General features: G+C 41.5%; 1 protein-coding gene across 1 annotated transcript; it reads left to right on the top strand.

Moving 5' to 3' along the window:
• The first annotated feature begins 22,536 nt into the window (after window positions 1-22,536).
• On the top strand, window positions 22,537-40,262 carry LOC147890890 (uncharacterized). Its single transcript, XM_087389115.1, has 10 exons — window positions 22,537-22,591; window positions 23,457-23,650; window positions 23,741-24,288; window positions 24,370-24,444; window positions 24,547-24,625; window positions 37,490-37,835; window positions 37,955-38,160; window positions 39,051-39,161; window positions 39,464-39,796; window positions 39,883-40,262. Exons 1-10 carry the CDS (start codon window positions 22,537-22,539, stop codon window positions 40,129-40,131), a joined length of 2,196 nt encoding a protein of 731 aa, XP_087245241.1. The 3' UTR covers window positions 40,132-40,262.
• Window positions 40,263-72,089: the final 31,827 nt, after the last annotated feature.

The following is a 72,089-nucleotide window of genomic DNA, read 5'->3' as shown; positions in this document are numbered from 1 at the left end:
AAAGCTCTGTCTGTAGAGCGCACGGGTGGACAGCCAACCATCAGTTGTATCAGCAGTTTGGTATATCAGAATTTTTTGTATTCTCTCCAGCTTTCCATCGTGTACTTGCGTTTTGTTGTTATCTTCCGCTGCGTACTATTTTCTTACAGGCTTTGCGCAACCTGCATACAAAATCGGGGTGTGCATTATCCTCATAACCTTCTGGCTGCATCATATAAACCTCTTCCTGCAAATCACCATGCAAGAAGGCATTTTTCACATCCATATGATGCAAAGACCATCCCTTTGCAGCAGCCATAGCAATTACTGCTCTCACGGTTGCCATCCTTGCAACTGGGCTGAAAGTTTCCTCATAGTCAATTCCATATGTCTGCGCAAAACCTTTGGCAACCAATCTTGCCTTGTACCTACTAACAGACCCATCAGCATTGTGCTTTACTTTGTAAACCCACTTGCAGCCAATAGCCTTCTTATCATGAGGCAAAGGCATCAAATCCCAAGTGTGATTTGCATCCAAGGCAGCCATCTCTTCATCCATAGCTGCTTCCCAATTTTTATGCCCTGCTGCATCCTCAAAACATGTGGGCTCTGGCTCCTCTAGAACCTTGACCATATAAGCATAGTGATGTGCTGTATACCCATCATATCTCAGCCTGTCAACTGGATACTTAATACGAGTGGACCTTCGTACAACTGGATCAGTTGCAGGAGTCTTTAAATCATGCCTGCTTTTCCTTGCACCAGGTGTAACAACTGAAGGAATCCCAAGTTCCTCATCAAGGCTCATTTCAGAGCCGCTTGACTCTCCATCAACATGAGAGCTACCAGCAGACACATCAAACACTGGAGTATGGTCCACTTTTTCTTTTCCCTTATGTGATACCTGCACAACACTATCAGGACTGCCATGTGACGATTCACTAGATCTCAATCTCCCTATCCATGCATTAGATCCACTAGTAGAGGACTCTCTGGGTCCACTCAAGGCTTGAGATTGCTGCTCTGCATTTATTGCAGCATTCCCATTTCCTGCATCTGCATCTCCTACCATAACAGTTGGTGCATACCAACTGCTCATTTCATCAAAAACAACATCTCTGCTCACTTGCATTTTGCGGGTGGAAGGGTTATAACAGCGATACCCTTTCTGGTGCTGAGCATATCCAATAAAGATGCATTTTTCTGCCTTTGGATCCAGCTTGGTTCTCTTCTCATCAGGAACATGAACATACGCTATGCAACCAAATACCTTCAAGTGAGAAATATCTGGTTTTTGGCCTGTATACATTTCTTCAGGTGTCATGCCATGGACAGCTGCAGTGGGAGTTCTGTTCATAATATAAACAGCAGTTGCTACTGCTTCAGCCCAAAAATAATCAGGCATGTTTTTCTCATTTAGGATCGCCCGTCCTACTTCTGCAATATGCCTGTTCTTCCTTTCTGCAACCCCATTCTGCTGAGGGGTAGACCTGCATGAGTACTTCCTTTGAATTCCCTGTTCTTTCAGATATTCACAAAATTCTTCTGAAAAGTACTCTCCCCCTCCATCAGATCTTAGCACTTTAATATGCACACCTTTCTCTTTTTCAACCATGGCCTTAAAAGCCTTGAAATGGCTGAACACTTCACTTTTGTGCTTCATAAAATAAATCCACACCTTCCTAGTGTAGTCATCAATAAACGTCACATAATAATGGCATCCACCAATAGAAGCAGCTTTGGTTGTCCAAACATCTGAATGGATCACTTCCAAAGGTCTTCTGCTCACCTTAGCATTTTTGGGAAATGCATGTCTGGCCTGCTTACCCATTTGGCATGCTTCACATACCTTTTGCATTCCCTCAACTCTGAATTTAGGTAAACCTGCAACAATGTTTTTCGTTTGCATAGATTTCAGCCTTTGTATATTCACATGCCCAATGCGCTTGTGCCATATCTCAATATCTGCAATGACACCTCTCCCATGCGCAAACATAGCAGCTTTCACCTCAGGCATATCAACATCCAAGGTGAACATTCTGCCATTTTTGTTGCCTTTCGCAACCAAGCGGCACTTATTTTTCAAGTCCTCAACGAAGCATCCATCAGGATTAAATCTAACCTGCAGACCTTGCTCAACCATCTGGCCAACTGAAACCAGGTTCTTAGTGATTTTTGGAACATGAAGTACATCTGCCAAGTACTTTGTTTTGCCATCCTGCATAGCCAATGGCACTTTACCAACCTGCATAATTGGGTGCGCAGTATCATCACCTGTTTCAACATAACCTGGCTTATCCAAATTTCTAACATCATGAAACCACTCACCATGACTGGTCATGTGGTTAGAGGCACTTGAATCAACATACCAAACATCATTGCAAGCTGCAACATCTCCTGACATGGAGTTAACCATATGCTGCATCACAAAAAGGTGCTCATTTCTGTCGTCACCATGCCCACTTGATGATGCATAGTTGCTTTGCTGCAACTTCCCACTTTTGATGTCATTCTGTTTTTTATAGCATGTATTCTCCTTGTGTCCAGGCTTTCCACAATAATAGCATTCTGTGCTGCTATTTACTTGCTGGTTCCTTTGCCATGAACCACGGCCTCTTTGGCTCCCCCTGCCTCTAGAACTACCACGTCCTCCTCCATAGGACTGGTTTTCTTGTTGTTGCTGTTGGTTCTGATTTCCTGCATGGCCACCAAAACGGCCTCTTCCTCTACCCCTGCCTCTACCTGTATTCAAGTAGAAAGCAGTCTCTTGAGAAGTTGAGGTGGCTGAACCACCATTCCTTTGCTCTTCACTCAGCAAGAGAGCAATAAGTTCCTGAAAATCAGGAAATGTTTCACGGACTCCAATGGATGTCCGAAACTGTGCATAATCTTTCCCAAGACCATTCAAGGTCACGGACACTAAGTCCTCATCATCAACAGGTGCTCCAATGGAGGCAAGAGAATCTGCAAGGCCTTTCACCTTCAAGGAATACTCATTTATATTCATATTTTTCCTTTGCACATTGTGCAACTCCTGCTTTAGCTGCATCTTTCGTGCTTTGGTATTTGTGCTATACAGCTTCACCAATGTATCCCATGCCTCCTTAGGTGTCTCTACATCCTGTATGTGCACAATCATAGAATCTGAAATGCTAACAGACAGCCAATACAAGCATTTTCTAGCTTTTTCATGCCATTCTTTAAAGGCCTTCAATTCAGCAGGAGTGGGAGCAGCACCCAAAACTGGTTCTGTAGTTTCACCACTGATGTAATCCCAAACTCCCTTTCCCATAAGGAAGTTTGTCATCCTGAACTTCCATGCTTGGAAGTTGTTCTTGTCAAGCTTCTCACTGACAATGGTAGACAGATTCTCAGACATTTTACAAATCACGAATTGCAACAGCAACCTGTAAACACAGCAAATGCCTCACAAGGGCAAGTAGCAAAACTTCTGCAAAAAGCCTCACAGGGGCAGATCTACAACACTAACGAAAGTGGTATTTCACCACACAGTCACTTCCTAGTGACGATTTTGCATCAACAGGCAACAGGCATGAATCTGCAACTCCCAATATCTCTGCACACAGGCATACGATGCAATTTCTGTGGCACCTTTCCACCGACTGGCCGCGCACAGTGGTCGCACAGCAAAAACAGGGCCTTTTTCTAAGTGCCTGCGAAGAACTTTTGCCTTCAAAACGGGCCCCGAAACTCCCGCAGCATATACTGCGCTCTCGCCACACCGCGAAGGGCCTCTCAATCTGAAGCAGTGCACTCCTGCACTTCTGGCTGTGCTACCTGCAGAGATTTGCTCCCAAACTCGAAATAGGAAAGCAACACTGGTCCTCTTACCAGGACACCACAACTTGGCTTGCTTTCTTGAGCTCCTTACCACGAACAAGGCTCTGATACCATGTAAAGAATAAGGGAGAGAGATAGGAGACTCAAGTTCAGCTTTCTTCACAACACACAAAAGAGAGAGGACACAAGGTTGGAGGGTGAAGCCTTTCTTCACTTTTGCACACCACAACAATTACAATAGAAGAGGGAAATACCCTATATGTCAAACCCTAGAATACGTGGTTCATATGTGAACCCAAACCAAAACATACGTGGTAGTCTAACTACACCACGGGTACAACTAACATAGGCGATGACATAAATGATAGTCATCCAGGAGATATGTCGGGGATAGAGCTTGATATCTCAACAGTAGCTTGGTTGCATAAGCTACTTTATGATATGCATCAGTCTACAGATGGGCCAATTGTCATTTATTATGACAACATGAGCAGTATACACTTGGAAAATAACCTAGTCTATCATGCTAGAACAAAGCACATTGAGGTGCATTATCACTATGTGCGGGAGAAGGTTTTACTAGGTCTTATTGATCTAGTTTATGTCAGCATAGAGGATCAGGTAGCTGACATATTCATGAAGGCATTGGGCGCAGAGAAGCTGTGCAAGTTTAGAGACCTGCTTGGTGTGTAGGAATTGGGATTGAGCTCGAGGGGGAGTGTTGAGATATCAAGCTCCACTTGTGATATGCCAGGGTGACCGTTGTGCATTTATGTCACCGACTTGTTAGCTGCAGATGCGGTTGGTACACTGCCCATGAAGTATAGTTGGATGATAGCTATCCTTATGTACTCTAGTTTCTGGCTCAGTTAGTATGCCACCTTAGTTAGCTGAGTTTGGTTTGAGACCCACACATAGGGTTCTTCTATTTCTTTGTACTAGAGTTCTTTTGGCTTTCACAACTAAGGAGAGGAAAACTGTTTCTCAGCCTCCACCTTTGTGTGTATTCCCCCATTGTGTATGTGAGAAAGCCGCAAGTGAGACTCCTTCCTTCTCTACCACTATCTTCACAAACTGAAAGCTGAGTAATTGTAGGCCATTGCGGTGGCTGGTAATTAACTTGGGTCTTAGCTGCCACCACAGACATGGGTGGTAATATTAGATGCCACCATCTCTAATCATTCATTACCATACAAGTCAATACTACTGCCTTGAATTAATCAAAATTCGGGCCAACCACCGTGGTGGCTCTCAGCTTAACAGTAGTCAGGCTACAACCACCACGGTGGCTCTCACCTTGATAGTGTAGTTAGGCTACAAACCACTTTTCGATTCCCTTAACCATTTCGTCTTCTATCCTTCTTGACCATTTTGTTCTCCCTTGCAATCTCAGGCCTCCACTATTCCATTTCCTTCACTACTTCATCTTCTATCCATCTCAACCATTTCTTTCTCCGTTGCAATTGGACTGCAAGCTCAAGCCTCCACTATTCCATTTCCTTTAGTGTTTCATCTTCTATCCCTCTCGACCATTTCTATCTCCCCTGCACTCTTCCTAACCTTCTATCCCCTCTTGTAATGGACCCTGCATAGTGTGGGAGCTCCTCACACAATCTTTCCTCCCCTCTGCAGCACAGTGCAAGAGCCCCTCCTCCCCTAATCTTGAAATTGTGACATATGGGAGCTCCTCTCTCAATCTTCAAAAGCCCAATTTGGATGCTCTACAAAACTTCACCAGGTTAGTACAGGAGGTGAACGTGAAGGAGGGGCAACTAGTCTGTCAAGGTCAGAAGATTACCATCAATCAAAGCGTGATTGAAAATGCTCTAGGAATTTCTGGAGGCAATTTGCAAAGCACACTTTTTCGAGAAGTAGTGGAAGAGATAGGATATTCTAGAAGTATGCCTCAACCTATCCATGGTGAAGTATGTGAACCACTACTAGAGGACACTACAGGTCCACTAATATTTTGTGATTGCTGCTGTGAATTCTGTGCAGCATTACCATTTTGTGCATCTACATCATCAATCACATTTACTAGTTTATACCAGCTGCTCATCTCATAAAAAACAACATCTCTGCTCACTGTAAACTTATGAGTAGAAGGGTTATAGCATCTATACCCTTTTTGTTGCAGAGAATAACCAATAAAGATGCACTTTTCAGCTTTTGGATCCAACTTGGACCTCAACTCATCTGGCACATGAACATAGGCAATGCAACCAAAAATTTTCAAATGAGAAATATCTGGTTTCCTACCAATATACATCTCCTCTGGCGTCATGCCATGTATTGATGCAGTGGGAGTCCTGTTCATTGTGTAAACTGTTGTAGCAACAACTGCTTCAGTACAATAATAATCTGGTAGGTCTTTTTCATTTAGCATGGCCCAAGATACCTCTCCAATATGCCTGTTTTTCCTTTCTGGAAGTCCATTTTGTTGTGGGGTATGACTGCATGAATATTGCTGCTTTATACCATGCTCCTGCAGGAACCTTGCAAACTCATTTGAGAGGTACTCTCCCCCTCCATCTGACCTTAGGCATTTTATTTGCAAGCCTGTTTCTTTTTCAACCATAGCTTCATAAAATACACCCAAACTTTTCTACTATAGTCATCAATAAAAGTGACAAAATAATGACAGCCTCCAATAGATGCAGCTTTAGTAGTCCACACATCAAAGTGGATTAATTCCAATGGCTTCTTACTCTCTTGAACATGTCGCCTATTTTCCAAATTGACAGGCTTCACATACCTTTTGCATTTTTGCAACCTTGAATTTAGGCAATCCTGCAACAATATTTTGGGCCTGCATTGATTTAAGTCGATGTACATTAACATGACCAATGCATTTATGCCAGATATCAATATCTGCAACTACACGGTCCCATGTGCAAACATTGCTGCACTCAATTCAGGCATGTCCGCATCCAACGTAAACATCCTGCCCTTCTTCTTGCCTTTTGCTATCAAGCGATCGTTATTTTTCATATCCTCAACAAAGCATCCATGAGGATTAAATCTGACCTCCAACCCCTGCTCAACCATTTGACCAATAGAAACCAGGTCCTTGGTGATATTCGGGACATGAAATACATCAGATAGGTATTTCTTTTTCCCATCCTACATAGACAAAGGAATTTTACCAATCTGCACAATAGGATGTGCAATATCATCACCAGTCTCCACAAATCCTAGTCTTTCCATTTTCCTTGCATCCTGCATCCATTCTGCATGACCTGTCATGTGGTTTGATGCACCTGAGTCAACATACCACACATCATTGCTTTCTTCTGCACTTGTCACAGAATTGGTCATGTGCTGCACCATAAACAGATGCTCATTTCTGTCATCACCCTGTCTACTAGAAGATGCATAATTCCCTTGCTACAATTTTCCATTCATGATGTCATTCTACTTTTTATAGCAGTCTTTAGCCATATGACCCATTTTACCATAGTAGTAGCATTCAACATTGCTGTTTGCATTTTGGCCTCTCTGCCATCCACCACGACCTCTTTGGCTCCCCCTGCCTCTAGAGTTACCACGTCCTCCTCCATAGGACTGGTTTTCTTGAGTTTGCTGCATATTCTGATTTCTACCACAGCCTCCAAATCGGCCTGCTCTACCTTTGCCTCTACCTCTACCTCTACCTCTGCCTCTACCTCTTCCAACATTTGAGTAGAAGACAGTTTCTTTTGAAGTTCCTCCTGAAGAAGATGCACCACCATTTCTCTGCTCTTCAGAAATTAGAAGAGCAAACAACTCCTCAAAATCAAGAAATTTTTCACGGACGGCAATGGATGTCCGAAACTGTGCATAATCATTTCCTAGACCATTTAAGGTCATAGAAACTAAATCATCATCTTCCACTGGCGACCCAATGGAAGCAAGTGCATCTGCAATTTTCTTCACCTTCATGTGGTAGTCATTGATGCTCATATTTTCTCTTTGCACATTGTGCAACTCCTGCTTGAGCTGCATTTTCCTGGCTTGCGTATTTGTACTGTACATTTTTGCCAAAGTATCCCATGCCTCCTTTGGCATACTTGCATCTTGAATATGGACAATCATAGAGTCTGAAATACTGATAGACAGCCAGTACATAATTTTTCTGGCTGTCTCATGCCATCCTTTAAATGCCTACATTTCCTGTTGATTGGGAACATTAGGAAGAACTGGTTCTTCTTCATTTCTTGTAATGAACTCCCATAAGTCGGTGACATAAATGCACAACGGTCACCCTGGCATATCACGAGTGGAGCTCGATATCTCAACATAGTTACCACTGCCAGGTTTGCATGCATGATTACTACTACGAGTGCAGTAGATTACCAGTCACCGGGCTTGCATGCTCAGGAGAGTACTAGAGTGTATGGTAATGAGAGATTAGAGGTGATTAGGATTCATGATTTACTTTTGCGGGAATTATTGCTCGATGGTGGCGGCTGTCATCAGTGATGTCTGTCGTGCCTATGATTCCACCGTGCCACTGCTCACCCACCACCGTGCTTAAGCATGCATGATTAGTACGAGTGTAGTAAAAATTACCAGTCACCGGGCTCGCATGCTGAGTAGAGAACTAGAGTGCATAGTAATGAGTGATTAGAGCTTCATGACTTACCTTTGTGGGAATTACTACCCGATGGTGGTGGCTCTCATCAGTCACGTTTGTCGTGGCTAAGATTCCATTGGGATGGCAGTTAATTACCAGCCACCAAAGTGGCACCACATGACGTCTTTTGCATGATTACCAACCCATCTAGGGTGGCATCTAAGATTCCACCGTGGTGGTGTGCAATTAATATGGATAGAACCCCAAGCTCTAGCCAACACGGTGGCTCGAACTTTACAAATTATATAAGATATGTGGCATTTGGAATTTTACTACGTTGCTCTGTCTGTGCATGCTCTGCTACTTTGCTCCACACGCTCTGCTACTTTGCTCCACACCCATACTCTACCTCTTTTTTGCCCCTGCTCTACTTTGCTCCATGCTCCCTTGTCCAACTCTTGTCACTCATCTGCTCCCCTACTCATCTGCTGCTCACCCACTCATCTTTAGCATGCCTACTACCACCCCCCCTCGATGCCCTGTGATCCCAATGTTATTTTCCTTCTCATATAAGGTGATTGCATGGCACTCACCTAGATTAGAAATGCTAGCACTAGTGGAGACCCTTCATTCCCACAATCGATTCCCCACACATCTACATGCCATCACATTAGATGACATGCTCACAGAGGGCCTCTTTATGGTTGTGCTGTATGGGTTCCCCCTAGATGTTAATGAAGGCCTTAGTATTTTCAGAGCAGAGTACTCTCGACTTGCTGGGGGGCCATAATCTGAGTCCTGGCAATGTGCATGGTCTTCGGCCTCTCCATCGTATCCTCCTTTGGCTCCCTAAAAGTTTTAAATGCAATAAGCTAGACTGGCAAAAAACCGAGTTGTACGAAATCCCTCTTGCTTAGACGAGGCTCTCAGCAATGGCTGGATGTAATGTTTTGGGCTCTCAATGATCTTTTGGCTCACTGGATATAATGTTTTGGTCTCTAAGGCATTTATGTAATGTCTTTTTGTTCAATTTGAGGCTCTCAGTATGCACTGTTGTTAACTTTTATATTTGAATGGTTATGGCCACTACTTGTAATCTTTCAATGGCTGGCCCCTCTCAGATGAGAAATGACCTCCAATCGTGCCTCTGCCTCTGTTGGGAGTTTAGACCATGTTTGCAGGGAGTGAGCCGAGCGGCTATCCACTATGCCCAACCAATGTGTAGCCACTATCCTAGCATTAAACCATCCTGGTCTCTGACCTTTGAGTGCCAGATAAGTAGCTAGCGTGCAAACTCCTCTGCATACCGGGGGCTGACTTGAATGAGACCTCTTGAGATCTGCTTCCAGACCCTCAAGAGACTCCTCATCAGGGGTGAGCCCTTCCCCATGAGAGGGGCCTCCAAAAAGATCCACCTATGGGACGGCTGCCATTGACCACCTATGCGGGGGGTGTTCCTCAAGAGACTGCGCTACAGGAGAAGTTTCCAAGGCTCCATGCCTGGAGTGAGATCCCTGACTATCAACTTGCCCAACAGGGCTCTGTTCTGCATCTCTAGATCTATAATACCTAGGCCTCCTTGTGCCTATCATAGTATCATTGTTTGCCATGCAACTCTAGCTCTGGTGTTGCGAGTGCCATCTAATCTTGCCCAAAGGAAGTTACACACCAAGTGTCTCAACTGTCCCATGCAACCCCTATGAAAACATTAGCAAGAGGCTATATACCAGGCTATGGCCAACAGGACTTGGTTAGCCACCAAGGCCCTGCCTGCTAGAGAGAGTTTGGTTGAGCTCCAGTAAAGAAGCTTACACCTCACGCTCTCAAGGACCGAGGTTATCTACTGCTCTACAGAGATGCCAATGCCCACATAGCATCCCAAGTACCTCACTGTCAGGATCCACGTGAAGCCTACCAATGTGCCCCACCAAAGAATCTCTTAGGACTCCTCAATCACTGAAAGAAAACTAATTGATTTGCCTCAGTTGATCCTTGCCCCTGAAGCAGTGCAATAAAGCTCAAGAGCCCCCCTGACTACATCCAGGCTCTCCTCTAAACCCTCCATGTACAAGGCCGTATCATCTTTGAATTTTGAGTCCAGAAGCTCCTCCTCATGTCGATAGCCTCATCCCCCTGAGGCCAACTATTTTGCGACCTCAGGAAATAGCCCAATGCCTCTGTGACAAAGAGAAAGAGGAAGGGAGCCAGTGGGCAGCCCTGTCTCATGGAGCGGGTGAGTGGGAAGGTGAACCCACCAATCAACATCTGACTGGAACTCCCTACATACAAGGTGGAAACCCCTCTGATCCACCTGTTTGAGAAGCCTAATCTCTGTATCGTGCCCTCTAAGAAGGACCACTCTACTTGATCGTAGGCCTTATCAAAATCCAGCAGCAAGATCGCAAGGAGTTGCGCCTCCTCCCTATCTTAAAAGGTGAAGATGTTGTTGAGGATGCTACACTCTCGGACAAAACCTGTCTGCATGGCCAAGATGATGTCGACTAGATGGGGTCGTAGCCGCAAACTCAAGACCTTGGCTAAGATCTTGCATGTGGTGTCTAGCAGAGTGATCGGTCTCCACTGTCGAATGTTCGAGCGGTCCCCTCCCTTGGGGATCAAACAAATCCAGTCTTTGCTCAAGGACGGTGGGAGTTCTTTTGAGTCAAAGATCTCCTCAAAGGCCAGTCGAAGGGGGCTGTGCACAAAGGGCCAAAAGCTCCTGAAGAAGATCAGGGACAGCCCATCCTCCCTTGGGCACTTTTGAGTCAAAAGTGCCTTGAGAGCTTACCGAAGCTCATCATATGTGAAGGGAGAGTCCAACTGGCTGCTCATGCCCTGAGACACCACAGCCGGTACATGCTCCCATACCACCTCACGGGCCTCCCACACCTGGGGGAACTCCTCCTTAGCCTGAAAAAGGTGACGATAGAAATACGAAGCTAGCTCCCATAATCTCATGAGGGTCCAAAACCACCTTGCCGCTTGCATCTCTCAGTCTTTGCAATTGGGCACCTGCCGACCTAGGCCCCATTGCCTGAAAGAACTGGCGGCTCATCCTATCCCCTTATTGTACCCAATGAGCACAAGCAAAATGGTAAGAATACTCATCCCTCCTCAACTCTGTGTCTTGAAACTCCAGACGTGCACACTCATATCTATTAGCAAGCCACTGAGACTCCATGTCTTGCTCCCTGAGACGCTCAATGGATGTAAGTCATGCCTCAAAGCTCTCTCTCTCTCTCCTAAAGGGAAAAATGATGGTAGAGATCCTGGGTGCGGAGCTCCTCATTGCTCCTCTGAATTGCCTCGACTGTCCAAGATGTCCAGCCACCCTCCTGAGTGTCCTCTGGTTGCTGCCAAATCTCCAATATGACCTGCTACACCTCCTCCTCCCACATCAATGCATCTGTGATGAAAACCCCCCTCTGTGGGAGCCCTCGACGGGGATGGTCCAAATGAATCACAATCGGCGAGTGGTCTGAGAGGGTAGTCCCTGCAAGAATGCCCATGGAACCACCTCTATGCATGGCCCAATCTCCAACGTAGAACCTATCCAGCCTCTCAAGCAATCCATCATGCCGGTGCTAGCCAAAGGAGAACTAAGACTGCCAGGGGTCTTGGAGAACTTAGCCTCCCTTCAAGGGTCCCTGCCGCAGACCAAAAAGATAAACTGCTCCCAAGTTTTCTTCTCCGCTACAGGCATCTCGGAGAAAGAAGCACCCCCTTTTTTGTCTTCTCCAAACTCAAGATTGTTGAAGTCCCCTCCAATAATCCACAAGTCTAAATCCGAGAGACAATCGGTCTAGCGCCTCCAGAAAGCTGGGCGTTGCTGTCTACAAGCAGGGGCATACATGTTCAGGATCCCAATCCTAGAATCTACCATCTGTAATCCCATCCAGACTGCTCTACTTGTAATGAGCTCCCCCTGGTCATACACCTTTGGTGTTCCATCACCACTCAAGCCCTTCTTGGATGTTGTGGGGAATTTGCAGCAGCACAGAATACGTCATCCTTAAGGAAATCTTCTTCCACTTGGCTGCAGCTTCTTCTTCCTCTTGTTTTCGTTGTTCTTCCTGCTATAATGCCTCTTCCTACCCTTGACTTCTAGTAATCCTTCTAGCTGGTATTTTGGTCTTGGGCTTCTTGAGTTCAGGCAGTGGTGCGAGGTGTTGTAGTTCTTCTCTGTTTTTGTCGGCAAACCCGAACCGTGCTCTTTCCAGCTTCCATGCTGCTAGGTGGTAGATCAGTGGCATCAACAGCATCAACATCAACTAGCCCAGTGGTTGAAATTGTGACTGTCCTAAACTAGCCTGGTAGTTGAAATTTTCACTATCCTTTACGGCTTGGAGGCGGTTATGCCCTATGAGTTCCACATGAAGACCACTAGGGTCATGGCAGAGATGGATGATAACTTGGAGGCATGCACACTTGAGAGATTATGGGATCTTGAAGCCTTGGATGAACATCGTCGTGAAGCGATCCTTGCTCAGGAAGTTTGGCAAAGAAGGCAGAAGGCATGGCATGACAGAAATCTCAGGAAGAGGGAATTCCAAGTTGGCAGCTTGGTCTTGTTATATTCCAGTAAGTTCCTGAAGCATAAACCCAAATTTGTCAGTGGCTGGACAGGGCCCTTCTTTATCACAAGGATTATTCCCAGTGGAGGGGTATATTTGGCCACCTTGGAGGGCAAGAAGTTACCAGCACCTGTAAATGGCTCACGGGTAAAGAAGTATCATCCACATTGACTCTCTCTCTTTGGATAAGGATTTCCATTCCTATTAGTTGAATTTCTATTTATTCAAAAAAAAAAAAAACAACAACAATGTATTCCCTTTCCTAACCCTGTCAAGCTTCTACTCTCTGCCCAGTTGCACTCTTTGGTGGGAGACCAATAAAAACTGAGTTTCTCCTTCTCTGGCAAGACGGAAACAGCCCTTGCCTTCTCTGACACACACTTCTCCTTAATCCCTCTTCACCCCTGTCACTCAGGTTGAACCTCAGGTCACCCCTGTTCACTCCTATGTCAACTCCCTCTCTGTCACCTATGTTCACCTCCAAGTCACCCCTGTTCACTCCTAGGTCACCTCTGTTCACTCCTATGTCAACTCCCCATGTTCCCCTCTCTGTCACCCATGTTCACTCCTAGGTCACCCCTGTTCACTCCTAGGTCACCCTTGTTCACTCCTATGTCAACTCCCCATGTTCACCTCTCTGTCACCCATGTTCACTCCTAGCAGCAAAGAAAACTAAGAGAACAAAGCAAGGGGAAGGAAAAGGTCCAAGAAGAAGATATATATCAAGACATGCCCGAGTTTGAGATGCCGACACAACAGGATATCGATACAACAAGACTCAATAGCCTCTTGTTAGCATCAACTTTGATGCAAACAATGAGAGCTAGAGCTCAAGAAGAACAACAAGAGGACAACGCATTCAAGGCATTACAGGCAATGGCTTCAACCACATCGGATAATTACAAGGATGATCAAGCATACCAGAAGTATAGAGAGATGCATGCTGATGTACCGGACAGAGAACGGGAGTTTTTCAAAACTCTGATTCATTTCTAAACATAGGGCCTTCAAATTTTTGAGAGAAAGCAAAGCTACATCCAGCAGCTAGAACAACAATTGAAGAGCCAAGAAGAAATGAATCCAAGTGTCATTGAGGGCCCTCTATTGAAGATGGAAGTAAGACTACATTGTTTGCATATAGGAGGATTAAATGAGGGTGCCAATCATAGAGTAGCATGTTCCTTCTAGTGTCTCCATGAAAGTCATTGTATTAAGACTTCTCTAAGAAAGTGAAGAGGAGTTAGTTAATGGATGCATTATAGTCATTATATTAAACTTGCTTTCCAAATGTGTTGGTGTGGCAGGTCAATCCAAGAGGGCTTTAATGTTGATGATGCAGCAGCAGATAGGGAAGGGCAGAGGAAAGATGTGAATTACTGGCTTGACGAGGAAGGTCTTTTTAATTTGGATGAAGAGGGCCGTGCTGAGCGGCAACAGTGTGCAGTGGCTGCTTCAAATGTTGTTCGGAATTTTTCTTTTATGCCTAAAAATGAAAATTTTATGGCCCAACATCGCCATTGTTTGGAGACACTTATCCAGTGTATGGAAGACCACCATACTGGTAACATTTAGGTTTCCTTTTACAATGTTATTTCATATGAACATGTAAATTACAATCAAATTGACACATGTTGTAACCCCACTGTCTCCACTGCAAAAAAGTCAAGAGAGAGATTCTGAGCAACAATAGAAAAAACACATGATACTTGTAATGATTCTGTAACCACTGGGCTGGTTTAGCCCGACGGTCTCAACTTCACATATTAGACAATAAAAAGTATATTTCTTTTCATTTTTGAATTTTGCAATTAGAAAATAACAATATATTGCTTTTCATTTCTAAATTTCACAATCGCAATCAGTAACTGCTATTTGTCTTGAACCAGTATCAGGATGGTTTAGGAGAATCACATTAGTTCCAAGCCATCTCGGTCTAGAAATTAACTGGTATATGACCTGAATAGTAAAAAATTAAATTTAACTAAGAAACACATTAATTTTAACCACTGGGCTTGTCAACAACTAATGTATGTTCAACCACACTGGTTCTGGACAATCACATAACTGGTGATTGAGCTGAAGCAGCCATGGTTATAGGATGTTCCAACCACCAGGCTAGTTTAGTAACATAACAATATGTTTCTTTTTTGTTGCAAAATATATTGTTGTTCATTTCTACTCAACCGTGCCACCGGGCTGGTCAACAATTAATGTTTGTTCAACCACGTTGGTTTAGGACAATCACATAACTGGTGTTTGAGATGAACCAGCCACCATGGGTGCATGATGTTCCAACCACCGGGCAAGTTTATGGCAATTATATTAAGTCCAAGCCTAGTTTAAGAAATAAAACAAGTAAACTATCCCAAAGCTCAATCACAAATAACCACCGAGCTAGTTTAGGCACCATTGACCTGCATTATAGTGCGATCATCAAACACCTTGCATCCCTTTCACTTTCTACAGATGCCCTTTCTATTTAAAGAAACTCTCGTATTTTCATGCCTAAACATCGTCACTCTAGCAATGAGTTTCACACTTAGGCTATCTCTCCTTCTTTTGTGTTTTGTTGAAGCCCACAGACTGCTCAGATCGGGATGAATATGTGTTGCTTCTACTCTACATTCAACCGTTGGAATTAGGAGATGCTTGCTATAGAGAGGTTGATAAGATATTTGGGAGTTTGGAATTCCCTTGAGCCGTAAAATTTCGTTGTAATTTTGAAAATGTAAAACCTTGCAAGCATTTATTGATTTTCTCGGACTGCCATCATTCGTGATCTATGGTGCTTGTAATACCTGATTTTGTGTCAACTTGCTTTCATGTCAATACTAAAATGTCTTCTAAAAGACGGTTGGTTTATTCTTAGTGTCAATAATGTGTGAGCATAATATTTTATGAGCATATACTAAATTATCTCATGTGTATTTGAGTAAAATGTTAACCGATCTTATTTTAGTCGACCAAAGTAAACTCAGATGGATATCAATTTTATACAAGACTGCTTAATACACAAGGTGGATAAAGCGATGAAATAGGATGAAGTGATGAATCAGGACTACTCTAATGTCTTAAGTAGCATAATTATTATAGCCTTTTACAACATCTGGGTATAGAGTGCTCCATCAGGCAGTCAAAAAGGCAAGCGAAGAAAACCGAGTGAGATTAAGAACGTGAGACAAAGAAAACCAAGAAACAAAGAAAGCATGGAATGACATGCATATTGTGTTTAAATACCTAGAAAGAGGAATGTTGGTGTTACCATACAAAGGCCTAGTGGCTAAAATTTGATAGTTAAAGACAACCAACCTAAAGGGAACTATTTTAGTATAGCACTTTGCTATGAGTTTGAGGATAGCATGGTGGTAGTGTAGGATAACTGGTCGCCAACGTCGTGGTTGGTTGCACACTAGGATATTAATAGCCCACCAGCATGGTGGTTTGCTTTTATTACTACAAGATGAATGGAATACAATTCATTCGTTTAGGATTTGTGGATTCATTATGGGATTTAATAAAACTAGTGCGATGGTTGTTTCGGATATACTAAAAAAAAGCATGGGACTTACAAAAACAAGTGCGGTGGTTAGTTTGAGATTTACTAAAGTAAGCGTAGTCTCAAATACATTTTTCATTTTCCAGGATAAGGGGGATATGTTTCCTTGCAATGAGACTACATTTTCTTAGTACTTTCTTAGTCATCCTCGTCCACCACTCCAAGACACCCCAAGATGTGCTCATGCGTGTCTAAATCCAATTTGAAAACACTCTTTCCCTTCTTTCATTGTGAAATAGGCTAGATCTGGAATTTAATAGCTCTTACTAGATGAGAGTACACAAATGTTTGTGGACTCTTATGTAGCAGTGCGTGATTGCAGCCTCTCTTGGATGTTTTTTTGTACCAAAAAGCTCCAACCACTACATCCCACTTCTCATAGGTTGTTCCCCAATTATCCTTAAATTTTTCCTCAACCTTGTGCTTAGGCTTTGTGCATTGCAAGAAAAAGTATGGGTCATCTTCTTGTTCTCCCTAAAGATACCGACAATGGCAAAGTTATCCCCCTCTTCCTAACAGTTAGTGAGGTCATTGACACTCTCCCCAAACTGTGGCAAGTCGTTGTTTGTCTCTCCATTGTTTGTCACTCCATCTTAATGTAGAGGGAAAACTTGAACTCGCTCCCATGTCTTCACAATTGTAATGTTCACACAATAGTCATGATCCCCTATGATGCACACACCGCAAAAACAAGAAAGTTTTCTTGTTCTAATCAAGTGATTTTTTGAAAATTCCCATATGCTGTGCAGACCACGAACTACTTTAATTTTCTTGCAATCATGCTGGCTTCTCCTTTGAACATCATCCACTTTCATGGAAGACTTTGCATCATTAGGAAAAAAGAGAGCTCATTTTGGGGCCTTTTAGGGTTTGGAAAAAATGTCTCTCAACCAATGAGGAGAAGCCCATCATAACGTAGAAATTCCACCAAAAAAAGGCAAAAATATGAAAAAAATAGTTTTTTATGTTGCTACAAGCGTGGCATTAATAAAAATTTTGATTTTTCATTCTTTTACAGTTTTTTCTGTCCCTATCAAGAGATGTGGACCCAAAATCTAAATAGAGCTCCATTTTGAAACCTTCCCGTGTGGTGACCCAAAAAAACCATCCAATTTCTCTTGTTCTCAGGCACCATTCTCTCTTCAACAAGCATTCCTCTACCTTCACCACGAGCCATTCCATTCTCTCTTCAATAAGCATTCCTCCGTGCATTATTGTTGTTGTGATGATCTTAAAATTTCAAGACAATAAGCTCCTTTCACCTTTCATTCGCTTGTTCTCAATTTTGTTCAGTTTTTTTTAAACGTCGATTACTTTGGGTAAAATACTTCAGAGTGATAAAGTATAATCTCTGACTATTTTGTTGTGTGTTTCTTTGACTTCACAGGTATTAGAGTGAGGATTTCATATGGCAACAAAAAACTATGGCCATGCCACTAGGAAACAGTATGTCGCTAAACTTAGCAAAGATGTGGATGTACCGTAATTATCTCTTTGCCACGAAGACCCACCTCACTGATCTTATGTGTAGAATTTTCCAATACTATGACCGTGGACGGTAGCTAAAAAAGGATAGGTGTGGCAAAAGAAGTGTGGGTGCTAATGCAACCCAACAAGCAGAGAAAGCAACAATCGACTAACACTTTTTTGGCTTCTTGTTGGAAGGGTAGAGTGAAAGATTTTAGAGTCAAAAAAGAAGGCACAAAATGTGTAAGAGAGGTTCGGATACATGTCTACATGCATTGAGAACTTGTATTGCGAGATTATCCTACTTATCTTTTACACCATAGACCCAATTGTAAGTGTACTTGTATAATGAAATAGTTGAAACAAAAGAACTTTTGCTTTCTATGACATACAACATCTTTGTTTTGGTTCAGATATATATCCCTCATCATACGAAGAGTGGCAACCAATGGAGTGCATATTGGGATCCTTTGATGCTTTACATGGTGCTATTGGGGAGTTAGAGTACAAAGGTAGAAAATCAACAAATCTGGCAGAATCGGGTATATTTTTTAATAATCACTTTTATCAATTGATGGACAATGCTCACTCACACGGTTTATTAAAAAAGCAAGATCTCCCATTGTGGAATATGGTTGATTGGCCAGTCCCTGATGGTAGCGTCATAGAATCATATAGATCCAAACTATTTTTAGAAGTACAACATTCCCTGAAACCAAATACTTCTACCAAAATAGTTAAAATCAACATTTTCATGCCACTTACAATTTTTGTAGAGCTTTTTCAGGACTATCCAGTTAAAGTTTGTATGTCAATGTTGACTTTCAGAGCAAAAGGATATGATAAAATTCCAATTCCAAATTTTTTGGATAATGGTTGGGATAGAATGGTGGCCAACAATGTGTATTGTGAGGTTGCTCATAACTCCATCAACATTAAGTACATGATTGCCTAACAAAACTTTATCTTCTCTTTTTACTATAAATGCAGTAGGATGATAGGCACAAAACTTGTGGCAATGGACCAAGACGAGAGTTCTTTAGGTCCAATAATTGAAATAAATGTTATTGAGAATGACATCCTTCTAACATCCATCTCACTAGGACAATGTTGCACTCTCTCTTAGTTACGCAATGACATTTTTATGGAGACTGAGAACAATATCCAAAAAGAATTTTCATTCTTTTTGAACAATAGGAAAGTAAGTTGGTTTCCACCCTGCGTTCCTTCTAAATCTATTCTCTTTACATTTGCATGATACATTCACCTATCACTTCTAAAGTTATGATATTGCTAAAAACTTATTTTTGCAGATACTACAAAGGAGTGAAAGAAAAATTCAATGTAAGGACATTGTAAATAGAACAATTGAGATAATTTAAAGCTATTGACTCCACGTAATACTTGCAATCCAAAAAAAAATTTGACGTGATTTATTAATACAAAATGAGTACAAGTATCATGTGTTTTTCTACTGGTACTCTGAATCTTTCTCTTTATTTTTGTGCAGTGGAGACTCTTTCTGAGAAGAGTTGTCTTTAGCTTCTTCCACATGTTGGTTAGGTGGATTCCACTGTACATCCTTCGGATGACTTGACTCCTCCATGGGCATGAGATCGGCTTGTTGCAATCATACTTCCTTCTCATGCATTGACTCAGGCTCGTGTTGCTTTGATGTCTCTACCTCCTCGTGCATGGGCTCGATCTCACACTACTTTGATGTCCCTGCCTCCTTGTGCATGGTGGGCTCAAATTACGGAGGTCTAGTGCATCCATTAGTCTTTTGAGGTAGCTGCAATGGGAATGAAGGTTCCAGGAATGCATACTACTCAATTAAATTGGGCAACAAAATATAAGATTCATACTTCTGCATGTAAAGGCAGTATGGCTTACTTTTTAGGAGAAGACATAGAAAACGCGTTTTGCAGCAAAAGTATGCGGGAAGACTGACTTATAATTCTAAACCCTAGTGGGTGCTTTTTAAGGAGTTGAAGGTATAGCATAAATTTTTTTGTATGTCTATATGCACCAAACTCTAGTGATTGCTGCAAGAAAAACAACAAACGTGAGGGGATTATACCAAGAGGGTGTCAATACAATTGGAACATATCAAGATTTTGTCAATAGAGGGTATTAGTGGAAAAGGTCAAGGAACATACTCTGAACAATATGGGAGGAGAAGAATATCAACCACATCGAGATTGCAAAAATGAAACCACTTGGAAATGTTTTTTGTTGATGTCTTGTTATCCTTCAACTTGAATGAAATTGCTGGATCAACTATATATATAGTGTGCTGAAGGCTCTGGTGGATTTGAATTTTCAAAAAACCACCTCACTTAGCCTATAAAAAAGTGAGTGCTATAAAGACATAAACACAATTGACCTTGAAAGATATACTTACTATAGAGGTGCAAGCATGATTGTGCAAGTAACATGGTTTTCTTTTTGTGTTGAAGCACTTATGCAATCCTGTGTCAAATCCCAGCTCATATCATCATTCACAGCCTGTATAGATATTCTGATCCTTGGTCCAAGTTACAGTAGATTCTGCTGAATTTGCAACTGCCTCAGTAACATCTCGGATTCCAAGGCAGACATTGTTTCTTTAACTTTCTCCCTTAGAGACTCTTCATATGCAGCCTTGCCTCTAGTCTCATGTGAGTGAGTGATCTCTATTATCTTTACTGCATCTGCTTTAGGTTTCTTGGTTGGAGGTATCAATAGGATATTTCTCATTTTAAGATCATCCCAATCCTCTGCATTAAGGATCCTATCATATCTTCACCTACCACCTTACAAGTGTTTGGATATATTTTCTCATTATAGTCCCCCTGTGTGCATGTGCTGCTACCAGCATTGTGTCTTGGAAAAACTCTATCAGCCACTCTTCAACAGCTTCTTGGAGAGAAAGTAGTGCAGTCCTTTGCCACCTGAAGTCCAAGTTCGAGTTGATGCATATCGCCCTCACAAGCCTCTGGGATGGTGCCATGGGTATTGCATACCCAATGGATTTATGTGCCTTCCTGAGCTCCATCAAGATAGATCTACCTTGGCTAACTCTTTTCTTCCTGTTCCTTGCTAGCATATGCATAGGCTTCCCCTTGTTTGAGGATTTTGATCTTGATGGAGCTATGGCAACCCCTACAATGTCAGATCCCTTACCTTTCTTCCTGGCTATTGCTTTTGTTCTTGCCATACTCTATTGTTGTCTTCTCCTAAAACTAAATCCAAACATAGCAAAGAAATAATCCATGCAAACATTTGTTTGAAAACGCGATATGGAGCAAAGATTTAGAGAAACTGATGAAATCGCATTTTAGAGCAAATTTGTTTGCAGCATACTCTAACAAAAAAGTTTGATGCAGCATCCTCCTAATTTTGATGTAGCATACTCTAGAATGCAAATGTTGTCTTCTCTTAACATAAATCCAAGCATAACAAAGAAATAAGCCAGGCAAACGTTTGCTTGAAAATGCAATTTGGAGAAAATATTTGAAGAAACTGATGAAATCACGTTTAAGAGAAAATTTCTTTGTAGCATACTCTAACAACTATGTTTGATGCAGCATCCTCCTAAATTTGATGTAGCATACTCTAGAATGCAGATGAGATGTGCTTAACAGAAACAAGTCATATAGTATCTTTGAGAAAAAGGTAGCGAAAGGCTATTTCACCTAAACAATAGACAGAACACAATGACTCCCTTATAGTTATGAAGGTAATATGAGCTTGATGGGTGATAGATTTCTTACCTTGGACTGTGTCTCCTGATGATAGATAGGTCTAGGTGATGGTTCAAGATGGAGTTGGAGCTGCAGTGGGTTAGTGTGATAGAGCTGGTGATGTTAGAAAGCACAAGATAGTAAGGAGGCAATTGAAACTCGAGATAGAGATGAAAATAGAAGGTTAACTCTACTTAGTGGGGGCTTGGTCTCAAAATATGTGCAAGAAATGATTAGCTACTTAAATGCACGTGTACCTAGAAGACCATTTTTTGCATGTGTGGTTGACAGGACTGATGCACAGTTAATTGTGCCATCTCCTCTTATCTTCACTTTTCTCCATACCTCCAATAGTTTTGATCTTCTTTCCTTTTCTCCAACACCACATCCTTATTTGCATTTGGACAACATCATCCCTGCCATCATCCCCACCTTTGTGCACCTATGCAAGAGACATAGACAAGTCACTAAGCCTAGCTAGCCATTGAGAGAAAAAATCCAAGTATTTATATATCCCACTTTGGAATCGCTATATTTGTGGGCAATAGTGTTTTCTTGATCTGTGTTTTCTAGGCCTTAGTTTTCCTTAGATCCTAATCCTTGTTCCTTAGAGGACAGGATTGTTTCCCAAAAATGCGATTTGAGACTATCTTAGCTAAAAAAGACCCCATACCGCGTTTATGGTCAAAACATGCTATGTCTGCCATGATTTGCTTGAAAATGCGATTTGGAGCAATATACTTGAAGATACTGGAAAAATCGCATTTTTGATCAAATTGTTGTGCAACAGTCTCTAGAATACATAGAGAAAGACCATTTTACCAAAACAACTAACCTTATTGGTATGTAGATAATATGAGATTGATGGGTGATAGCTTGATGGGTGGAGCTAGAGCTGTAGTGGGTCTGGGTCATGGAGCTGGAGCTGTAGTGGGTCAGTGTGATAGAGTTGGTGAGGTTGGATAGCACAAGCCTATAGGGAGGAAGATGAAACTCGAGATGGAGATGACAAGGGGAGATTAAATCTACTTACTGGTGGCTTGGTCTAATAATAGGTGCAAGCAATCAGTACATACTTAATTCACTAGTACCTTGAAGACCATTTTTGGCATGTGTGGCTAACGAGTGTGACTTGCATAGATATCTATGCCATCCCCTCTTCTTTTCACTTTTATCCATCCATTCAATAGTTTTGATCTTCATCACTTTTCTCCTACACCGTAGACTCATCTTCATCTGGACAACACTTTAGCCTTGGCTGTCTCCCACCATCATCCTCGCCTACCTACACTTGTGCAAAAGCCATGGAGAGAAAAAATCTAGGTACTTAAATACACCACAGTCTTGATCTACCTTTCCAAGTGTTTTCTTGATCTATATTTCTATATGTTTGCTTAAAAACCCAATTCCACTGCACCAGATCTTAGGCATTTGCTTCAACTTTTGCATGATCTAAGACCATTTTCTTTTAATAATTATCTAAATTTGTCAAGACCTGATGTTTTATATGGAGCCTGGATATTGTTACTTTGAGGCCAAGGTGTTTTCTTGAAAATGCTATTTGAGATTATATAGCTGAGGAACACCCTATATCACATTTATGGGCAAAATCTGTTACTACTGCACCTAGTTCCATGCATTTGATTTATCCAATGTTTGGGTACATAGTATTATTTACATAAACAAAATTATTTGCTTGAAAACGATAGTTAAGGGTATTTAATTAGAAAAGCCATCATATCACGTTTATGTGCAAACATTCAAAGAGGGGAACCTAACCCTTATGTGTGTTTGTGCAGGTGATGCAGCAAGACCATTCATAGAGACCATTGACCTATCAGCTTATGCTCTAAGGGAGGAGGAATCTCCTGGTGAGAATTGCTTTTTGAGTGTTTCTGTTTCATTTAGCTACGTGCAGGAATCAAATTTAATTTTGTATTATGCAGTCAAGAGAAGAAATCTCAATGAGAGGGGTTCAGACAAAGGTGGACAAGTAGTTGTTAAGGGAAAGGACAAGGAGAAAAAGAAGTCACCCCAACTGTAGCTTTTTGAATTTTTACAAAAGTCTGATTGTCAAATGCAGTATCATAAATACCATGAGACGTTCAATAAGGAGATGGATTTGCATTCTCTTCTAGCACAGCACAAGGATTTCCTTGGAGAGGTGTATGAGTCTTTCAACAAGTTGTCAGTTAAAGGATCTAAAGTTGTCAACAATAAAACCTTTGTACATATCAAGGACATTGCCAAAAATGATGGGATCAGGTATCAAATGCACAAACTATTTGATAGTTTTGAAGACTGCAACAAGGAAATCTGCACTATACACAAGGGCGATTATAGGATACTTGAAGAGTCCCTTGCATTTGAAATGTACGTACACTATGCTGATGGGTCAATTGAGGACACAAAGGATAGTGATGAGGAAGAGGAAACAGAAGAAAAGTCGGATATAGCATATGCAAAAGAGAAGATTGACCCAAAAGAGGAGGAGCTTGCAGTTGCAGCATTAGATCTAGTGGCTCTAAAAAATGGGATACTAAGAGATGCTATCATAGTGGATGACATTGAGGCTGAAAGCTATGACCTCACTATGCCGATTCTTCCCTCTTTCAACATTGAGGGAAAAGGGTATGTCCTTTGGTATGACATACAGTGCCTCTTCAATTTGAGAGAGGATTATGTAATTGCCCTTATTGCTTAGTCTTGCAGGGTTGACAATGGAGTAAAGATTGATGACGATCCTTTGTTAGAGATGGAGGACAAGTTCAATCCTTTAGAAGAATTGTCCATCTGTTTTGAGCAAGCCAAAATGGATGAAGATGTGGATGAGACAATCTTCCAAGAAATGCAAGCAAGAATGAAGCTCACAACAAGCTTGGATATCAGTCAAAGCTTCAAGGGGAAGGAGGAGATGTGTATCTCCTTGTTTAATGATGATGTGCTCCAGAAAGATGAGAATATTGAGGTAAAGCACGTACCTTTCTTGGATTTGGAGTTTAGATATGCAATTTAATGATCTATTTTTTAATCTGAGTGTGTTTCATGTATGGCAATTGTTCGTTGAAGATGACACAGTCCTCCTGAGGCCAGCTAGAAGTAGAATTCTAGGGCTTGGTAGACTATCAAGCCTTTTGCATTATATTAAAGACCTGTTTGCTGCAAAGATATTGATTTTTCAGAAATCGCTTAGTAACAATGGAGCTGCTATTACTTATTTTTTCAAGTGTTTGTCACAAATTTTGGGTGGTCATCCTATATCATGGCAAACAGATAAGATCACTTTGATAGAGAAGCGGTCTGCTTTAATTATTTTTGGGTGTTATGCTAGAAAGCAAGGCTCAAGAGATGGTTACTTTTTGACATATACTTCCTAGGCACTATGTTGTGGTGTAAAGAATCCCCTCACCTTGGAGGGTTATGGAAAGCATAAGCTCATACAGAATTGATAGCCTCCTTTGGTAGCCCTTCTCGACAAAACTGATGAAGAGCAAACTGCAACAAGAACAACTCTTGCACAAGATGAGAAGAGTTCAGTTGCTCCTTAGCTCAAGAAAAAAAGGTCTCCAATCAAAGTCACAAGAAGGATTCCAAGCTATGTTATGTAAAACTTATAGCATGTTGAGCAAAGACTAATTTGGAAGGCAATAGTTTACATACCTCAAATGCACCCAACCACCACACGTGCTTTTTCGATTGCATACTGAAGTACTTTGAGCTAGACTTTGTGATCGATTGATCAAGTGCTTGATTCATAAAAGTGATAGAAACTCTCTCTATCTTTTTTTCCTTTTGACAATTTTACACTCATCTAGCTTCGCAACAAACTTCAAAACTCCTTTACATTCTTCAAATGTGATATTGTAGAACTCAACCATTAGTCTCTGCTGTTATTCAAGATATACAAAGATATTATTCCAAGAATTATATGTAGTGCTTCCCTTTTCACTTTCAAATACACTTTGGGTCATTGTTTGCTTGGGTGTGTAGCCATTTTTGGTGAGGTTTAGGGACTTTTCTGTATATAGGTTTCTTGCATGCCCCATAACTTATGCATTGCTCAATGGAATTCAATAAACTTTGTCTTCAAGTTGTAGTACACACTCCAAATTGAACATGAGAGAAAAAATTTATGGAATAAAGATTTGGAACGAGACCATTAAAGCATTACAAGTGCTACGTTGCATGTGAAGCATGCATCCTGAAGACTATAGGATATAGCGATTTATTCAAAAACATCAAAATTTTGTTCTATAGATACATGCAACCAAGTAATCATTCAAAAGTACACTATGTGAGCTTCTCCTCAACCCAAGGATACACCTAAATGAGAACATTAGTCATGGGTTAATGGGCCTCCAATGTTGTGCTAAAGTGATGCATACCCATTTGAGGGCACACTCCATAACTTTTTTTTGATTTGTTGAAACCAAAATGGATTGAAAATTTGGAATCCAAACTAGTGGGACTACTGCATGGTGGTCTTAAAACATTGATAGTTGTTGGTATTGGTATCTAGATTCACCCTAAAATGGAAGAAGTTGGAAAAGTGCAATTTGTGCATGTGAAAATGTATTTTATTAAATCCAACACTATTTACAAATTTGAATTGTTTCTTTTTCCATGCACTTGCTTGCTATATGGCTCATAAGCATGCCAAAGTTCATTGCATTTAATAATACACAACATCGAATCCGATAGTGTGCCCTTGGCCTATTTGTGTTTTGAAGCATTTTAGGCCACATTGCACTTGTTTGGGATATCCAATTCTACTGACGTGTATCACCGGGGGAAATTGAAGGCTGAAATTTTGCTACTCCCATGAATTTCTAATTTTCACACCTCCCGCCTATCAAATTTTGGAAGATTAAGTACCTACAACCTGCCCCCGCCCTGCAAATGCCCTACAACCCACACACACCTCGACGTGACATTGCACAGAATTTGGTTTGCCATTGTCTTCTTTTGGGTAAGTTGTCTTCTATTCTTTGCTTGCCTCACCAGCTAGGTTCTCTGGGTCTATTCTAGACTGATCGTGGCCATAGTGTCAATGGCAACATGCAGGTCGCCATGGCTTGCAAGTGAAGCCGCAGAGGCTACTAGACAAGAAAGCCGAAAAGCCAGGTCAAGGCACAAGGAACAGAGTACGGTTCAAGGAAAGCGCTAGCATGGTATCAAATCAGCAATGGAAGACACTTTTGCAAACATCTACGAAGGGAGAAACAATGAGAAGAAAGAAGACTCCTTGCACAGCAATAGCAAGAGGCGATTGCAGATGCACGCATTTGATCAATGCCATCGAAGCAAAAAAAACGAGCTGTGATGTCACGATTGGTGGGAGAATTTGAGGCAACAACATCAGGCCATTCAAGTGATTACCAGTCTCGAGTCTTCAAAAGCTTTAGCCTACACCCTAAAGTTTGTAGAGTAACAACCCTACCAACACCTGAGGAGATGCACGCCCATGAGGAGATGCTCTCTAACCTAAGAAATGGCCTACAGAAAGTGAAAGGAGTGCACAGTGTTCTGTAATGGCATCTGATGCTCTTTCACAACTGAAAAGCTTGACAAGAATAACTTCCAAGCATGGAAGTTTAGAATGATGAATTTCCTTAAGGGAAAAGGCTATTAGGAGTTCATTACTAGAGCTAAACAAGAACCAGATATTCCTAATGCTCCCAATCAACAGGAGTTGCAAGCATTTAAAGGATGGCATGAGAGAGCTAGAAAAGTTATGTACTGGCTATCTATTGGTATTTCAGATTCTATGATTGTGCATATTCAGGATGCAAGCACGCCGAAGGATGCGTGCGATACTTTGACAAAAATGTATAGCACAAATATGCAAGCCAGGAAAATGCATTTCCAGCAGGACTTGCATAATGTGCAGAGAGAAAATATGAGCATCAATGACTACCACATGAAGGTGAAGAAGATTGCAGATGCACTTGCTTCCATTGGGTCGCTAGTGGAAGATGATGATTTAGTTTCTGTCACCTTGAATGGTCTGGGAAATGATGATGCATAGTTCCGTACATCCATTGCCGTCCGTGAGAATTTTCCTGATTTTGGGGAGTTGATTGCTCTTCTAATTTTTGAAGAGCAGAGAAATGGTGGTGCATCTTCTTCAGGAGGAGCTTCAAAAGAAGCTGTCTTCTACTCAAATGCTGGAAGAAGTAGAGGCAGAGGTAGAGCAGGCCGATTTGGAGGTCGTGGTAGAAATCAGAATATGCAACAAATTCATGAAAACCAGTCCTATGGAGGAGGACGTGGTAACTTAAGAGGCAGGGGGAGCCAAAGAGGTCGTGGTGGATGGCAGAGAGGCCAAAATGCAAAGAGCAATGTTGAATGCTACTACTGTGGTAAAATGGGTCATATGGTTAAAGACTGCTATAAAAAGTAGAATGACATCATGACTGGAGAATTGCAGCAAGGCAATTATGCATCCTCTAGTAGACAGGGTGATGACAGAAATGAGCATTTGTTTATGGTGCAACACGACCAATTCTATGACAAGTGCAGAAGAAAGCAATAATGTGTGGTATGTTGACTCAAGTGCATCAAACCACATGACAGGTCATGCAGAATGGATGCAAGATGCAAGGAAAATGGAAAGACCAAGATTTGTGGAGACTGGTGATGATACTGCACATCCTATTGTGCAGATTGGTAAAATTCCTTTGACTATGCAGGATGAAAAAGAAAATACCTGTCTAATGTATTTCATGTCCCGAATATCACCAAGAACCTGGTTTTTGTTGGTCAAATGGTTGAGCAGGGCTTGCAGGTCAGATTTAATCCTCATGGATGCTTTGTTGAGGATATGAAAAATAAAGGTCGCTTGATAGCAAAAGGGAAGAAAAAGGGCACGATGTTTATGTTGGATGAGGACATGCGTGAATTGAGTGCAGCAATGTTTGCACATGGGACCGGTGTAGTTGCAGATATTGATATCTGGCATAAACGTATTGGTCATGTTAATGTGAAGAGAGTGGGACAGAAGTAAGGAGTTCCACTTGCAGCTTTCTCACATACACAATGGGGGAATACACACAAAGGTGGAGGCTGAAAAAAGTTTTCCTCTTCTTAGTTGTAAAAGCCAAAAGAATCTCTCTTAGTACAAAAGGAATAGGTGAACCCTATATGTGAGTGTCAAACCGAACTCAACTAACCTAGGTGGCATACTAACTGAGCCACTAACTAGAGTACATAAAGATAGCTGTAATCTAGCTATTATTCATGGGCAGTGTACCAACCGCATCTACAGCTAATAAGTCGGTGACATAAATGCACAACAGTCACCCTGGCATATCACGAGTGGAGCTCGATATCTCAACATTCCCCCTCGAGCTCAACCCTCGGGCTCAATCCCAATTCCTACACACACCAAGCAGGTCTCTGAACTTGCATAGCTTCTCTATGCCCAATGCCTTCGTGAATATGTAAGCTACGTGATCCTCTGTGCTGACATAAACTAGATCAATAAAACCGACTAGAACCTTCTCCTGCACATAGTGATAATGCACCTCAATGTGCTTTGTTCTAGCATGATAGATTGGGTTATTTGCCAAGTGTATACTGCTCATGTTGTCACAATAAATGACAATTGGCCCATATATATACTGATGCGTATCATACAGTAGCTTATGCAACCAAGCTGCCTTACATGCAGCCATTGCTGCACCCCTGTATTCAGCCTCTATGCTCGACAAGGCAACTGTAGGCTATTTCTTGCTGCTCCAATTGACTGCAACACTCCCAAAAGAAAACACATATCCAGTGGTAGATCGTCTATCAGAAATACTACCAGCCCAATCAGCATCAGTGTATCCATGCAATTGTATCTGAACCCCAGTCTCATAAATTAGTCCATACTACAATGTGGACTTGACATACCTCAGTATGCGTCTAGCCGCATCCAAATGCGGTTTCCTTAGAGCCTGCATAAACTGACTTACCAACCCAATAGCATAGCTCCAATCTAGCCTAGTAATAGTCATATAAATCAAACTTCCTACTATGCGTCTGTACATAGAAGGGTCTTCCAAAAGCTCACCTGCATCTGCGCTCAACTTCACATTCTGCTCCAAAGGAACTGAAATAGGCTTACAGCCTGTCATCCCATATTTGGACAGCATCCAATCCATACTGGCTCTGCAAGAGCCATATCCCACTTGTGGATCTAATCACCTCAGTGCCCAAGAAATAACGTAGCTCTCCCAAATCCTTCATCTCAAACTTTTGCTTCAATAGCATTTTCACATGAAGGATATCTTCATCACTATCACCTGTGATGATCAAATGACAAGCAGCATAATGCCTTTCTCTGTTTTTCTCACATAAAGTGAGAAATCCGCCTTGGAAATCTGAAAGCCAATAGTGACAAGATACTGTCCTATCTTGTTAGACCATGCTCTAGGTGCTTGCTTCAAGCCATACAAGGCTTTCTTTAACCTGCAAACAAACTCAGGATGAATAGCATGCACATAACCTAGTGGCTGCTCCATATAGACCTCTTCTTGCAAATCACCATGCAAGAAAGCATTCTTTACATCCATCTGATGTAAAGACCATCCCTTTGATGCAGCCATAGCAATGACTGCTCTTACATTTGCCATCCTTACAACCGGACTGAATGTTTCTTCATAATCAATGCCATATGTCTGTGCATACCCCTTGACAACTAATCTTGCCTTGTATCTGCTCACAGAACCATCTGCATTGCGCTTCACCTTATAAACCCACTTGCAGCCAATTGCATTCTTGTCTTTAGGCAAAAGCACCAATTCCCATGTAGCATTTCCTTCCAAGGCATCCATTTCTTCATCCATGGCTTTCTCCCATTTTTCTTTTCCCATGGCTTGCTCAAAAGAAGTGGGTTCTGGTTCATGTATCACTTTGACCATATGGGGATAGTGAATGGCTATAAATCCATCATATTTCAGGCTATCCACAGGATACTTAACTTTGGTAGACATGCACAAAATAAGCTCACTACCAGGTGCTTTCAAAATATCCCTTGTCTTCCTTACTCGAGGTTTAACAACAGAAGGAATACCCAACTCATCATCAAGGCTCTGTTCTGAGCCATTGGATTAACCATTCACATAAGAGTGATCTGCATTCACATCAACCATGGGCTAATCTACTTTCTCTTTTCCCTTTCGTGATACTTGCATACCACTATTTGCATTGCTTTGAGGAGATTCTCCTGGTCTCAATCTGCCTGTCCATGGTGAAGTAGGTGAACCATTGCTAGAGGACACTACAGGTCCACTAATATTTTGTGATTGTTGCTGTGAATTCTGTGCAACATTACCATTTTGTGCATCTACATCATCAATCACATTTACTGGTTTATACCAGCTGCTCATCTCATAAAAAACAACATCTCTGCTCACTGTAAACTTACGAGTAGAAGGGTTATAGCATCTATACCCTTTCTACTGTAGAGAATAACCAATAAAGATGCACTTCTCAGCTTTTAGATCCAACTTGGATCTCAACTCATCTGGCACATGAACATAGGCAATGCAACCAAAAACTTTCAAATGAGAAATATATGGTTTCCTACTAGTATACCTCTCCTCTGGTGTCATGCATGCAGTGGGAGTCCTGTTCATTATGTAGATTGTTGTAGCAACTGCTTCAGCCCAATAATAATCTGGAAGGTCTTTTTCGTTGAGCATGGCATGAGATACCTCTCCAATATGCCTGTTTTTCCTTTCTGCAAGTCCATTTTGCTGTGGGGTATGACTGCATGAATATTGCTGCTTTATGCCATGCTCTTGCAGGAACCTTGCAAACTCATTTGAGAGGTACTCTCCCCCTCCATCTAACCTTAGGCATTTTATTTGCACGCCTATTTCTTTCTCAACGATAGCTTTAAAAGCTTTCTAATGCCCAAACGCTTCACTTTTCTTTTTCATAAAATACACCCAAACTTTTCTACTGTAGTCATCAATAAAAGTGACAAAATAATGACAGCCTCTAATAGATGCAGCTTTAGTAGTCCACACATCAGAGTGGATTAATTCCAATGGCCTCTTACTCTCTTGAACATGTCTAGGAAATGGGTTCCTTGCCTGTTTTCCAAATTGACAGGCTTCACATACCTTAATGCATTTCTACAACCTTCAACTTAGGCAATCCTACAACAATATTTTGGGCCTGCATTAATTTAAGTCGTTGTACATTATTAACATGACCAATGCGTTTATGCCAGATATCAATATCTGCAACTACACCGGTCCCATGTGGAAACATTGCTGCACTCAATTCAGGCATGTCCGCATCCAACGTAAACATCTTGCCCTTCTTCTTCTCTTTTGCTATCAAGCGACTTTTATTTTTCATATCCTCAACAAAGCATCCATGAGGATTAAATCTGACCTGCAAGCCCTGCTCAACCATTTGACCAACAAAAACCAAGTTCTTGGTGATATTCGGGACATGAAATACATCAGACAGGTATTCCTTTTTCCCATTATGCATAGACGAAGGAATTTTACCAATCTGCACAATAGGATGTGCAGTATCATCACCAGTCTCCACAAATCTTGGTCTTTCCATTTTTCTTGCATCTTGCATCCATTATGCATAACCTGTCATGTGGTTTGACGCACCTGAGTCAACATACCACACATAATTGCTTTCTTCTGCACTTGTCATAGAATTGGTCATGTGCTGCACCATAAACAAATGCTCATTTCTGTCATCACCCTGTCTACTAGAGGATGCATAATTGCCTTGCTGCAAATTTTCATTCATGATGTCATTATGCTTTTTGTAGTAGTCTTTAGCCATATGACCCATTTTACCACAGTAGTAGTATTCAACATTGCTGTTTGCATTTTGGCCTCTCTGCTATCCACCACAACCTCTTTGGCTCCCCCTGCCTCTAAAGTTACCACGTCCTCTTCCATAAGACTGGTTTTCTTGAATTTGATGCATATTTTGATTTTTGCCACCCGCCTCCAGATCGGCCTGCTCTACCTCTGCCTCTACCTCTTCCAGCATTTGAGTAGAAGATAGTTTCTTTTGATGTTCCTCTTGAAGAATATGCACCACCATTTATCTGCTCTTCATAAATTAGAAGAGCAATCAACTCCTCAAAATCAGGAAATTTTTCACGGACAGCAATGGATGTCCGGAATTGTGCATAATCCTTTCCTAGACCATTCAAGGTCATAGAAACTAAATCATCATCTTCCACTGGTGACCCAATGGAAGCAAGTGCATCTGCAATCTTCTTCACCTTCATCTGGTAGTCATTGATGCTCATATTTTCTCTCTGCACATTATGCAACTCTTTCTTGAGCTGCATTTTCCTGGCTTGTGTATTTGTGTTGTACATTTTTATCAAAGTATCCCACGCCTCCTTTGGCGTGCTTGCATCCTGAATATGCACAATCATAGAATCTGAAATACTAATAGACAGCCAGTACATAACTTTTTTGGCTCTCTCATGCCAGCCTTTAAATGCCTGCAACTCCTATTGATTGGGAACATTAGGAATAACTGGTTCTTGTTCAGCTCCAGTAATGAACTCCCAATAGCCTTTTCCCTTAAGGAAATTCGTCATTCTAAACTTCCATGCTTGGAAGTTGTTCTTGTCAAGCTTTTTAGTGACTATCTGTGAAAGAGCATCAAACTCCATTACTAAACACTGTAAAAATATTCTATCACTGCAAAAAACACTACTCTGCCTCACAAGGGCAAATCTGCAAAACTGACAAAAGTGGTATTTGACCACACAGTCACTTCCTAGTGACTATTTTGCATCAACAAGCAATAAGAATGATTCTATCACTTCTAATATCTCTGCGCACAAGCATACGATGCAATTTTTACGACAACTTTTCATCGACCTGTAGAACAGTGGTCGCACAGCAAAAACAGGGCACTTTTTTGAGTGCGTGCGAAAAACTTCCGCCAACAAAACGGGCCCTAAAATGGCCTCGAATCAAAAAAATAATGTCACCAAGGGCTTTTTCCCTTGCCGCAGCATATACTGTCCTCTCGCCACATCGTGAAGGGCATCCCAATTTGAGACAGTGCACTCTTGCACTTTTCGGCTGTGCTACCTGCAGAGATTTGCTCCCAAACTCGAAAAAGGAAAGCAACTTTGATCCTGTTACCAAAACACTGCGAACTTGGTTTGCTTTCTTGAGCTCCTTACCATGAACCAAGCTCTGATACCATGTGAAGAGAGTGGGAGAGAAATAAGGAGTCTCACTTGCAGCTTTATCAAATACACAATGGGGGAATACACACAAAGGTGGAGGTTGAAAACAGTTTTCCTCTTCTTAGTTGTAAAAGCCAAAAGAATCCCTCTTAGTACAAAAGAAATAGGTGAACCCTATACGTGGGTCTCAAAGCAAACTCAGCTAACCTAGGTGGCATACTAACTGAGCCACTAACTAGAGTACATAAAGATAGCTGTCATCTAGCTATTATTCATGGGCAGTGTACCAATCTCATGTACCAATCGCATCTGCAGCTAACAAGTCGGTGACAAAAATGCACAACGGTCACCCTGGCATATCACGAGTGGAGCTCAATATCTCAACAGTTAATGTACAGCGACTTAAAGTAATGTAGGGCCAAAATATTGTTGCAGGATTGCCTAAGTTCAAGGTTGCAAAAATGCATAAGGTATGTGAAGCCTGTCAATTTGGAAAACAGGCAAGGAAACCATTTCCTAGACATGTTCAAGAGAGTAAAAGGCCATTGGAATTAATCCACTCTGATGTGTGAACTACTAAGGTTGCATCTATTGGAGGCTGTCATTATTTTGTCACTTTTATTGATGACTACAGTAAAAAAGTTTGGGTTTATTTTATGAAATAGAAAAGTGAAGTGTTTGGTCATTTCAAAGCTTTTAAAGCTATGGTTGAAAAAGAAACAGGCTTGCAAATAAAAGGCCTAAGGTCAAATGGAGGGGGATAGTACCTCTCAAATGAGTTTGCAAGTTTCCTGCAAAAGCATGGCATAAAGCAACAATATTCATGCAGTCATACCCCACAGCAAAATGGACTTGCAGAAAGGAAAAACAGGCATATTGGAGAGGTATCTCGTGCCATGCTCAATGAAAAAGACTTGCCAGATTATTATTGGGTTGAAGCAGTTGCTACAGTAGTGATACATGAACCAGAACCCACTTCTTTTGAGCAAGCCATGGGAAAAGAAAAATGGGAGAAAGCCATGGATGAAGAAATGGCTGCCTTGGAAGCAAATGCTACATGGGAATTGGTGCCTTTGCCTAAAGACAAGAATGCAATTGGCTGCAACTGGGTTTATAAGGTGAAGCACAATGCAGATGGTTCTATGAACAGATACAAGGCAAGATTAGTTGTCAAGGGGTATGCACAGACATATGGCATTGATTATGAAGAAACATTCAGTTCGGTTGCAAGGATGGCAACCGTAAGAGCAGTCATTGCTATGGCTACATCAAAGGGATGGTCTTTACATTAGATGGATGTAAAGAATGCTTTCTTGCATGGTGATTTGCAAGAAGAGGTCTATATGGAGCAGCCACTAGGTTATGTTCATGCTGTTCATCCTGAGTTTGTTTGCAGGTTGAAGAAAGCCTTGTATGGCTTGAAGCAAGCACCCAGAGCATGGTCTGACAAGATAGGACAGTATCTCGTCACTATTGGCTTTCAGATTTCCAAGGCAGATTTCTCACTTTATGTGAGAAAAACAGAGAAAGGTATTATGCTGCTTATCATTTATGTTGATGATTTGATCATCACAGGTGATAGTGATGAAGATATCCATCATGTGAAAATGCTATTGAAGCAGAAGTTTGAGATTAAGGATTTGGGAGAGCTGCGTTACTTCTTGGGTATTGAGGTGATTAGATCCACAAGTGGGATATGGCTCTTGCGAGGCAGTATGGATTGGACATGCTGTCCAAATATGGGATGACAGGCTGTAAGGCTATTTTAGTTCCTTTGAAGCAGAATGTGAAGTTGAGCGTAGATGCAGGTGAGCTTTTGGAAGACCCTACTATGTACAGACGCATAGTAGGAAGTTTGATTTACATGACTATTACCAGGCCAGATTTGAGCTATGCTGTTGGGTTGGTAAGTCAGTTTATGCAAGCTCGAAGGAAACTGCATTTGGATGCAGCTAGACACATACTGAGGTATGTGAAGTCCACATTGCAGTATGGACTCTTTTATGAGACTGGGGTTTCAGATATAGTTGCATGGATACACTGATGCTGATTGGGCTAGTAGTATTTCTGATAGACGATCTACCAGTGGATATGTGTTCTCTTTTGGGAGTGCTGAAGCCACTTGGAGCAACAAGAAACAACCTACAGTTGCCTTGTCGAGTATAGAGGCTAAGTACAGGGGTGCAGCAATGGTTGCATGTGAGGTAGCTTGGTTGCATAAGCTCCTTTATGATATGCATCAGTCTACAGATGGGCCAATTGTCATTTGTTGTGACAACATGAGCAGTAAACACTTGGCAAATAACCCAGTCTATCATGCTAGAACAAAGCACATTGAGGTGCATTATCACCATGTGCGGGAGAAAGTTTTAGTATGTTTTATTGATCTAGTTTATGTCAGCACAGAGGATCAGGTAGCTGACATATTCACAAAGGCATTGGGTGCAGAGAAGCTGCGCAAGTTAAGAGACCTGCTTGGTGTGCAAGAATTGGGATTGAGCTTGAGGGGGAGTGTTGAGATATCGAGCTCCACTCGTGATATGCTAGGGTGACCATTGTGCATTTATGTCACCGACTTGTTAGCTGTAGATGCGGTTGGTACACTACTCATGAATAATAGCTGGATGACAGCTATCTTTATGTACTCTAGTTTGTGGCTCAGTTAATATGCCACCTAGGTTAGTTGAGTTTGGTTTGAGACCCACATATAGTATTCACCTATTCCTTTTGTACTTAGAGAGAGTTCTTTTGGCTTTCATAACTAAGAAGAGGAAAATTGTTTTCAGCCTCCACCTTTTTGTATATTCCCCCATTGTGTATGTGAGAAAGCTGCAAGTGAGACTCCTTACTTCTCTCCCACTCTCTTCACATAAAGGGATATTGCTGAGATACCAGTGACTATCACTCTCTTCAGTACTGAACAATTTTACCATGGATGCTTTTTTCATGTTAGTTTCGTTAAGAAGCGAAACTTTTATAATGGCATTGAAAGTTTGTATGCCAAAATAAAAAGGAATGTTTGAAACATTTGCTAAGATTTGAAACTTTTATGCAAAAAGAAATAAATTTTTGCCAAGATTTACATCTTTTACTTAATAATTGAAAAGAAAAAATATAAAAGCATACTATGTTCTATCAATATTGTGAAACTAAAAAAACTAGCTCAATAAACTTTCGCCATGAATTTATATTACTATATCAGTACAGTATATCAGTACAGTGTAGTGGTCACTTGCTCCACAGCCTCCTGGAGTGCCCCCATAGCTCCTATGCTGAATTGCACGTTAGATCAACTAGTGTGGAGAATTCAAAAAAGAAACTGGAAATGTCATGATAAGAATGCAAAAAGTACTTACTTGTATAAATAGTAAAGGGAGTCTTCTGCCTAGCTAACAGGTATACTCGGTGTGGTGTTAAGATCCTAACTATTAAAAATAACTCGATTAATTTTGATATTTTTAAATCTTGTGTTGATTATTCTTCTTTTCTCTTTGTATCAATTTCTTTTCTTGCAAGGAAACCATTTCCAAGACATGTTCAAGAGAGTAAGAGGCCAGTGGAATTAATCCATTCTGATGTGTGGACTATTAAAGGTGCATCTATTGGAGGGTGTCATTATTTTATCACTTTTATTGATGACTACAGCAGAAAATTTTGGGTGTATTTAAGTCCGAAGTCTCGCTGGATGCTTTTTCAGAGATAGATGACATAGTAGACGAAGAACAGGTAGAAGGGAATAAGTTCTGGCCACTAAGGTCGTGCGCTGTGACGCGTCCATTATCAGAACCTCGTGATCGTAGTCACAGCCTGCAAGCGACGAAAGCCTTCAACTCCTTCGTCGAATTCTCAAGTATTTCCAAAAAGAGAAAGGCAGAGGATCAGGCCGTCGGAAGCATGCAGTCCGATTGCGAGACTTCTAAGGCGGTCTCCAATAATTTTCTTGGACAACTGCATCTGGAAAGGATCGCGAGGACTAAAGGATTAGATGGAGGTGCATTGACAAGCTATATTGCTTTAAGAAATAAATGGGTTTGTTTCTACCTAATAAGCTGTATCGTTTATGGTTGCAAAGGTGGAATGCCTGATGCGTGGTTTATACTGAGTGAGCAGACTCGAATGGGGAAAGCTCGTCATTGTTGAGCGTGCCTGCGGTGCCCTTTGTAGCGAGTGCTTCCAGCTCAGTGGGAGATGAGCTCCAACCCATAGTTATCTTGACGTACAACGTTTGGTTCCGGGAGGATCTTGAGTTGCACGCAAGGATGAACGCTATCGGTGCTATTATTTTGGAACACAATCCTCATCTTATCTGCTTCCAGGTGCTTCATATAGATGAAATAATTTTCTTGTCCAGCTATCTCTAAATCAGAAATGAGAGAGAGAGAGAGAGAGAGAGAGAGAGAGAGAGGCGGGGGGGGTGATAATCTCTTCAGTTCTCCCGCTTACGTTAGTTTAATGACATCTCATCAATTAGGTAAACCTTGCAATGGTCTTGAGAGAGAAAAGATGCTGGCAGTTCAGGATATCATATGGCCTAGGCGTTTGAAGAAAGTTCGTTGTAGTGTATTGTGGGGAAATTAGAAGACTCTCTAGACTGATACCTGTTCTTTAGCAGAAGTGCTAAAGGACTATGTAAATTGTGCGTGAGGGCTGTGATATCTTTCATGTTGCTAATAGCGTACGCACTCTGTACCCACCTTATCTGGCTGGGATTAAAAGGCATACATGTGCAGTCTCCCTACTGCCATGTGGCAGACCTATTTGCTGCTACGTTCTGTCTAGGTGATCGTATCAGTTCCATCCACTCTAGTGGAGCATGATATACACTTTGATTTGTTTCTATTCTCTTAGAATACTGTGTCCCCCTGTCACTCGTGGTCACACATGTATACAAGTTCTTGAGTTCAGGCGACCTTTGTGAAAATTCCCCTGTTGGGGCTTAACCCTGAGCCCAGCTCATCCAATGGTTCTTAGCCTTGAGTGTAAATCACCTTTGCTAATACATATGATGCCTAAGTGTTAGATACAGACTGACTGGGGTTAGTTTAGGATTACGACTTTGGCTGCATGAGTTTTTTCCTTCTTTGCCAGCTAGCTTCCTCCTTTTTTAGATTCACAAGTGGTGTAGGTACTTGGGTACATCATAGTAGGCATGCTGGTTTTTGGTTATGTATTTGGAATTATTCATAACCTTGGCCTTTTTTGACAGGAAGTGACTCCCAATATCTACAGTATTTTTCAGCGCTCAGCATGGTGGGGACAATATCATTGCTCTTTAACTCCAGAATTGGTTTCCAAACGGCCATATTTTTGTATCCAGGTCAGAAACCTAAATCTACAGTCCTCTTAATGAAGATCTTCGCTTGTGGTTCGGCTCATGGGAACAAAGTTAAGGCCTCGAAACATGTCGAAAGGCCGAAGACAAAAAACATTGTACTGGGCAGGTGAAAATGGGATCTATTTGTAACTGAGTGATGCAATTGTTATGTCAGTGGTGTGTATCCCTTTCTTTGCCTCCACTTGGACAAGTTTCAGATTTGATTATAATGTATATCAGGCTTGGAAATGGAAGGGATTAGTTGAGTGAAGGTATACTCATCAATTGTAGAAAATGACTTGCAGCTGAGCAGGATGCCTGTTGCAGCCTTTCACCGGAATCCGTTTCGTAACACAGTCATGGGTAGAGAACTTTGCATTGCAAAGGTGGATTTAACTGGACAAAAGCAGCTTATTTTTGCAACAACTCATCTTGAGAGCCCATGTCCTGCCCCTCCAACATGGAACCAAATGTTCAGCGCTGAAAGAGTTTCCCAGGCTAATGAAGCTTTTCTTTTGCTAAAAGATCATTCAAATGTAGTCTTTGGTGGAGATATGAATTGGGATGACAAGCTAGATGGCAGCCCACCACTTCCACAAGGGTGGTGCGATGCATGGATGCAGCTCCGGTCAGGAGAGGTACTCAAAACTGCGGTTTATTTTTTATTGCATGATTTGCTTGTATATGTTCATGTATTGATCTAAAACTGAAGTGCATTGAACAGGATGGTCTGACGTATGATAGCAAGGAGAACCCGATGCTTACTGGTAGTCGCTTGAGAAAGCGACTAGACAGAATATTCTGTCACCTTCAGGACTTCAGGCTTGAGAGTATTGAGAGGGTTGGAACAAATCCCATTCCTGGGGTGAGCTTTCAGAAAGAAATGAAGGTTAAGAAACAGGTCCAAAATGTGACCCTGCCAGTATTACCAAGTGATCATTTTGGGCTGCTTCTAAAAATTTGCAATATATAATAAGTTATCCTACTTCACTTTAGTTGCAATAACTTGCAAATTTTGACCTCCCATGGTATACAGTTTTGCATGCGAGATCCCGCTCAGGCACAGAGGAAGATCTCTTGTAGCCTTGCTGTGTGGCTAGAAAAGGAAAGACGAAGCTTATATTTTATTGGACACTATAACAAATCAACCATCTACTTGTGTAAGCTTACAGCTTTTGTCGTATAATTCTGCTCTGAAGTCAGCAGCATTTACTTTCCTAAAAGCTGCTTTCCAAATATTGGGCAGACACCTTTTAGGCTATAAGTTGTCTCTCAGAGGGAAAGATAATTGTGCAGATGAGTAACATTGCAATACAAATTTTGTATGCTGTAGAAGTACCTATGCTCCACGAATATGGCTGGTGCATATATGACAGTAAGACAAAAGGAACAAGTTCATTGCCAAACAATGTAAGTGTTCTCATCAGGCTATTAATGGGAAAGACGTTACCATATGCGTTGATCGCTTCTCAATTGCATGTTGAATGTGATAAGGTAAGGATGTGTATGCTATTTGAAAGCCCTTTGTCTGGAAGATGGAAATTGAAGTCTACGAATGAATTATCCATATATTGAAGTCTATGAATGAATCATCCATATATGCAATTTACAAATGATCACAACTTCCGGATATCATCCTATGAGAACTGGTCGGAACACGGGAGGTGTGCCCATCAGGCCTGTTTATACTATCAAAATTTGCATGCATGCAATAGATGCATGGAAGTGCGGTCCTTATGTTTGACTTGTAATAATATGGCTCTTTGATGAAAAGAAATATGGATGTGGTTTTAACAAGGCATATGGGGGGGGGGTGTCCCTTTAGATGCTGGAATTGCTAATTTTGTTCTATAAAATATAATTGCTTGCCATATTTTTTTCAGTGTTGTTACAATTTTCAGAATAATGTACTTGATTTTCCTTCCAAATATGGTCTAATATATTGATAGTTGCATTAGAACAGTGTGGTTTTTGCAGTTGTAATTATTAATTTTGCAGTTGTAATTTGGGTGGCAGTGGCTAGTAAGCTCTCATCAGTGCATGGGCTGCTACTGACAACTTGCTGTTACAGTTTGTAAAGAATTTGACTGCCTGACTGACAGTTGGATCCTGTTGGGTCTGTTGAACTTGAGGAACCTCCTGGAGCTGCGAATCAACCTCCTAAATTGATGGTTATCTGGGAACTCACGAATGTCATAAAGTTATTGGTTTGCAAACTTTCCTGAGGACCTGTTGGGGAGTGGGATCCATGGAAGCATGGGCCTCCTCTCTGTTAGAAAATAGAGATGAGAGGGGGGTTGCTTGTTGTAGCTAAAAACTCCCGCATAGTGGAAGATTGTGAAAGTGTTACCCAGAAATCACAGAGCTAACTCAAAACTCACTCCTTTTTGGCCTGCCCATGGGGTTGGCCTAAGCATGTGGGTATGGTTTTTCATGTTCTATGGGGAATGTGCAAGGTTGTACTGGCGTGTTGGGGGTTAGGGGAGGCGGGTGGTAATTCAATTATGTACGTTCGATGGCTGCTTGGTTCAGTTGCTTGGCTTTGGCATTTGGTGGTGATTGTGTGTGGTTTGGCTGTCTTGATCGTCTTGCTCGTCTATGCTCTTGCTCGCTTAGGCTTAGTCTTGGGTGGTTCTTTGTGAGCCTATCTTTAATAATGAAGAATCTAAGCTAGTAGAGTTGTTTGAGGAAACAACACCTGAAGTGGTTCCTGATGATGCTAAAGAGCAAGCAAATCAGCAACCTAATGAGAATCTTGATTATCAGCTTTATGATATTTAGTATGTGAGATCATTCATCTAATGTATAGCACATATATGATGTGATGACAGCAGACACTTCAATTAATATGAGACTCTCTTTTCTTTGTGTCATGGTATTTATGTGTCGTGGCGATAAATTTTTGAAATTCTTGTTCAATTATTATTTTCACTTTGTTCTTGATAGTTTGAAAATAATTGATAGTTTGAATAATAAATTAAGGCTTCTTTTTACTTTCTTTTATATTGTTTGTGTCATTATAATTAAGTTTTTTACAAATCTTGATTATTGAATATTTTTTATTTTATTTATAATAAATCATTGAGCAAGCTTTACTATGTTTTATTATGTACTTTTAAATATTATAATTATTTAAATAAGAATGTTTCTCTTCAAATTTTCATTTCTTTGTTTTATTGTGTTTAGGTAGGAGGTCCCCCAAACAATCATGAGGGATTTTTCTAAAATTATCTACCAAACAAAAATCTACAAAAAACTATTGTGTTTTTAAATAATTTCACCTCAATTTAGATACAATCTAGTACTATTTGTGGAATTTTTAAAAAGTGGATGACACAAGTAGTTCTCATGTAATACACAATAGTGTTCAAAGCAAAGAATCACTAAAAGTAGGTGTTAAAGATAGTGTAAATGTAAATTGCACTATCCACATAGGGCATAGGGGCTAACCCTAACCCTAACCCTAACCCTAAGGAGTTCACATGTGTATCTTCATGTTCATTGTCAATACACTTAGTGTACAGGTAGCTTAGCAAGACGACTCCTCAACGGTTCTCCTCGTCTCTACGACAATCACTCCACGCTAACTCTGCAGAAGATGGGCTTCTCGACGACAGGCTGCTCCATCATAGCTTGGACTGCAGAGGCGACCACCCATAGCACCGGCTCCTTCAACAATCGACAAGGTCGACTTCAGTAGAAATGACCTCCAACACAGAGTATCGACGGTCATCCTTTGCCTTTGACAGGCATCACACCAAGCTGCGCTTCAACATCCACTAGTCCATGAGCTTTAGCCTTCAATGAGCTCCTACGGAGTGGTGACCAATGTTGATGCAACGCCATCAACAGCCAAACGGCTACAACAAGCTCTTAATGCTCCATGCCCTCACAGCGCCTCTTCAATAGAAGGCCACGAGATCACGGGATGGCTAGCTACGAGAAATACACCACGACCATATTAGCTCCAGCACAAGCCTCATCGACGGTCGAACTCTATCAAAGAAACTTCAGGCCGCACGGCGGCAGCTTCTAACTCTGTGAGCCAAACGAGCTCTTCTGCGCGACGACCAGCGAACCTACAGCGCGTCGCCATTTCCATCTCCTCTAAGGTTTCAAACCTTAGGAGATGACACGTGGCATCACTTAAGCCAACCCTAAAGAGATAGGGTTGGTTAAGTTAGTTGAGGACTTGGTCAAGTTAGTTTGGTGGTCTAGCCAGGGTTAGGTGGAGTTCCCCTTGGTTTAGTCACTAGCCACCTCAACTGCCCAATCAGTAGTGACATGTCAGCCTGCCACATCAGCAGGGGACACCTCAGCAGCACAGTCACCCATGTGCCACCTCAACACATAGAGTGCCAGACAGGCACAGTTGCCTCTTCATAGGCACAGTTGTATTCTGCATGTGATCACCAGTTTGCCACATCACCATAGGCCAGATCATCAATTTGGACCCCCTCCTTGGATCAAAATTTGGCCATCCTTCCGAGAGCCATAACTTTTTATCCAAGGGGAATTTGGAGGTGATCCAAAAAGTAAAAATGATCGCCATCTTGTGCTCTATGCAGTGAGCACCTCAAATTTGCATTCTGAGTTTTCCATAGGTCAGCAACATTCAATCCTCATCATCGGAACCACCTCCTGATCCTTTGCAGCGCACCCAGTACTTAAAATGAATTAAGATAAAATTCATTCACTGCATTTTGCGATTCGATGTGTAGTCTAGCTATAGACTAGCACCACCATAGAGGAGATCCAACTCCACCAAGCCAAGTCAGCCATTGCCACATTACCCGATTAGTTCCCACTGGCATCAGTCCCATCGGATCTATCATCAGTATTCACTTTCACACATCTGACACTAGTTCAGTCCTCTTGGCATTTGGCACTTCATTACTCAGTGTGACACTTGGTAGAGTGATCTTCCTCCTCGGATTCAGGATTGTTGCACCTTTGCACGCAATATGCCACCCATGTACGACGTCACATTTGTTGACTATTTTTGGCATTGGTTTCCACACACATACATCAGTCTTGTATAGCCTCTTGGCTACTCCCGACACTCAGCTGTCATCATTTGATTCCAGGCTTGATTCTTGGTACATTGCAGTTCTTCCACCATGACTTGGTTCTGACAATTTAGCATAAGCCGCCCCAGTGGCAGCTCCTTTACAGTGTTCTCATGGGTAGACACTCTCGCCGATACACGGGTAAGCCTCTTGCACAGAGCACCAAACCGCCTCCATCATGGAGTTATCCACATCACACAGTTGATGATACACCAGTCATGACTCCGAACGAGATCCGTGAGTGGAAAGAGAACCTACTTCGACCATTCATTGCCACAGGGTATGTACCAATCTATGATGCAGACTCTAGCCTCATTGGCCTTGATAGATCAGATGCAGTTGCAGATGCCTTAGACGTTAGCATGGATCAGCCCGCAGTTTCTGATCATGCACATTCCTCGGTAAGCCCTCAACATGAGGCACACTTCTTGGTAAGCCCTCAGCATGAGGCAAATTCAATAGTACGCCCTCAGCACGAGGCATGTTTGACGGTAAGTCCTCAGTACGAGGCAGTCCCATCTACATCAGCATAGGCTGATTCTAGTGATGTACAGCCATCACATTTATGCATGGATTTGACTCCATCTACTGTCACATCATATGCAGATACTGAGCAGGAGTTCACCTATGATCATGCAGTTATTCAGCAGGTAAGTCCTCAGCACGAGGCACTCATCTTCTGCCACATGCAGAGATATATGCCCCAGCGCATTCAGCTCTTCAGGTGATTCCATTCTAGCATCCATCACTGATGCTTTCACCTCTAACATAGAGCATACCTTGGGCTCAGCTCCCTTCAGTAGTTCAGATCAGCAGATCAGTCTTCAAGACATTTCAGCATCGGCTCACTCATGCCGCATTGCATCCTTGGATCCAGTTATGACCACCACTTTCGATCAGCAGATCATTCCTCAGTATGAGGATACTTATGCATCAGTATGGTCGTGCTCCAGTGCAGTAGACATCATCAGGTTCAGCCATAACGCAACTTGGGGAGACTCAGTATTTCATCATGCACTTATGGCTGTTGTATTTTGTCCATACTTGATGCAGATCAGTGGTTGGATCCAAGATTATAGATCAGTCCCTACATCAGTATATTCGGCACCATATTCGCTTCAGGGACATTTTATGCATTCTCAGTTGTATTCCAGGCTTCTAGGCCTTTACACTGTCAGCTCCTTCTTGATGAGCCTATGACAAATACTACATCCCATGCCGATGGATGTTTAGCCATGCACACAGCAGATGAGCTTCAACTCATGACAGTTGAGCATATAGGTTTGACAGGTTTCCATACCTTGTCAGTTTTATGGGCTTCTTCTTCAGTAGAGCAGTGTATCATACCTGCACCTTCAGCCCCAGATTTTCAGCCCCTGGATCACTCTGTCCACATCGACTATGCAGTCTTCTTCGACCCCGCATCATTCGACAGAGATTATACTTCTATTGCAGCATACCTCACACATTGCTGTCAGTTCTTTTGGGTTGGTGACAACCTTATATGTCACAACCTACCGCATTGTTTCTCCATAGCTACATCGACTAGCCTCACATCTGGATGCCTCTTCTTCAGAGCAGCTGCACAGTCCACGATGACTCATGACATGTTCAGCTTTGACATGTTTAGTACACGCAGCCATACATGCAGACATTCACGCAATCATCTTTTGATCGACTAGTCTTTGATCTAGGTGGACTTGACTTTCTCCATATTTCCTTCCTCTTCCTTTCGGCCTATCTTCTGGGTTTTATTCCCAAAGGCGAAGGATGACCCACAACTTAAGAGGGGGAAATCCATGATATGTACAGGATCATAAGTTGTACTCATTGTACATGCTTCTGCTACATAGTCATTGTGCTCACATATGCACATACTACTCTGATTTCTTTTCAGTTTTGGATGCTAGCATACGCACCAAACAAAATCCACAAAAAGGTCTTGTACATGCATCCTCTACTTACCCAGTGCAATTTAAGAGGGGGTGTTAAAGATAGTGTAAATTGCACTATCCACATAGGGCATAGGGGCAAACCCTAACCCTAACCCTAACCCTAAGGGGTTCACATGTATATCTTCATGTTCATTGTCAATACACTTAGTGTACAGGTAGCTATATTGTGTGCACTCCTCTCTCTCTCTCCCTCTCTCTCAATTCCGTTATCCATAGGAACATCAATCAAGCCTAGGGAAATAAATCACAAAGTATGCCTTGCATCGTGACAATCAAAAAAGATTTTAAACACGATATCACAAATCTATCCAAAAGCCTAAAAACCTAGGCAAAGAATGATTGAAAGGATTGACATCAACCAAGTCGTAAAAGAATGGACCGTAAAGTATCAAAATTCGTTATTTGATTTTAAAAATTGCAATTGAAATTATCTACCAAACAAAAATCTACAAAAAACTAATGTGTTTTTAAATAGATAGATTTAAATTTCAGCTCAGTTTTAGAATTTAGTTACAATAATCTAGTATTATTTGAGGGAATTTCAAAAAGTGGATGACACGCAATAGTTCTCATGTAATACACAATAGTGTTCAAAGCAAAGAATCACTAAAAGTACATCAATCAAGCCTAGGGAAATTGATCACAAACTATGCCTTGCATCATGACAATCACAATAGATTTTAAAAACCATATCACATAGGCAAAGAATGATTGAAAGGATTGACATCAACCAAGTTGAAAAAAATGGATCCCAAAGTATCAAAATTCGTAATTTGATTTTGAAAATTGCAATTGAAATTAAGAATCCAAAAAGCATCATGGAGCTGCAAGCCAAAGGACAACAAATTAGCTAGAAGCAACAATGTTGCAAGATGCTAGAATCTACGATGCGAAATGTCTAGATGGATACTACGTAGCCAGACAGTAGTTCAGATGTCTTTCGAAGCACAAAAGCCCATTGTGTGTATACACACTATGGAAATTTCTCAAGAAGCATGTTGCCAAACCTTACATTTGAGTATCCAATACACAAACTGATCTAACTAAGGCTTGCGATATGAGAACTTGAAGGCTGTGAATCAACAATTGAACGCCTACAAATCACCACATCATCAATCTGTCTAGAAGTCGAAAACCGTAGCAAAGAATTATTGAAAGCATTAAGGTCTAGAGAAATGGGCCACAAGCTATCAGAAATTGCTATTGGAGTCCCAAAATTGTAAGGATTTAACTTATGAAATGAGCAATCCACAAAGCAGCATGAAACTCCAAGCCCAGGGATAGCAAAATATCCAAAAATCATAACCTCATGGCATGCCAAAATGCCCAACACAGAATGCCTAGGTTGAGATCACATAGCCAAACAACAACTCAAATCCTTGTGGAAGTGTAGAAGCCTAGTAAACCAATGGACTAAAAAAAAAACCTTAGGTCATCAACCAGCAAGCCACACAACATCCATGTTTTGAAGCTACCTCATGCAAAATGATCACAAGCCCACAAGCCATAATCCTCAATCCTACGAATAGCTAGGGATGACATAGCAGCAACCATTCAAAGTTGCAACACAAGATGAAGGTGCAAGCAATCATCATTTCAATCACAAAAAACCATCATCAATTCAAACACTAGAATCCATTATCTCTTTCAAAGGGCGTTGACAAACACAAGTGTTTGAGCTCAACAATCTTGATAAAATTTTGACAGAGGATCATAGATTTTTTCCAATTGCAAATTATATGATTCTAAATCAACCAACAGGAAGCTATTATTTCTTTCAAAGTTCATTAACAAACACAGATGCTTCAGCTCAACAATCATGATGAATTTCTAACAATAGATCATAGATATTTCTCCAATTGTGAATTACATGATTCTACATCTACCAGGACAACGTATTTGCTTCCAATTGCCCCAACAAAGAAAAATGTTTGAGCTCAAAAATCATCACAAATTTTTGACACAATCCTAGATAGTTTCTTTCAATTGGACATAACACCATTCTAAATCTAGTAGCATCCAATGATATAAAATATTTGGTTCCAAGTGCACCAACAAACACAAGGGCAAATATGTGCTAGATGTGGCAATAGATGCAATCAAAGACATCCGAATAGATGGCCCAGATATCATAACATAGAAACACAACTGTAAAGAAGGAACATATACACACAAAGTCCTATCTAGACACAGGATCACATATCATAAAACCCAAGGGCCTCTCAAACCAATTAATACAAAAATGTTTGGAGGTCCAATTTGCTAAAGTCAAACTCAGCTTCTCAAAGCATTACTTAGCAAAACAAAAAACAAAGTAGGGTGCCATAGGATAAGCAATTGATTGCTCTCGACGTAGAATCCCCCAATACCCTCCCCCCCTATCTATGCATTCAAGACCTTTGGCCAACAACATAAAAAGCAACACAAACTCAAAATGCAACAACTTGGAAACAAGCAATTGGACCAAGAAAGATCACAGAAGGCACATGCAAGACGTTCTTCAGTGAAAAAAATCAAAAGAGCATGAAGCGTGGTCAACCATAGGATCAAAGAGAACGATTGAGCTGATAGAAGAGTAACCAAACAAAAGGCTGATGACCCAACCTCATTCACCAGCAGCTTCAAGTGAAAGACAATCAATAGTGTAGGAACAGCAAATACGAAGATGTAGCATCATGTATTAAATGATTTTTGAACCAAGACTATACGTTCAAATAAAGACCTATAGCTTAGATGCACCATAGTTCCCAAGAGTTTCAAAAACAATAATATGGGGCAAGGCCAAAAATAGTGTTTCAGAGTTTCGACCACCAGAAGAACAGTGGAAATGGAGTTTTGGCTTTTTTAATGGTTAATAATGTATATCTATTATATATTATACATACATATATCATTAATGAAAACATTACAAAATCTCAAAGTGGGAAAGTATAGTAGGGCAGAGGAAGGGGAAGATTACTAATGAGGATTTAAGAAGTAAATGAATTTGGAAGGAAGGTGGAGATTCAAGAGAAGGAAAAGGACCAAGGAAAAAGGACAAAGGAAGAATCCTAAGGTGGTGTAGGTGAAGAAGAAGAACAAGTAGAGGAAGAAGCAAAGGAAGAAGAACAAGTAGAGGAAGAAGCAAAGGAGAGCAAGTGGGGAGCAAAGCAAAAGGGATCGTTGCAAAAGTCATGAATTGTTAATGCAAGAAAATGGTCTGTCGAGCACCACGCAAAAAAAATTAGGGGAAGAAAAAGATCCTCTCCAAAATGTTGTTTGACATTTCAAAAATGGCTCAGAAACACCATACTATTTTGAACCTTCTGAAATGGCATTTTTGGGACTATGGAACACACTGCCAATTTTTGAGCCATGCACAGAAAAAAGTCCACACTACTCCCTCAAGAAACAAAGTGTAGTCTGATCCACAAAATGACAAAATGTCATGCCACTCCCTTAGCCTAGAATAGATAAGTTGTGACAACTCAGCATCCATACAAGATGCTCCATGGCTTTTTATCACAACAAAAGATCAAGTCTCCATGCTAATCTCTCAACCAAGAATCAAGCTTCTCCTTCCACTCATCAAAGAACCATAGCTGTTGAGATATCAAGCTCTACCCCCGATATATCTCCTGGATGACTATCATTTATGTCACCGCCTATGTTAGTTGTACTCGTGGTGTAGTTAGACTACCACGTATGTTTTTGGTTTGGGTTCACATATGAACCACGTATTCTAGGGTTTGACATATAGGGTATTTCCCTCTTCTATTGTATTATTGTTGTGTGCAAAAGTGAAGAAAGGCTTCACCCTCCAACCTCGTGTCTTCTCTCTTTTGTGTGTTGTGAAGAAAGCTGAACTTGAGTCTCCTATCTCTCTCCCTCATTTTTTACATGGTATCAGAGCCTTGTTCGTGGTAAGGAGCTCAAGAAAGAAAGCCAAGTTTGTGGTGTCCTGGTAAGAGGACCAGTGTTGCTTTCCTATTTCGAGTTTGGGAGCAAATCTCTGCAGGTAGCACAGCCAGAAGTGCAGGAGTGCACTGTTTCAGATTGAGAGGCCCTTCGTGGTGTGGCGAGAGCGCAGTATATGCTGCGGGACAAGGGCAAAGCCCTTGGTGACTTTATTTTTTTGATTTGAGGCCGTTTCGGGGCCCGTTTTGAAGGCGGAAGTTCTTCACAGGCACTCAGAAAAAAGGCCCTGTTTTTCGCTGTGTGACCACTGCGCGGCTAGTCGGTGGAAAGGTGCCACAGAAATTGCATCGTATGCCTGTGTGCAGAGATATTGGGAGTTGCAGATTCATGCCTGTTGCCTGTTGATGCAAAATCGTCACTAGGAAGTGACTGTGTGGTGAAATACCACTTTCGTCAGTGTTGCGGATCTGCCCCTGTGAGGCTGTTTGCAGAAGTTTTGCTATTTGCCCTTGTGAGGCATTTGCTGTGTTTACAGGTTGCTGTTGCAATTCGTGATTTGTAAAATGTCTGAGAATCTGTCTACCATTATCAGTGAGAAGCTTGACAAGAACAACTTCCAAGCATGGAAGTTCAGGATGACAAACTTCCTTATGGGAAAGGGAGTTTGGGAGTACATCAGTGGTGAAACTGCAGAACCAGTGTTGGGTGCTGCTCCCACTCCTGCTGAATTGAAGGCCTTTAAAGAATGACATGAAAAAGCCAGAAAATGCTTGTATTGGCTGTCTGTTAGCATTTCAGATTCTATGATTGTGCATATACAGGATGTAGAGACACCTAAGGAGGCATGGGATACATTGGTGAAGCTGTATAGCACAAATACCAAAGCACGAAAGATGCAGCTAAAGCAAGAGTTGCACAATGTGCAAAGGAAAAATATGAATATAAATGAGTATTCCTTGAAGGTGAAAGGCCTTGCAGATTCTCTTGCCTCCATTGGAGCACCTGTTGATGATGAGGACTTAGTGTCCGTGACCTTGAATGGTCTTGGGAAAGATTATGCACAGTTTCGAACATCCATTGGAGTCCATGAAACATTTCCTGATTTTCAGGAACTTATTGCTCTCTTGCTGAGTGAAGAGCAAAGGAATGGTGGTTCAGCCACCTCAACTTCTCAAGAGACTGCTTTCTACTCGAATACAGGTAGAGGCAGGGGTAGAGGAAGAGGCCGTTTTGGTGGCCGTGCAGGAAATCAGAACCAGCAGCAACAACAGGAAAACCAGTCCTATGGAGGAGGACGTGGTAGTTCTAGAGGCAGGGGGAGCCAAAGAGGCCGTGGTTCATGGCAAAGGAACCAGCAAGTAAATAGCAGCACAGAATGCTATTATTGTGGAAAGCCTGGACACAAGGAGAATACATGCTATAAAAAGCAGAATGACATCAAAAGTGGGAAGTTGTAGCAAAGCAACTATGCATCATCAAGTGGGCATGGTGACGACAGAAATGAGCACCTTTTTGTGATGCAGCATATGGTTAACTCCATGTCAGGAGATGCTGTAGCTTGCAATGATGTTTGGTATGTTGATTCAGGTGCCTCTAACCACATGACCAGTCATGGTGAGTGGTTTCATGATGTTAGAAATTTGGATAAGCCAGGTTATGTTGAAACAGGTGATGATACTGCGCACCCAATTACGCAGGTTGGTAAAGTGCCATTGGCTATGCAGGATGGCAAAACGAAGTACTTGGCAGATGTACTTCATGTTCCAAAAATCACTAAGAACCTGGTTTCAGTTGGCCAGATGGTTGAGCAAGGTCTGCAGGTTAGATTTAATCCTGATGCATGCTTTGTTGAGGACTTGAAAAATAAGTGCCGCTTGGTTGCGAAAGGCAACAAAAATGGCAGAATGTTCACCTTGGATGTTGATATGCCTGAGGTGAAAGCTGCTATGTTTGCGCATGGGAGAGGTGTCATTGCAGATATTGAGATATGGCACAAGCGCATTGGGCACGTGAATATACAAAGGCTGAAATCTATGCAAACGAAAAACATTGTTGCAGGTTTGCCTAAATTCAGAGTTGAGGGAATGCAAAAGGTATGTGAAGCATGCCAAATGGGTAAGCAGGCCAGACATGCATTTCCCAAAAATGCTAAGGTGAGCAGAAGACCTTTGGAAGTGATCCATTCAGATGTTTGGACAACCAAAGCTGCTTCTATTGGTGGATGCCATTATTATGTGACGTTTATTGATGACTACACTAGGAAGGTGTGGATTTATTTTATGAAGCACAAAAGTGAAGTGTTCAGCCATTTCAAGGCTTTTAAGGCCATGGTTGAAAAAGAGAAAGGTGTGCATATTAAAGTGCTAAGATCTGATGGAGGGGGAGAGTACTTTTCAGAAGAATTTTGTGAATATCTGAAAGAACAGGGAATTCAAAGGAAGTACTCATGCAGGTCTACCCCTCAGCAGAATGGGGTTGCAGAAAGGAAGAACAGGCATATTGCAGAAGTAGGACGGGCGATCCTAAATGAGAAAAACATGCCTGATTATTTTTGGGCTGAAGCAGTAGCAACTGCTGTTTATATTATGAACAGAACCCCCACTGCAGCTGTCCATGGCATGACGCCTGAAGAAATGTATACAGGCCAAAAACCAGATATTTCTCACTTGAAGGTATTTGGTTGCATAGCTTATGTTCATGTTCCTGATGAGAAGAGAACAAAGCTGGATCCAAAGGCAGAAAAATGCATCTTTATTGGATATGCTCTGCACCAGAAAGGGTATTGCTGTTATAACCCTTCCACCCGCAAAATGCAAGTGAGCAGAGATGTTGTTTTTGATGAAATGAGCAGCTGGTATGCACCAACTGTTATGGTAGGAGATGCAGATGCAGGAAATGGGAATGCTGCAATAAATCCAGAGCAGCAATCTCAAGCCTTGAGTGGACCCAGAGAGTCCTCTACTAGTGGATCTAATGCATGGATAGCGAGATTTAGATCTAGTGAATCGTCACATGGCAGTCCTAATAGTGTTGTGCAGGTATCACATAAGGGAAAAGAAAAAGTGGACCATGCTCCAGTGTTTGATGTGTCTGCTGGTAGCTCTCATGTTGATGGAGAGTCAAGTGGCTCTGAAATGAGCCTTGATGAGGAACTTGGGATTCCTTCTGTTGTTACACCTGGTGCAAGGAAAAGCAGGCATGATTTAAAGACTCCTGCAACTGATCCAGTTGTACGGAGGTCCACTCGTATTAAGTATCCAGTTGATAGGCTGAGATATGATGGGTATACAGCACATCACTATGCTTATATGGTCAAGGTTCTAGAGGAGCCAGAGCCCACATGTTTTGAGGATGCAGCAGGGCATAAAAATTGGGAAGCAGCTATGGATGAAGAGATGGCTGCCTTGGATGCAAACCACACTTGGGATTTGATGCCTTTGCCTCATGATAAGAAGGCTATTGGCTGCAAGTGGGTTTACAAAGTAAAGCACAATGCTGATGGGTCTGTTAGCAGGTACAAGGCAAGATTGGTTGCCAAAGGTTTTGCACAGACATATGGAATTGACTATGAGGAAACTTTCAGCCCAGTTGCAAGGATGGCAACCGTGAGAGCAGTAATTGCTATGGCTGCTGCAAAGGGATGGTCTTTGCATCAGATGGATGTGAAAAATGCCTTCTTGCATGGTGATTTGTAGGAAGAGGTTTATATGATGCAGCCAGAAGGTTATGAGGATAATTCACACCCCGATTTTGTATGCAGGTTGCACAAAGCCTTGTATGGCTTAAAACAGGCGCCGAGGGCATGGTCAGACAAGATAGGGCAATATCTTGTCACTATTGGATTTCAGATTTCCAATTCAGATTTTTCACTTTATGTGAAAAGGACAAACAGAGGGATTGTGCTTGTAGTCATCTATGTTGATGACTTGATTATTACAGGTGATAGTGATGTAGACATTAATGAAGTGAAGCTGCTGTTGAAGCAAAAATTTGAGATGAAGGATTTGGGAGAGCTGCGTTACTTCTAGGGCATTGAGGTTATTAGATCCCCGAGTGGGATATGGCTGTTGCAAAGGCAATACGGTTTGGACATGCTGTCCAAATATGGGATGACAGGCTGTAAGCCTATCTCTGTTCCATTGGAGCAGAATGTGAAGCTCAATGCAGAGACAGATGAGCTTCTTGAAGATATTACTATGTACAGGCGCATAGTAGGTAGCTTGATTTACATGACTATAACCAGACCAGATTTGAGCTATGCTGTGGGGCTGGTGAGTCAGTTTATGCAGGCATCGAGGAAGCCACATTTGGATGCGGCTAGGCGCATACTGCGGTATGTGAAGTCCGCATTGCATTATGGACTGTTTTATGAAGCTGGGTGTGCATTACAGGTACATGGATACACAGATGCTGACTGGGCTGGTAGTGTCTCAGACAGGAGATCTACTAGTGGTTTTATGTTTTCCCTTGGGAGTGGTGCCATCAGTTGGAGCAGTAAGAAGCAGCCAACAGTTGCCTTGTCGAGCACAGAGGCTGAGTACAGGGGTGCAGCAATGGCTGCATGTGAGGTAGCTTGGTTACGGAAGCTACTTGCAGATATGGGACAGTCAGTTCATGCAGCAGTTGTCATTCATTGTGACAACATTAGCAGCATCATGCTTGCTAATAACCCAGTTTATCATGCTAGAACGAAGCACATTGAGGTGCATTATCACTTTGTGAGAGAGAAGGTTCTAGCTGGTGAGATTAATCTTGTCTATGTCAGCACTGAGGAGCAGGTGGCTGATATTTTTACGAAGGCATTGGGTACCGAGAAGCTTCGCAGATTTAGGAGCTTGCTTGGTGTACGTGAGATGGATTTGAGCTTGAGGGGGAGTGTTGAGATATCAAGCTCTACCCCCCATATATCTCCTGGATGACTATCATTTATGTCACCGCCTATGTTAGTTGTACTCGTGGTGTAGTTAGACTACCACGTATGTTTTTGGTTTGGGTTCACATATGAACCACGTATTCTAGGGTTTGACATATAGGGTATTTCCCTCTTCTATTGTATTATTGTTGTGTGCAAAAGTGAAGAAAGGCTTCACCCTCCAACCTCGTGTCTTCTCTCTTTTGTGTGTTGTGAAGAAAGCTGAACTTGAGTCTCCTATCTCTCTCCCTCATTTTTTACAATAGCATCTAACAATACCCATGATGATCCATCTCTACCCAATACTGATAGAACTTCCAAAGATAGAGAACTCCTTCGACTCACCATTACCCATTTCTCAAACCATTTAATCAAAATGATGGGAGTTAAAGCCATGTTATCACTAAGGCATAGGCTATAAATTTGTTGAAACAAGTCACACCTTTTCACATGACTTTTATAGTCCCAAAACACATCAAAACACCACCCTTTGGCGAGTAGTAGCTAGACCAACAAAATGTTCACCACATACATCGTCATGGCATCCATGAATGATAGTTGAGAGTTCATGAGGTAAAATGCAACAATAGAGGACCAAGTCTTGACATAGCTTATAAAATGATAGTCAAGAGTCCATGAGATAAAATGCAGCAGTGGAGGACAAAGTCTCGACATAGCTAGTCCCCCCCCCCAATCAGGTCTTATACCTAAGGATTAATCCTTAGATGCTAATTAGAGAGTAATCCTTCAGGGAACTGACCTTGACTCAAATACTCAATGATACCAAAATACCATTCAGGTAGCACATCTAGTAAAAATAAGGAAGCCTTGGGAAAGTCATCAGAGCCCCCCCCTCTTCCACATATTTATTATCCTTATTATTCAAGAGAGGTAATCAACTAGAAGATGGGCCTTTTTGGGTTTCAGCTCTTCCCAATGCTAAAACTATTACAAAAGATCAAATACTTCAGGTCTTGGTGATCGACATAAAACACAAATAGATCTCCTAACTATATATGTGAATCAAGAACACCGTGTCAAGGGCTCCTCTTTTCATGGTAGAATAATTCCTCGGCGTAACTACCAACTATTGGCTAGCATAATAAATAGAATGATCAAACCCTTCAATATCCATGAGTGCCTGGATGCATAAGCTTGGGCCCTACAATTGGCCAGTCAACCTGGATGGATCTAGAATTACTTCATCTGTCGGTCCTGGATGTTCGAGTGTTGCCTGAAACATGTCCATTTGCTTTTTTGTCTGATTTTGGCATTAGGTGCCTTGTCTTCTTCGATGGACTGACGTTTTATCCGGGCTACCTCGTCCTTAAGCTCCTTTTCCCTATGGATGGCTTGGAGGGTTTGTAGGGTGAGGGGACTGTAATATCTTTTCAATTTTCTCTCGTTAAGGTAAATCGTCAACTTGGAATAACACACTACCAATAGAAAAGTTAAAGCATGCATTTGAATGTTGGAATTCAAAAACTTCAACATTGCTGAGTTGACAACTTAGAAGAGATGCTTACATAAAATATCAAAAGGAAGCTTTCATGGACAATGCCAAAACACGTAATATATTGAGCAAAAATAATATTACCCCATGCATCCCTACGGGGCTTGTAGTGGGGGGTTATAAAATCTTTCAAGATGTAAAGCCACAAAGGCTATAGATAATAAAAAATGACTACTAAAGATGACCAAGCAGTTTGACACATAGTTGACTTGAGACTCCTAGAGTATACGACATAAATTGACCAAGAACTAACACACACAGTTGGGTGTTGATGCCATAGAGACTAGTAGTATGTAGAGTTTGTAGAGAAAAGCCACACAGGCCAAGTGCATCACCACTAGCTTTGAACCACCAACCTTTGTAGAAAAGATACCAATTCCAAGAGGTGGCTTGAAGATCTACTAGCAAGTTGTTGCCAACCAATGAGCTGTTGCCATGCTTAGCCCAAGAGCTAACTCCTTGCATCAAGGAGAGGGCATCTCTCATTGAGCCACTTGACTCTCGTGGTGCGAAGTCTTTCCAAGAACATCGATAGGCAAAATCCTCCTACAAGGCTTGTAGACCCTTCTCACCTAGCCATGCATGAGCAACAAACACATTACTTCCTCCATGAAAAAACCTTACGAGGGCTAGTGATCCCACATAGTTTACCAGAAAGGCCAACAATCCCCCATAAACTGAGCGGGGGAATAACACTGTCAAATACTATTTATGAAAAGCATTCACAAACCCAAAACTATTGTCTAAACCTTGAAAATGTCGCAACTGAATTGACATTAAAAAAATCATAATCTTCATTTGCATCTATCACTCACAGGAGGTGCTGCTTGAGCTAAGTCTACATATTGATCTTCCTCTTCTTCATTTACAAGCAAACCTTCAAACTAATAGCTTCTTTACTCCTAATGTCTTAGGATTTCTGGTAGTAGCTCTTTGTCCTCATGTCCTTTCTATCCACAATAACAACAAATTGATGATATTTTTTTACCTTAATCTCTAGCTTTCCTCTTCTTTGGCGATGACAAAGCCTTGATCTCCAGTACCTATTATGCTCAATTTTTTCACTCCTCACTGAGGAGAATAGCAACCACATCTTGAAAACTTAAAGCATTTGAATTAATCCTCAAAATAGTGATTTTCACTCAAGAGGCAAGGGATATTCCCCCTCATACTTATTACGGGAGGGAGCCGAGTTCCCACCATAGATTAATGATTCATGAAGGATTGAGAAAACTGCTCCTCGGAGTCAATATTGGTGAATGAGATTCAGAATCATTTTGTGACGTAGCTCCATCCAGCCTAAGGAAACCTTTGCATGCCTCCATTACCTTTTGGGAGCCTACACCCCATAGAAACTGTCTACCTGAGACTGTGTCCCTCGGCCTATAAGTCTTTGACACAAGGTTAGAATTCTAGCTGACAAGCACCTGAATCAGATTCGTTGGCTGTCCACCTTAATCGGATTATGTAGCAACTCTTGGCATTGTCTGTTTGAGCAGATGATGGTGACGCCAAAGAAATATAACTTATCAGTCTACCACCGAGGCATCATAGCAACTCTTGGCAGACTGATAAGTTATATTTCTTTGGCGTCACCATCATCTGCTCAAACAGACAATGCCAAGAGTTGCTACATAATCCGATTAAGGTGGACAACCAATGAATTATGATCTCCTATCTGGAGTAAAAATAGTTCTTGATTCAACATTATCTTTGAATTCTTGATTCAACATTATTTTCGAATTCCTTACTCTTGAGCCAAACAAACTCTCTAACATTGACCAATTTTTGAGTAGCTATTTTCGTAACATCAACATGGTGGAAATGTGTCACAAGCTCATTATGCCTCGGTGGTAGACTGATAAGTTATATTTCTTTGACGTCACCATCATTTGCTCAAACAGACAATGCCAAGAGTTGCTACATAATCCGATTAAGGTGGACAGCTAATGAATTATGATCTCCCATCTGGAGTTAAAATAGTTCTTGATTCAACATTATCTTTGAATTCTTGATTCAACATTATTTTCGGATTCCTTACTCTTGAGCCAAACAAACTCTCTATAACGTTGACCAATTTTTGAGTAGCTATTTTCGTAACATCAACATGGTGGAAATGTTACATGCCTAGAGCTTTTGCCCTAGGAGACCCAAGGCTCACTCGTTTTTTAAATCCCATGCTTGCATTTTGTCTTGTTCCTTATTATTTGTGGGGTTCTTCTTAGTCTCTCACTAACACAACCTCCTAGAGACCCTTCTCCATGAAAAGAAGTCGCACAAATAACTACCATGATGGAAATTTTCATCCATCAAACTTGACTACAGGGGTGTGTGGCAAACCGAAATTACAGATGGATTTTGACCCACTCTCCATCTCGATTGACAAAGGATCTACCATGAGCTTCTAGACAATTCTTACACCCTCATTGACGCACTCTAATATCTGGTGCTAGAATTTAGAGACTCTAATATTTGCTAAGCTCACAACTTAGAAGAGTTGCTCACATAAAATATGAAAAGGATGCTTTTGTGGAAAACCCAAAAACACGTTATATATTGAGTGAAACTTATATACCCTAATGCAAACCTGTAGGGCTTGTACTAGAGGTTAACAAAATATATCATAATGTAAAGCCACAAAGGCTATAAATAAGCAAAAATTACTACTAGAGATGATCAAGAAGTTCAACACACAGTTGACTTGAGACTCCCAGAGTATGCGACATAAAATGGCCAAGAACCGACAAACAATCACTGTTGGTGCCACAAAGACTGGCAGTATGTAGAGTTTGCAGAGAAAAGCCACACAGTCCTAGTGCATCACAACTAACTCAAAACTACTAGCTTTTGCAAAAGAGATACCACTTCTAGGAGGTTGCCAAAGATCTGCCTGCAAGCTACCACCTTTGTCAACCAATGAGTTGGTGCCATGCTCAATCCAAGGGCTAACTCCTTCCATCAAGGAGAAGGCAGCTCTCACTATGTTTCCTGACTCTCATGGAGGGAAAGTCTTTCCAAGAACATTGATAGGAAAAACGTCCCTACAAGGCTTGTAGAGCCTTCTCATGCAGACATGCATGAGCAACAAACATGTGGCTTCCTCCATGCAATAACCTTATGAGGGCTATTCCCCCACCTAGTTTACCAAAAAGTCCAACATCGAACATGGAATTTCTTCTCCCAATCTAGAGAAACTAATATAGGAGTTATCATTAATGGCTAAGAAAGCTAGAAAAAGTATTGCTCACATTCATAATCCCAAATGAATTTAGCACCCTTCTTTCAACAACATTGTCAATGGTAAAGCCTTATCCACATAAAACTGAAAAAATCATCCATAAAATCCAAATGATCAAGGAAAGAATACAAATCAACATCACTTTGCGGAACGTATAGTGCTAAAAATCTTAAGCACCTTTCTAATATCCATATTTAAATCTACATGGCCTTTGAAATACTAACTTGGCATGGTCCTCTAAATGAATCCTATTCTTACAAACCTTAGTGGGAATATCCTTTAAATCTATATAAGACCAAGCTAACACAACCTTAAACTTAGTAATGATGGTTGCATAATCATCCCTTTCCCTAACACTCAATTGAAAACCTAGGTTGACCAATTGTGGTTCCTCCTTAGTTCTATGTTAACTTCTTATATCGACACATCTTTAGAGTAATGTTCATCCAAGGAATCATGCATTATGGGTCTCTGAACATAAGTATGCCACTTATTGACCTAATTTCCTCAACTCCATACTCTAAGAACAAGCGAGGATAGTCCTTGATTCTACCTCTTTGCTCTCCTCAAAACTTTATGCCTTACTCCTAGATAGCGGTTATATGGCTAAACCGTAATAGCATCAGTGATTTTCTTATATATAGGCCTAGCCTTAACATGGTTTTATCCTGAAATATGCAAGTTTAGTTACTATCGTGTAGGTCATTTCGTACATCAGGGAACCCACAAGGCTACGATAGCAAATGCTTTGCATGGTTGCACATTCATCATCACAAGTGGTACATATGGCAAGGGTGAGCTTGACATTGTGATCCAGAGGAGTGCTAAATGGAGTGTAGTCGGGCATGTGGTAGCATTAGAGCATATGGTCGATGTAGCACTATGAATGAAGGCAAGTTTTCCTGCATTGTCAGTCGTGTTGAATTTGTATTCCAAGACAAGAATGGAGCTCGCCATAATCTATCATGGAAAACTTGTTGGTTGTCTACTTTAAACAATTCCAAGTGGGATGAATGTGACAATCAAAAAAATATTAAATATGGTACATGCGTGGAGGTTGGGGTCACTATACCAAGGATGGAACCCATATTGAATGAAATATAGATTGCTCTTTGAGAGTGCTCTCAACGGAAGCAAGAACGGAAGAAGGAGAGAGGGAGACAGAGAGCCACACAAGTTTGGTGGGTGCAGAACCACCCTAATCTTCTTTTTCATTCATTTATATATGTCTTTGAGTATTGTACATAACCGGGGTAAAGGCACAATGAGCTTTAACCCCCACAACCTCCCACTTAAAGGACAATGTGCCTTTAAGGGAGAACAACCAGTGAGCATACTATCCAATGCCCATCAATACACGACAATACTCAAACCGTTGACTAGGCAGACTCTTCGTCAGCATATCTGCAGGGTTATCATCTGTATGAACCTTGACAAGCTCTATGCGCTTGTCCTCAAGTACCTCCTTGATGAAATGGTACCTGACCTCAATGTGTTTGGTCTTTGCATGAAAGACCAGATTCTGTGCTAGCTGAATAGCACTCATGGAATCACTATGCAATGTCGGTACACCTCTATGAATCCCCAAATCTCCCACTAGTCGATCAAGCCATATAGCCTCCTTGCAACCCTCTGTGGCTGCAACATACTTAGCCTCTGTGGTAGACAAAGCAACGCACTTTTGTGCGTGAGACATCCACGACACTGCACCACCTGCAAAGGTGAACACATAACCAGAAGTGGATCTCCTACTATCCACATGCCCTACATAGTCTGAATCTGTGTACCCAAATACACGCATGTCTCCTTTACCAAAGTAGATGCACATCTCCTTGGTACCCTTCATGTACCTCATGATGCACTTAACTGCCTCCCAATGCCTCTTTCTTGGATTAGCCATATATCGGCTAACAACTCCCACTGCAAATGCAATGTCTGGTCTAGTAGCTATCATAGCATACGTAAGACTCCCAACTGCTGATGCATAAGGAACCTTGGCCATCATGGCCCTTTCCTCATCTGATTTGGGACTATCTGTATGACTCAGTTTCACATATGGAGGCAATGGAGTACTCACTGCCTTCCCCCCCTCCATATTGAAACGCTGTAATACTTTTGTAACATACTCTTTTTGTGAAAGCCAAAGGAGTTTCCTACTCCGATCACACGTGATGCGCATACCAAGAATATGACCTGCAAGTCCCAAATCCTTCATATCAAAGGCCTCATGCAACTTGTCCTTTAATGCATCTAGCTCATAAGTATTCTTGCTAGCCAATAGCATATCATCCACATATAGTGCCAGGATTATCAAGCTACTATCCTGAGCCCTTTTAGTGTAGAGGCAGTGATCAATTTCACTTTTTCTAAAACCCTGGGACTGAATGAAAGCATCAAACTTCTGATACCATTCTCTAGGCGCTTGCTTAAGACCATAGAGACTCTTCTTCAGCTTGCAAACTAAATGCTCTTTGCCCTTTTCTTCAAAGCCTTCCGGCTGCACCATGTAAATTTCCTCATGCAAATCCCCATGCAAGAAAGCTGTCTTGACATCCATCTGCATAAGCTCCATATCCTCTGATGCCACTAGTCCAAGCATGCATCTAAGTGTGGTCATCTTCACAATCGGAGAGAATATCTCATTAAAGTCCACACCCTTCTCTTGCTTGAACCCTTTAGCACCCAAACGGGCCTTGTACCTAGGCACATCATCACCTGTGACCTTCATTTTGTAGACCCATTTACATGGCAATGCTTTCTTTCCATGTGGCAAAGAAACCAAGTCCCAAGTCTTATTCTTCATAAGTGAAATCATCTCTGATTGCATAGCATACTCCCACTTGCATTGATCCTCACGCATCATAGCCTCTCTATAGCAAGAAGGCTCCCCGCAATCAGTAAGCATCACATAGTCTACCCCTGGAACAAACCTATCAAGCGGTCTAGACACTCTAGATGATCTTCTCAAGGGCATTTCAGCTTGCTGTCCCACTTGCATATCAGCCACATTTGGCTCATCATTTCCACCAATAGATGATCCATCATCTACCCTTGATTGTATACCTGTGGGAGTACTTGGTGGTACCATTTCTTGCACATTTGGTGCATGGACAGCTTGCTGTCTATCAACATATGCAGGTGGATTCACATCCTGGAAAGTGATTCTCCTCATTTCCACATCCCTCATGGGTGCCTTATGCATCTTCTTCTCATTGAAGACCACATCATGGCTGCGTATGATCTTCTTTGCTTCTGGATCCCAGAGACGATAGCCCATCTCTCCACTTTCACCATAACCCAGAAAGATGCATTTCCTAGACTTAGGATCTAGCTTCTTTCGAAGCTCTTTTGGCACATGTGCATATGCCTCACACCCAAATATACGCAAATGAGAGTAAGAGGGCTTCTTGCCACTCCATGCCTCTTTAGGAATACCACCATCCAAACTCTTACTAGGTGATCTATTGATCACATGCACTGCAGTCTTCATTGCCTCAGCCCAAAAACCACCAGAAAGACTTGCATTGGAAAGCATGCATTGCAACCTTTCTTGAATGGTACGGTTCATCTTTTATGCAACTGGATTTTGCTCTGGAGTATGAGGGGATGTGAGCTCCCTCTTAATCCCACGTGTATCACAAAAATGCTGAAAGTCATGAGAGAGATACTCTCCACCATTATCAGTCCGTAGGTATTTAAGCGTTCTACCTGACTGATTCTCAACCAAGGCCAGCCATTTCTGAAATACCTAGAACACATCACTCTTCCGAGCTATAGCATAAGCCCACACTTTCCTAGTTGCATCATCAATGAATGTCACATAGTATTCAGCCCCGCCTAATGACCGTGTAGGCATGGGACCGCATACATTTGAATGCACCAAATCAAGCTTTTCAAACTCTTTCTTTCCCCTTCTTTTATGGGCTGATTTAGTCTGCTTCCCATAGAGACAATGCTCAGAAAATTCAAAATCAGAGAAACTCAAATGCGGTACATAACCCAAACGGCATAAGAGTTTCATTCCATTCTAGCTCATGTGCCCCAACCTGCAATGCCACAAAGAAGTGCTTGGCTGCTCGGTTATTGCAACAACATGATCAAATACCCCTGATACATGTAAGAGATACAAAGTCCCACACTTGGCACCCCTGGCCAAAAGCATAGAGCCCTTCTGAATTTTCCAACTTTGAAAGCCAAAAGTGGTGTGAAAACTAGCATCATCTAGCTGACCCACTGAAATAAGACTCTTGGTCAGCTTAGGCACATGTCTCACATGTTTCAAAACAAATGCAGACCCATTTGCAAAAGAAAACTTTATGTCACCTACTCCCACTATGTCACATGCATAGTCATTTCCAAGATGCACACAACCTGTCTTTCCACTGTCATAAGTGGAGAACCATTCCCTATGGGGAGTAACATGGAATGAAGCACCAGAATCCAAAATCCAATCCTGGGAATATGCATCATCTGAAGTGGTAAGCAACTCTGCAGATGAACTAGACATGAAGAGAACATCATTGTCACTATCATGTGTGACTGCATTGATCTCCTCGATCTTCACTTTTCCTTTGTCCTCCCTTGGACTCTCTTCCTTTTGATTTGCACCCCAATTTGCATTCTTTTTCTTATCCTTTTGCTCTCTTTTCAGCTTGTAGCAATCCTTTTTCATATGGCCCTTCCTGCCACAATGGTAACACTCAATGTTCCGTGCCCTGGATTTGCTACGAGACTTCCCTCTTTCTTGGGACTTCCCCCTGAACTGTGTCTGCCCCTTTGCACATTTAAGGCTGCATCCTGCTTGTTGCCTTCCATAGACTTCCGTCTAATATCCTCGGCCAACAAGCTACCCACAACATCATCAAATTTCAGTACTTCACCAGGTGCAGAGTTACTGACAGCTGTACGGAAGGTATCTCATGAGGATGGCAATGAACATAAGAGAAATATTGCCTTAGTCTCCGCATCAAAATTCATCTTCTGAGCCTGAAGCTGGCTGAAAATAATATTGAATTCATTCAAGTGAGAAGCAATGGAGACCCCTTCCTTCATCTGCAGCTCAAACAACCTCTTCATGAGGTAAACTTTATTAGAGGCAGTTTCCTTCTCATAAGTGGCACACAGTTTCTTCCACAAATCTTCCGTAGTCTGCTCATTTACTACTGTGAAATAAACTGACTCTGCAAGATGAAGTCTAATAGTAGACTTTGCTAATGCATCCAACTCATTCCAATCATCCTCAGACATATCCGCAGGCTTAGCTTCAATACCTGCCAAGGGTTTAATCTGCTTCTTTTGAATAAGCACATCCCTTATTTGTTCTTTCCACAAAGAAAAGTTTGTCCCATCAAACTTTTTAATGCTGAAAAACTCCTTTTCAGACATGGAAGAGGATGCCATGATGCAAATGAAACAAAATCCCAAATGCTAGTACCTGCAAGAGAGAATCACACCAAATACTAGGTGCACCCAAATGTGTATGCCACAATAGAGTGAAATATCACCAAAATTCAAAGCTCAAAGCATCAAAAGATGCATCTGACTCATGTGCATATACTATGCATCCATATGAGCAAATCTGGCCCAAAAGAAAATGCCAATAAGTGCCAAATGACTCAAGCATAAACACCGTCCACTGGCATATGTGTCAATAATATCTCATCCAAGAGAGCATAGCACTATCAATGCATCACTTGCAATGTGTCAAAGCTATCCCTCAGCTTAAAATAGCATCCATGTGCAAAGCGTCCATAAAAATAGCATCCCACAAGGCAATTTGGGCCTATCAGCGCATCCAATAAGGACCGCAATGCATCGAAATGGCCTATAAATCATCCACTGCAACCCAATGCACACCACGAATGAGCGCACACTGCTCAAACTGCAACCAGAGTGATCTGCATAAGGTATGCTCAAGAAATCATAGTCCCACGGTAATGAGCGCTACTAAAAATAGAACCTGAGATGCCTCAAAACATGGGCGCCATTGCATAATCGGAATCAGCAAGAAAATTTGCAAATATCTCTCTTCTGCCAGAACTCCAAAATCCCAACCGATGAGTGAGAAATGCGAGTCAACACTTATCCACTGCCATGTGGCATAAATCTAAGGTTTCAAAACCTTAGAATGAAAAATGCATAACAGAGAGACGAAATCGAATACACAGAGATCTATAACTCTGAAAATCCTCCACCGAATCATGCAAGAACTGACAGGTAGGGGTTTTTGGGTGTCCGGAACGCAATGGGACAGACGGTTATTGGACACCGTGGTCTCAATCATTGGGTCCAACACACGGACTGAAAAACTTTTTTGAAACAGAGCTGTTTGTAAACTCCATCGGAGTGCGAATGATGAGCAACATAGAAGTTTTAGGACCTCCTGAGTCCACCGGAACTGACAGATCTGCAAATGGTTGCTCCAAACTTGAGTTCCAACACCCGGGCAAAAAACGCAAAAACTGACACAGTGAGTCAGAAATCCACTGAAATGATCCCACATTCAAGAATGAAGGTGTTTCCAAGCTCCTGAAGTAATGTGGACACCAAAAGCAAGCAATAGTTGCCTCTACAAGTCAACACGGAGTCTCTGTCATCGAATGGAACAGGGAAAAGCTCAAAAAACGACTTTTTTTTTTAAAACACTTAACATGCTCTCAAAACCACTTCGCAAAGCCAAAGTGACTTTTCCAAAGGTTCCTCCAAGGTCTCTGCACACTCGGATGCAAGTAAAGTCGCCCACAAAGCTTCCCACAAAGCTTCTCCTTCCTCCCACAGAGCTGCTGAGCTACAAGCATTCACGCACGCTCAGCTACATCACCCGGGCTCTGATACCAGTTGAGAGTGCTCTCAACGGAAGCAAGAACGGAAGAAGGAGAGAGAGAGACAGAGAGCCACACAAGTTTGGTGGGTGCAGAACCACCCTAATCTTCTTTTTCATTCATTGATATATGTCTTTGAGTATTGTACATAACCGGGGTAAAGGCACAGTGACCTTTAACCCCCACACTCTTCATGTACCATGAGTGGGAGGCTTGCTTGATACCATAGAGGGCATTGTGTAGATGACAATGATGCCAGAAGGGTGTGTGAGACCATCAGGAGGCTCAAGGAGGAGTCTTATTTTATTTTATTTTAACCCATTTTCTTTTCATGTCCTTTGTTGAAGGCATAGCCTCCACCCACGTGAACACTAACCATGGGATAGGTTAAATACACCTCTGGTAAGAGGGAGTTATTAGAACAAGGTAATGGGATCATTTTGTAACTGTAAGAACAATTGTAACTGTGCCTAACATCACTCCTTAGTGGCCTGATCCACCACATAATGTTTTTGACTAGGACTATTACATTTTGAAACTTACTGTTGCCTTACAATAGTCGAGACTGATCTCGAATGGCTACAAAAACTTGTATCAGCTCCTATTGAGAGTTTGAGTTGTTGAGTTGATGTATTCTCTGTCAAAACATAATATACAAGAAGCATACTACCTTTTGCATGATTTCCTCTCTGTCCTCTTTACATCTCGTGATAGTCTTTTATAGTCGACTATACTCCGACTGCTGGCACCTTATTGTCAGGAGTGGAGATGTGTTTGTGATAGCATTTTCACATGAAGGATATCTTCATCACTATCACCTGTGATGATCAAATCATCAACATAAATGACAAGCAGCATAATACCTTTCTCTGTTTTTCTCACATAAAGTGAGAAATCTGCCGTGGAAATCTGAAAGCCAATAGTGACAAGATATTGTCCTATCTTATTAGACCATGCTCTGGGTGCTTGCTTCGAGCCATACAAGGCTTTCTTCAACCTGCAAACAAACTCAGGATGAACAGCATGCACATAACCTGGTGGCTGCTTCATATAGACCTCTTCTTGCAAGTCGCCATGCAAGAAAGCATTCTTTACATCCATCTGATGTAAAGACCATCCCTTTGATGTAGCCATAGCAATGACTGCTCTTATGGTTGCCATCCTTGCAACTAGACTGAATGTTTCTTCATAATCAATGCCATATGTCTGTGCATACCCCTTGACAACTAATCTTGCCTTGTATCTGCTCACAGAACCATCTGCATTGTGTTTCACCTTATAGACCCACTTGCAGCCAATTGCATTCTTGTCTTTAGGCAAAGGCACCAATTCCCATGTAGTGTTTTCTTGCAAGGCATCCATTTCTTAATCCATGGCTTTCTCCCATTTTTCTTTTCCCATGGCTTGCTCAAAAGAAGTGGGTTCTGGTTCATGTATCACTTTGACCATATAGGCATAGTGAATGGATGTAAATCCATCATATTTCAGCCTATCCACAAGATACTTAACTCTAGTAGACTTGCACAAAATAGGCTCACTACTAGGTGCTCTCAAAACATCCCTTGTCTTCCTTACTCTAGGTGTAACAACAGAAGGAATACCCAACTCATCATCAAGGCTCTGTTCTGAGCCACTTTGGGGTAATGAAGGCTTTTGCCTCCATTAGGGGTTGGAAGGCTTAGAAAGATTTTAAGGGTTAGAGGTAGGTTCATGGTTCAAAATGGGTTTAGGGTTCATTTAGAAGGAGTTTAAGGGTTAGGAGGATCCAAGGTTCAGAGTAGAGTTCATGGTGGAGAACTCGTCTCCCTCGTAGATCATGGGGGTCAAGGGTTGAGGGACTAATCTAAGGGAGAAGGGTTTAGGAGGAGCATAGGAGTGGGAGTAGAAGAAGATGTAAGAGCATGGGGGAGGCAAAGGGAGGAGGAGAAGGGAGGAGAAGGGGGGAGGAGAGGGAGGAGAAGGGAGGAGAACGGAGGAGGAGAAGGGAGGAGAAGAAAGGAGGAGAGGGAGGACAAGATGGAGGAGGAGTGGGAGAGAAGGAGTTGCAAGGTTGAAGGAGACGGAGTAGGAGGCAAGGTTAGGACATGCTTTTGGACATGGAGTGCAAGGAAGCATGGACACTTGGAGACAATTGCTTGGAATACCAAAGTAGAATTCAACACAATGTCCGAAAGAGTGTGGGTTTCATTCCATTATGGGGTATTTATACAAGTTGGAGAATTTCTCTCTTTGCATGTAGTAATTGTAAGACATTCTCTCTCTACATGTATAACTTTCATATAGAAGTTGCATGTAGGAGTTGCATGTTGCATGTAGGAACTACATGTAGGACTTGCATGTAGAACATGCATGTACGAGTTGCATGTAGGACTTGCATGTAGAACATGCATGTAGGAGTTGCATGTAGGAGTTGCATGTAGAACATGCATGTAGGAGTTGCATAGGAGTTGCATGTAGGAAGGAATCATACGTAGAACTTGCATGTAGAACATGCAAGTTGGATTCCTAAGAGGGATTATTCCTAGCCTTATGCAAGTACAAGCAGGGCTTTGTTGCTACTCTACACACACCTACTTAAGTCCATGTTGACACATAGTCAATAGCTTTGGTTAGGACTGATTAATTTATCATTAATTGTCCCTAACTGATTAATTTATCATTAATTATCCCTAACTAATTTTCTATACATTGTGTTTGAGTTTCGAGTTTAATGACATTCTCCATTTCCATCCTATCCTCTTGAATATTGTTATGTACTTCCTCATGTGTTTCCTCTTCTAAAATTGCCTTACCTTTTCTAGCCCTTTCCTCTCTCTCCGTGATCGTCTCCTCTCTTTTTGGACTTGTCATTTTAAAAATGAGAATTTTCTAGATATTATAAAGCAAAAGGCTTTATCGAGAGAAAAATATGATGGACCACTTCCCTGGAATTCATTCAAGGTTTTGGGATTTTGGATTCAAAGTCATCTTGATTTTATTTAATTCTTGTTCTTGCCTTTCAATCCTACTTTTTTGCTTCCCTTGATCCCAAACTCTGATACTCTTCTTTTGATTATGGCAAGGCTAAAGAGTTTTGGAGCTTATGAGTAATATACCTTGGAGGAAAAGAGGGATATTTGAAAAAAAGAAAGTGGAAAATGACCCTTAGAAAGGGAGAGGGTGACAAAGAAATTGTGATGTGTCTTTTTTTATAAGGTCTTCAAACCTTTGGATGATGTGGCTACTATGGTGATTTCTTTCTTTTTTTTCTGCGCAAATGATGAAACCATCACAGCGGCTCCTTTCCCTATATCTGTTTCAAAGTTAAACCACCTTACAAGGCTCTCAAATATCCATCAAGCCTTTAGGATATTTAATTTTTGTCTCAAATTGAATTTTTGTGCAACATCATCTAGTAACTGAGATGCCATGAGCCTTGTCAAGATAATTGCACTCGATGATCCAACTTTAGATGTCAAAGGCTTGGAAAAGCTGGTAGAGTGGTCGCATGCTTTCCTCTATGCAAGTCACGTCTCAGTGGTCTCATTGAATAAGGATACATGGAAGTTGATGCGCTCTACTCTACAAATTGGATGCCACTTCAATCTAGTCAGTAGTTCATTGACTAGATTGAATTGGCATCCAATCAAACAAGCTATATATAGCATTAGATGGCATCGCGAGAATCTATTTCTATATTTTGGACAAGATCATGCTGCAAAGGTTGATGGCGTCTCACCCATCAAAACACTTCCAAAACTTTGATATGTCCATCCAAACAATTTGTGCACTCCTCAGCTACACAGTCATTGCTTGCTTCAAACTTGTGCCTTTGTAGCTTGTCCATTCATGCTTCTAGCTCCTCAAGATTGCATCCAGCTCTAATACCATTGAAACCTCAATGAAGGGATTTTCTCAAATAACCACCCAACCATGAGTCCTGAGAAAACCCCCGTCAACCCCATATGAGAGAGTGCCCTCATTCTTTCTTCTTTCTCTCTCCTTTTCTCTAGAACTCTCCCCTGTACCTAGTGCCTATCATGTGCACTTCTAGGTTGCCAAGTGTCTTTTATAGGACCTTTAACCTTGCTTGGCGATTCGTCTTTAATGATAGGCATGATCTCATTCCTAGCCTTTAACCTTTGTGTCCACAGTAGTACGGAAGATCCCTCTTGGTTTCCCACATCCTATCATGACCTCGGTATTATTGTTGATGTAACACAACATTAGATGCATTCTACTCACTTCAAATGTTAGAGGAAGATCAATCCTCTCTATACCATCAAAATATTTGAATACTTTACCGCTATAGATGTTACGAGGCCTTTCTTAGGATTGGACCACATATTTATAGTTATGTCTATGACTGTTGTGAATCCCTAATCCATCACTACCATTTTCATTTGGCTTACACTTTCAAGGTCACCAAGGAGATAGGTTGGATCCATGCCAATGCCTGCAACACTAACTCTTTGATTTTGAAATTTGACTGCTTGATCTGGATTAATGTAGCTTGATTGGCCTGAACAATCTAATGTAGTAGATTTTCTAGAGAAGTACTTAATCCAATATGCAGTCCTAGTCTTTCACATTGCGATGATATCTATTTTATGTGCCCCTCTTATGCCAACTAGCTTCAGTGTTTTGATGTGACAAATTTGTATTTGGACTATTGGCAAACCTCAATGTCCATCACCAATAAGATGCTTAAATTGAATGTTAATAACTTAAAAAAAGAACTCACACCCAAGTGTATATTACTTGCCTAAACCGATAAATTACCCTAATGAGCTATCATGTCCTCCCACCAATACATCCATCAGTCTAAGTATGGAATATCATTTTCTTGGTCTTGGTTGTTTCTCTGCCATGATCTCACAATATTTGATTGCTCTTTCACTTCATCCTTGTTTCTCCAAACCTTATAGGGTTCCAAGTGTGTTTGTCAATATCTTTGGTGGAATGAAAATAATGCTTGTTCTCAATGAAAAATATGGGATCACACTTTTCCTTCAATGACATTGTCTTGCCCTACATGTACACTACTTGCCAAATAATGTGGGCCCCATCTACCATGAACCCATGATATTTGAACAACTTCATTGATGGTCTCCTTTACTATTCAAGGCCACGTCCATTTTTGCACTTCAAAACCAATATCTAGTAAGAAATTCTCAAAATTTTGGGTTCTACAAGCCCAAATTTAGCTCCCATGTCAATATCTTGAACTTCATAGATTCTTAGATTTTGAATTCTATTGACCTGTCCTTATGAAAAGCATGCATCCAATAAATGAGTTGGAAAAGTATTGGGTATAATTTGAGGGCGTTTGAAGGGCGTGTGGATGGACTACAATGGTAGCACAGGTTTGTGACACATTGTGTGAGGCAAGATTACTAAAGAGTGTTGTTGCCTTGATTGAACATTGCAAGTCCAGGTAATGTTGGTTACCAATTGTTGAAATTTCATTTGTAGTGTGTGGGAATTATTAACAATTTCCACACTTGCATTTAACAAAGAGGATAGAATCACAAATCAAAATGAACA

Source organism: Dipteris shenzhenensis, chromosome 18, assembly GCF_047967505.1.
Source record: "Dipteris shenzhenensis isolate YYH24624 ecotype China chromosome 18, Dip_SZ_1.0, whole genome shotgun sequence".
Classification (NCBI taxonomy): domain Eukaryota; kingdom Viridiplantae; phylum Streptophyta; class Polypodiopsida; order Gleicheniales; family Dipteridaceae; genus Dipteris; species Dipteris shenzhenensis.
Note: the sequence above shows the minus strand (reverse complement) of the source record. Positions and strands in the feature narration are given on the sequence as shown.

Excerpts from the sequence above, each read along its gene's own strand:
- LOC147890890 (XM_087389115.1), top strand. The coding sequence starts at position 22,537 with ATGGGTGGAGCTAGAGCTGTAGTGGGTCTGGGTCATGGAGCTGGAGCT. Across the intron at positions 22,592-23,456 it reads TGGAGCTGGAGCTGTAGTGG|GTGATGCAGCAAGACCATTC; the intron begins GTCAGTGTGATA and ends GTGTTTGTGCAG. Across the intron at positions 24,445-24,546 it reads TTCAATCCTTTAGAAGAATT|TCAAAGCTTCAAGGGGAAGG; the intron begins GTCCATCTGTTT and ends CTTGGATATCAG.